At 42.0% G+C, this 72,089-nt stretch overlaps 1 protein-coding gene across 2 annotated transcripts; it reads left to right on the forward strand.

The window, feature by feature from the left end:
- Nucleotides 1-4,331: 4,331 nt before the first annotated feature.
- Nucleotides 4,332-22,847, forward strand: LOC123758698 (protein obstructor-E). Of its 2 annotated transcripts, none has more exons than XM_045743256.2 (5): nt 4,332-4,487; nt 14,367-14,633; nt 15,574-15,786; nt 18,247-18,463; nt 19,483-22,847. In XM_045743256.2, exons 1-5 carry the CDS (start codon nt 4,439-4,441, stop codon nt 19,577-19,579), a joined length of 843 nt encoding a protein of 280 aa, XP_045599212.1. In that variant the 5' UTR covers nt 4,332-4,438; the 3' UTR covers nt 19,580-22,847. The 2 variants fall into 2 exon arrangements, with proteins under 2 accessions (XP_045599212.1, XP_045599211.1); XM_045743255.2 differs by having other exon boundaries at nt 21,146-22,847.
- The last annotated feature ends 49,242 nt before the right edge of the window (nt 22,848-72,089 follow it).

The raw sequence follows: 72,089 nt of genomic DNA on the forward strand, positions 1-72,089 counted from the left end.
ACTCAAAGAAGAAAGTTCAAGAAATAGAAGAAGCAAAGTGTTAGATGAATGCAGCAAACAGCAGAATGTAAAATAAGAAAAAAGTCAGACAATTTTGCCCAAATAGGAGGGAAAACTGGAGAAAATGAGTGAAACTTAAGTCGGACCGTTAAGTGTTGAGCCATCATACTTAAGCATCCTACTTAAGCATCCTACTTAAAGCATCATACGTAAGCAAACCTGTCGCCCAAAAATAATATCACGCAGAGCTAGTATGGTTGGAATGATAGGACCTATAACTACCGTGGAAGGGAGGTACAAAATAGTACTTCTGAAAGCTATAATAGCCAACCGTTTTGTACTATTATTGTAGTACAAAATCCACATTTTGATTTTGTAATTCAAATCAAATAACAAACAAAATGAACCACAAAATACAAAAAAATAACCAATTCTATTCCTTCCTAGTCGCAATGAGGAACATATATAAACTGAGTTAAGCCTAAGATTGCATATATTAGGCCTAAGACGAGTTGGGCTAAATATGGCAATAAGATTTTTGGTATTCCCACTAGCATGTCAACAGTGCAAAAGTTGCTCAATCCTTCTGAGGGTTGGAGTTTATCATTTCAATAAACTCACCTTAACTTGAACTTCATTCTCTCAGACGTACGTTAGACTTCCGTCCAAGATACCTGGTGCCTGTATCTTGTATATACCCCATGAGACAAGCGTATAGAACCCCCATAAGACATGCGTATAGAACCCCAAGAGACATGCGTACATAACCTTATGAGACAAGCGTATAGAACTCCCATAAGACATGCGTATAGAACCCCAAGAGACATGCGTACATAACCTCATGAGACAAGCGTATAGAACCCCCCATAAGACATGCGTACAGTAGAGGTCAATCACTGAAAAAACTCGTAGTCTTGCGCGAGAAGTAATACGAGAGAGAGAGAGAGAGAGAGAGAGAGAGAGAGAGAGAGAGAGAGAGAGAGAGAGAGAGAGAGAGAGAGAGAGAGAGAGAGAGAGAGAGAGAGAGAGAGAGAGAGAGAGAGAGAGATTACTGAAAAACCACAGAAGAAATTAATAGAAACATCATGAAAAACATATAAAATATCTTCATTCTGCTCATCACCGCTACTTGCAGTGTAAATATTTCACTCTAGGTTGGCTACCGTTGCTTCACTGCCAGTGTTGTATATGGGAGGGACACGCACAGCCACGGTGACGCAATGCACCAGATGTATATACGCACGTTGACGCAATACACCAGATGCGTTGACGCACGTTGACCCAATACACCAGATGCGTACACGCATGCATACATACAAATGGCTGTCAAACACTAAGAAACACACATACACAAATGTACATACACGCAAAACTCCTACACAAAGATACCTACACAAACGAAAATCCCACACAGCGATGTGTATATATATATATATATATATATATATATATATATATATATATATATATATATATATATATATATATATATATATATATATATACACACACACACACACACACACACACAAAACGATACACACATACACATGCACGATTCTCGGCCGAGGCAGAAGCAAATGGGCAGAGTTTCTTTCACTTGATATTTCTGTACACCTACCTGTAAATATAGTTATCTGGGATTTAGACAGCTGCTCTGGGCTGCATTCTGTATGTGTGTGTGTGTGTGTGTGTGTGTCTGTGTGTGTGCAGTAAAACACACACACACACACACACACACACACACACACACACACACACACACACACACACACACACACACACACACACACACACACACACACACACATCTCTGGGAAAGTTTGGGTCAGTGACCAACTCACACCACAAACAGCAGTGACAGACAGCGAAGAAACACATTGCAAAATACACTTCGCAAACTTCACGCTCAGGACTCAAAAAGTCTCGAAAATCGTCATCTATATCCATGAGTGAATGTCTGTTTGTCTCTCTCCAAGGCTGGAGGCCAGGCGCTTGAGGCTGCTCTCACCCATCTTTGCAGGGTAGATGGTCAGGGGTAGGGGACGGACATAGGCCGGTTGGGATTGGCTCAGTGTTACACTTTAGGAAATATCAGTCTGTAACCCAAATCCCCAGTGCAATTTTCAAGAAGTTTGAAATGAAATCGCGGGTTTGTTTTCCGTAGAGTTTTGAAGTTACTCCTAGATTATGCATTGAGTTATGGGAGATATATTTTCCAAGCTTAGCCTGGATCCAGGTTCGAATGAGTGAATAATCGAGCCTTGAAGCTCGATTATTGGTTCAAGCTCTTAAGTGAGAGCTTGAACCAACAGGCTGTTGCTTGGAGCGGACCGCAGGCGCACATGTCCACTACATCCGGTTGGTCCGGCCCTTTTTCAGGAAACAGTCTTGAGGTTCACTTTTGTTCCAGAAATACGTCTTATACTTGCTGGGAGAATAACTGAACAGTCTGAACAGTAACTGAACTTCTACTCTTCAATGGCTGGGGGTCTGCATTTCCTGCCATGTCGCTTGTTCACGAACCTTGTTGTTTTACTGTGCCAATTTGTGTCCTGGCCATCTAGTATGTTCCATTTACCCGCGATTTTCCTGAATTTATCGAGAACAATTAAATGAATTCACTGGGGATACAGTGATGACGATAGTGAGTAGTGAGGATGGCTACGGTGATGAAGATAGTATATACAGTGAAGATACTGTATAGTGAAGATATAAGTTGAGAGGGAGGGAGGGGACATGGGGAATGATGAGGGGAGAGAGAGAGAAGGGGAAAGAAATGGAAGAAGACGAAAGGGGAGGTGAAGAGAGGGTAAAATGGGGAAAGAAAGGGGCAAGGGTTGAGAGTAGGGAAGTGTAGAGAGGTGAGAAAAGAAAGGAAAGGAGTGAGAGAGATAAAAGAGGAGGAGGAGGAAGAGAGGGGGAGACGGGGGAAAGAGAGAGTGAAATAGAGAAGAATAAAGGAGAGGGAGAGAGGACGACGACATTGAGAGAAGAGTGGGAAGAGGGTGAGGGGAGGGGGAGGGGAAGAAGAGTGATTCAGACCCAGGCCCCTCCTGGCGGCCCCTCTTATTAAAATTACAGAGGGAGACACGAAAGCATATATTCCAACAACTGCATAAACACACGAAAGAACACTGTTCCTACATTTAGGGGTCACGAAAGACTCACGGACGAGGGCACATCAACTCTTAATCGATTGGAGTATATTTTCAGAGCCTTTTTTTTAGGCTCTTGTCATATCTACGGTACATTAAAAGCTGTGTACGGGGGTTCCGCCTCCACCCATTCACTTAGCGCATTCCAATTCCTCGCTACTGACTCTAAACGATTCTTTTCTCATGTCTCTGTGGCTCATTTGGGCACTCAGTTTCCACCTTTTGTCCCCTTATTCGTGTACTTCCCTTGTTAATAGTGTTTCCTCTTCTGACCTGTCTATTCCCCTGAGTATTTTGTAGATGGTAATTAATATTACCATCAACACTTTAATATTGTGTAGATTTTAAATATTACTACACAATATTATTATTACTTTAATATTTATTATTACAATTAAATATTACTTTAATATTTAATTTCCTGTTCACCTCGTCAATTCCTTTATACACTTTTGTGTTGTAATTGTGACTGGTCCCTATTTTCCTCATTCATAAGTTCTGGTAAAATAAAATTTTTGTAAGACTAATTTGTCTCCCTATTTTAGCTCGGTGTTAGCTTCAAGTGGCGATTCCACACTTGGGCTGCATATTAGAGTAATGGTCTAACATAGATAGTGAACAATGTTCTGAAAATGTTTATAGTTCAAGATGTTGAATGGTGCATCATTCACCATTCTAATGATTATTATCTAAGCTCCCTATTATTATCACGTTAATGGGCTTCTGGTAATAAGATTGGAATAATTCTAGATTTTTTTTTAATTTCTGATTCGAGGATTTTTTCCAAGTTTTGTATTGTCCGTGAAGCCTTGTCACTTCAGAGAGAGATAGATAGATAGATAGATAGATAGAGAGAGAGAGAGAGAGAGAGAGAGAGAGAGAGAGAGAGAGAGAGAGAGAGAGAGAGAGAGAGAGAGAGAGAGAGAGAGAGAGAGAGAGAGAGAGAGAGAGATAGATAGAGATATAGAAAGAGATAGAGACAGAAAGAGATAGAAACAGAGACAGAGAGATGGAGACAGAGAGAGATAGAGACAGAGATAGAAAAAGAGACAGACACAGAGATACACAGACACAGACCCAGAGAGAGAGAGACAAGGAAAGCCAGCCATAGAGACACACTGAGATAGCCTCACAGACATAGAGACACAGGGAAACAAGAGAGATACAGAGAGAGAGAGACGCACAGTTGGTAGGTGTGTAGTGAGGTAGGGAGTGAGTCGATGGGGTGTGGATATGCGCGGTCCGCCGGTCAGTCGACACCGTGAACTCAGCAAGTGAAGATGTACACAGCAGCGCTCCTTCTCTCCAGCGCGGTGGCCCTTGTGGCGGGTGAGTTGTCAACAAAGACCGGTTTATTTTTTGCTGTGTGTGTGTGTGTCCGGCCGGCCTACCCTGATCTTCTACTCCCTCTGCTCGTCCCTGGCCTTGCTCGGAGAACCAACGTGGGTTGAAAAAAAAACCAGTGTTAAATCCACACATTTAATGGAGTTTTTCTTTTTTAACGTTTCTGAACGTGTGAGTTTAGTGTTTGTTCCAATCATGGCATTTACAATGTACATTGTATATTTACAGTGTACACTAGGATATGATGAGAGATAACTACAATGATTAATTTTATGAAAAATTTATTTAAACTTTTTTAGTTTTTTTTCATTCTGGGACACAAGCCTCAAGGTGGGGGTAGGGGGGGGGGTAAATGGGAATATAGCCAAGTTACCGTTGTCTTCTATTTTAAAATCCCGCTTTCAAACTAACACCGAATTGCCAGAGGCGTAGGAAAGCGACGCAGTATACACACTACCGCCTTGAAGGATTCGAATTCCAAGCCATCATCAAAACACAAGGGGTCATCGGGTCCGCAATATATAAAGTCATTTACTGGCTTATTAAAACGTACACAAGTCAATATTAAACTTATAAACCACTCGGTCATGTATGACTCGAAAACATTTTTTTTTAACCTAACCTAGCCTAGCATAACCTAATGTAACCTAACCTAATCTAACGTAGCCTAACCTATACCTAATTGTCTGATGTTGAAGTCAAATGCTGACTTACTCAAATATACATCAACTTATACATGATGTATTATTCAGGTGTTCGTCGACGCTCTGATTGGCTGTCATCACCGGGGATAACAATGGTCTTCACAATATCGTCATTCTAAAACAACGTCCAAAAAATATGAACGAACCTGTTTCGAAATTTCTGAAGTGAATTTTAACCGGCTGCTACAATTCGGCGATCGATTATCCGAACTACTATAACCGAGAATTGTTTCCGGATTTGTTCTTATATGTTAAACTACAATATTAGGTCAAATCGGTAGAACCCAGAACCTAGCGGCTAGGAGAGCTGAGCGAGACGTGAACAAGACGTGAGCGAGACATGTAAATGTGTGATCTGTGTGTCGTAACATGAAGTTTTGTTGCTCGTTTGGTCTAATACGCATTTTTTGGGGCGTTGTTGCGTTACCGATTAGCGTTATGCTATAAGGTAGCGTAACTGTCACGTGGGACAAGCAGCTTATTAGTCTTACTAGCTGCTCTTGTCTTGCAAAAAATAACATTAATACATGTTACTAATATTTAGTTAAATAGTAATTATTTTCAGGGGGGCAAAGAACAGCTTTATTATTACTTGTGAAAGTTTTCTACTCTTTCAACGTGAACAAAAATATAAAATAACAAAACAATTTGTCCACAAAGAAATGTCTCGATTACAACACAATCTTTTGTTAAAACAAAAACTAATATTTCATTGGGCGACTCCTCCCGCAGCAGCGTTCCATCAACACGAGGAAATGTTATCAGAAGAAAAGAGAAAGTCAAGAGAAAACATGACAAGTTTCTTCATGACCAGCCAGGATTGTGATGACTGTAGGCCTGCAAGCCAGTAACACAAATAGCCTGAGTGATCAACGCGGCCAGGCATAAACAGGAGTACCTAAGGCGGGAATAAACCTCTCTGGACTGACCGCAAATCATTTCCTGCGGCCGGAGTCATTATACAGGTTTCCAGGACGTTGTTCTACATAGCAAGCCACGTATTAGACCGCACGAGCCCCAGGAGGTGGACGTTCCCAGTCCCGCACCTACGGGTTCCAGGGATCGTCACAGACCTCTTTCACACCGAGGATCTATCTTGAGATCTTGAGATGATTTCGGGGCTTTTTAGTGTCCCCGCGGCCCGGTCCTCGACCAGGCCTCCACCCCCAGGAAGCAGCCCGTGACAGCTGACTAACTCCCAGGTACCTATTTACTGCTAGGTAACAGGGGCATTCAGGGTGAAAGAAACTTTGCCCATTTGTTTCTGCCTCGTGCGGGAATCGAACCCGCGCCACAGAATTACGAGTCCTGCGCGCTATCCACCAGGCTACGAGGCCCCGAGGATGCCTGCTGTTACACCTCAAAATTTCTATTTAATAGTTTAAGAGGGCGAAGCACATCAGCGGAGGCGTCAGGAAGACTGGCAGCTAATGGAACTGTCTCTAACTGGGTTGTTTGCGGTTGTCTCCTCCACCAGGCTGCCCACCTGTTGTGAGGTTACCTTGAGGTGTTTTTGGAGGGCTTAACTTCCCCGCGGCCCGGTCGTCGACCAGGCCTCCTTGTTTCTGGACTGGTCAACCTGGATGTTGGACGCGGCTGCTTGTTGCCTGACGTACGAATCACAGCCTGGTTGATCAGGTATCCTTTGGTGGTGCTTATTGAGTTCTCTCTTGAACACTGTGAGGGGTCGGCCAGTTATGCCCCTTATGTGTAGTGGAAGTGTGTTGAACAGTCTCGGGCCTCTGATGTTGATGGAGTTCTCTATCAGAGTAATTGTTGCACCTCTGCTTTTCAACGGGGGTATTCTGCACATCCTGCCATGCCTTCTGGTCACATGTGGTGTTATTTCTGTGTGCAGGTTTGGGACCAGCCCCTCTAATATTTTCCACGTGTAAATTATTATATATATCTCCCGCCTGCGCTAAGGTGGTTGGTCATCTAGCTGGTTGTGTAAACACTACCACCAGAGAGTGGTAGTTGTGCCTCCTCCATCTGGGACTCCAAACACTACCACTTGGAAAGTATTTACTCATCTATTTGTGCCTGCAGGATCGAGCGTTGACTCTTGGATCCCGCCTTTCTAGCCTTCGGTTGTTTAAAGCAATGACTCACGTCCTACTTCTTTATCATACTAGTTTTAAATCTAAGAATAGTGTTTGCTTCCACAGTGTGTACCTTTAGTTCATTCCATTCCCCCACTACTCTCACGCTAAAAGAAAACCTTCTAACATCTCTATGACTCATCTGAGTTTCCAGTTTCCACCCATGTCCCCTTGTTCTGTTGGTATTCAGTGTGTACGTTTCGTCTATTTCCACTCTGTCAATCCCCCCCCCCTAAGTATTTTATATACTGCTATAATATCTCCCCACCCCCCTCCTTTTTTCTAACGTCGTCAGGTTCAGTTCCATCAGTCGCTCTTCATATCCCATCCCATGCAACTCCGGAACTAGCCTCGTCGCAAATTGTTTAACCTTTTCCAGTTTTCTAATGTGTTTCTTTAGGTGGGGGCTCCATGATGGGGCTGCATAATCTAAGACTGGTCTCACGTAGGCAGTGTATAGCGCCCTAAATGCCTCCTAACTTAAGTTTCTGAATGACGTTCTAACTTTTGCTAGCGTAGAGTACGTTGTAGGCGTTATCCGATTTATATATGCCTCAGGAGTTAGATTTAGTGTTACGTCCACTCCCAGGTCTCTTTCTCGAATCGTAACAGGTAGATAGTTCCCCCTTCATTGTGTACTGACCCTTTGGTCTCCTGTCACCTAGTCGCATTTCCATAACTTTACACTTGTTCGTGTTGAACTCCAGTAGCCATTTCTCTGCAGCTTCTTCAAGTCCTCTTGGAGTATCCTGCAATCCTCATCTGACACAATTCGTCAGGGGGAGTCTTTATTGCAATTGCACTTGATTTCAAGAATGGGTTTCCTATAATGGTGCATTATGGTAATTGCATGGTATAGGGGAGTTGTATGGGGAAAGAGGGCACGGTAGATTGACAGGGGGGGGGGTAGTAGGTATGATGTGCACAAAAAAAAGGTGATATATTGCACGAATATGTATTGCACTGCAAGGGCGGACGATGAATTGCAAAGATAGAAGGTGAGTTGCCACAAGAAGTGTCGTATTGCAAGAGTTGCCACAAGAAGTGTCGTATTGCAAGAGTTGCCACAAGAAGTGCCGTATTGCCATGTTATATTGCAAAAGTTGATAGCAAGTTCACGTAAGGGCGTGAAAAGTATTAATAATTATAAAATGAGATATACTGGGTTAGAAAGATAGCTGATACATTGTTAAAGTGATAGACTTCCCAATTGGACCGAAGATTGAGATGGGTAGTATAATAAAACTGTTAAATGGATGATTGTTAAGAGGAGGGTAGACTGCCCAGGGTGGGTTATAGATTGCCAGGGTGGGTTATAGATTGCCAGGGTGGGTTATAGATTGCCAGGGTGGGTTATAGATTGACAGAGTGGGTTGTAGATTGCCAGGGTGGGTTGTAGATTGCCAGGGTGGGTTATAGAGTGCCAGGGTGGGTTATAGATTGCCAGGGTGGGTTATAGATTGACAGGGTGGGTTATAGATTGCCAGGGTGGGTTGTAGATTGACAGGGTGGGTTATAGATTGCCAGGGTGGGTTATAGATTGCCAGGGTGGGTTGTAGATTGACAGGGTGGGTTGTAGATTGACAGGGTGGGTTGTAGATTGACAGGGTGGGTTATAGATTGCCAGGGTGGGTTGTAGATTGCCAGGGTGGGTTGTAGATTGACAGGGTGGGTTATAGATTGCCAGGGTGGGTTATAGAATGCCAGGGTGGGTTATAGATTGCCAGGGTGGGTTATAGAGTGCCAGGGTGGGTTATAGAGTGCCAGGATGGGTTATAGAGTGCCAGGGTGGGTTATAGAGTGCCAGGGTGGGTTATAGAGTGCCAGGGTGGGTTATAGAGTGCCAGGGTGGGTTGGAATGCGATAAATTACCGTACAGAATAGTGGACTACAAGAATAACTAATAGAAAGCCACTCTGTGGAACGAATGGCAAGAATTGATAGGCTGTGGATGCAAAGTGCTGGCACATATAGGATAATAGTTTGGGTGTAGGTTCGGAAGGGGGGAGGGGGGTGGATGCGAGGGTGTGGGGTTGACTGTGTGATCATCGTCTGGTGCAGGAAAGAATTAGAGATGGTGGATGGATTGCAAGGATAGAGCAGTGGATAGCAAGGATAGGTCGGTGGGTAGCAAGGATAAGTTGTTTGGATTGCATAGGTTGTTGAGTTGGGTTGAATAGGTAGGTGAATGGATTGCAATAATAAGGGAATTCCAAGGGTAGATGGGTGAATTACAACAGTTAATGGATGGATTGCAAGGCAGGTGGGTGGATATCAAAGGTAGGTTAATGCAGTACTAGGGAAGCAGAGTGGATTGCCTTCACAAACCCCCGAGGAGCAGATGGATGGATTGCAAAGGTTCTTGAAGGTATCGCCACGGTAGGCAAGTAGATTACAAAGGTATGTTGATATACTCCAAAGGCTGGTAGGAGGATTGCAAGAGTAGGTGGTCGGATCGCTAGGGAGGATGGATGTTAAGTCGAGAGTGGCGAAGAATTTCCTAGGGAGACCAAGTCAGCAAATGGGTCGACCTTGAGAAACAAACCTCTAATAGAAGAGGAGAGATGCTGCAAGGGGGGATGCTCAATATTTTAAGACACTGACGGTCATCTTGAAGATCACGTGGGAGATGTTGCGCAGGCAACCCAGAGGAAATGATGCAACCCCCCCCTCTCCCCCTTCAAGTCATCATTACCATTATTATCGTCACCATTACCTACCACCTCATCACCATCATCACCACCCCCTCCCGGTCATCATCAGAATATCAGTACTGCCATCAACACCATTAACACTAAAGATACTGAAGTCTTTCAGAGATAAGAAAAAAGATAGTTCCCGGCGTAACACAAGAGCCGGGAACAAGAGAAAACAAACACAGCCTCACTACAGGCAGCTCGAGTGAGCCTCTCGCAAACACAACACATTTAAAACAGTGTATTAATAGCGTAAACAAACACACTGATACGTCTATACTTGCTCATTAGCACTATTACCATCTGGTGTATAAAACAACTATGTATGATTACAAAGTACCACCACGTTGATAAAGTTTATATCAACTATACAGTGAAAGGTGTTATGTAAAGCTTCTCATTGGAAGCTTTATTTAAGCTGGAATAAATAGAATGATTTCACCGGACTTTATATGTAAAGCATCCCATCAGTGACACTGATATGTCACTATGCTTACTATGATAGTTATCATAATGATATCGTAACTTTCCAAATGTGAAAGTGGCTCTAAGAAGCTTTAATAGTGCAAATAAGTATGAATAAATCTCTCGTCATCTGCGAAAGCGTGCAATGTGGCCACATTTAGAAATTCCACTGAAGGGTTATATTTCCTATAGAATCGTGAGGTTTAGTGGAAAAGTGTCGGCCATGGCAATGCTGGGAACGGTAATGGTATATGGGCTTATTAGGCAACACTGCCTAAAACCACACACACACACACCACACACACACACACACACACACACACACACACACACACACACACACACACACACACACACACACACACACACACACACACACCTGTGTGGAATACACACAGTACACATACACACATATTTATATACACATATTTTGTATGTGTTGTTCAACTGAAAGGTAAAGGTATACACCAAGGTGTATATTAATATTCTGAGCACTCTTGCCAGAGTGCGGGAGAAGGGGAGGGCGATGCAGTGTAAAGCTCTCTTCTAACTTTCCCTTCACTCTTAATACATGCAGTTATGTTATGGCTCCCCCTCCCTACCCCCGAGTATAAATATTAGCTTAGGAAACATTTACATTTAAAAGCATTCACACACACACACACACACACACACACACACACACACACACACACACACACACACACACACACACACACACACACACACACGACAAATGACAAATGGAATGCATTAGGCAGTGATGTGGTGGAGGCTGACTCCATACACAGTTTCAAATGTAGATATGATAGAGCCCAGTAGGTTCAGGAACCTGTACACCAGTTGATTAACAGTTGAGAGGCGGGACCAAAGAGCCAAAGCTCACCCCCGCAAGCATAAATAAGTGAGTACACATACACCATTGCAATTCTATGAAACAATTAAACGTAATAATTATACCCCCTAATATAATTTGGAATAGACAAGTTAATTGCATTTTCCGTTTATTGTAAAAAAGGCTGAATCTGGACATGTAGTTGAAATTAAACAATCTATTAAGTTCATAATGAAAACTTAATATAATACTCTACTACTTCTATATTTGTTCGGTTTATAGATAACGTAATGTGTAGTTTTCTCTTACGTATAAATCCTACAGTTGTTGGATAATACCCTTCGTTCATTTATATTTATCCCAGAAAACCTAACCTAATCTACCCTAACCTAACTTACCTTAACCTAACCTAACCAGACCTAACCTATCCTAACCTTACCTAACATGGCATAACCATTTTTTTTAAATTTTAGTGAAATTTAGAAACTTCTCAAAATAATAGATATATCAGTATGATATATTAATCTAGGTATGTAAATTATTTGAAAGAAATATCAAAGATACTGAATAGCAGATTGCCAATTACCTTAGAAATTCTGGAAAGGGTTTAAAGTATGTTTCTACAATTTCCTTTATGAACTGGGACAAGATTTTAAGGACACTTGGATTTTAAGGACACTTTTAAGGACACTTTAAGATTTTAAGGACCATCTTACACACATGTTAAGCAGGTTTGCTTCCTTACGGTCGGCAGCGCCTCCCTGTATCACCAACACTGAGGGTGATACAGGTATCATCCAAGTAAGATACACATGTGTACTCCCTAATTGAAGGCGATGCATGTATAATCCTAGTTAGAAATACATGTGTATACCCTCATTGAAAGGGATTCAGGTATCAGCCAAGCCCAATAGACTCAGGAATCTGTACACCAGTTGATTGAGAGTTGAGAGGTTGGACCAAAGAGCCAAAGCTCAACCCCCGCAAGCACAACTAGGTGCACGTGAAGTCTCTCAATCAAGGGGATGTAGTTGACCTCAAAGACATAGAAAGACATGCACAGCAACCCTGTCTTGCTTCGTTTCCATGAATGCACCTTTTGAGATACTTAACTCTGATGGTATGAGGCGCTGGTGTGATAACCACAACTCACTCTCACCTTCACTCTCACTCCTGCATTCCTTCACTCTCCCGCTCCTCCACTCTCCCTCTTTAACCCCCCGATTACACCTCTTCTAGTGCCTTCTTCCAAAGGAGAAGGAACATTCACCCCAACCACCTTAGTTCTTTTCTCTTTTAGTTTGACCTTCAGTCTCTCTCTCCTTCACTCTGCCCCCCCAAACGCGTGGGTCTCTAGTCCATCCTGGTTCCCTCGTCCCCTGGGGCTCATGGGCTGTCCGGTCGTTAACCCTCGGAGAACTGCCTGCTTCACCCGCCGCTACTGTCTTCTACGCTCTCTCACACACACACACCTGCTCTCTCACACATGCCTACACTCTCACACATGCCTACACTCCAACCCGTTCTCGCAAATTTAAAAAGTCAATATTGACTTATTAAATATGTGCATAGGTGACATACTTAACATAATAGATACCCTTAAAAAGATTCATAGAAAACACCGACCTTACCTAACCTTGTTAGTATCTTAAGATAAGCATCTTATTGCTTCGTAATTACAATTATTACCTAACCTATAATAGGTATAGGTTAAGTAATAATTGTAATTACGAAGCAATAAGATGCTTATCTTAAGATACTAACAAGGTTAGGTAAGGTCGGTGTTTTCTATGAATCTTTTTAAGGGTATCTATTATGTTTAGTATATCACCTATGCATGTAGTTAATAAGTCAATATTGACTTTACGAATTTGCGAGAACGGGTTGACACTCTCACACGCCTGTACACTCTCACACGCCTATACGCTTTCACGCGCCCACACATGTCAGAAATGATCCAAGAGATGGTCATTGGATGTAAACTCCAGCAAGTGTAAGGTAATGCAAGAGGGGAAGAGGTAACAGGAGACCGTAAGAGCGGTTCACAATGAAGGGAAACTAACTCTCTGCAACGACTAGAGAGAAAACAAGAGGTAGGTAACGACTCCCTCTCAAGTCGTTACCTCGTTACTACAGGTAAAAACTTTTAAAGAAACCTTTCAATGTATATATGGTGTGAAGTGGGGGTATGTCTTTATATGTGTATATATACCCTGGGTAGGCCTATATGTAGCTTCCACGCTATGAAATTAAGTTCACGTGTGGATATCCAATGTTAAATGAGCCAGGTCTGTAGGTCAAGGGTCAGGTCAAGGTCAGGCAAGATGTCTTCTTCGTGCGATCATAAAAGGTCATCTGTTTTTTCCTTACCCTATCTTGGGGTACTGATTTGGTTGGCTTATTGCGGTGCTTATCTTTCGGTCGCCTTGGGCGTTCTCCCGAAGGAAAATGATCGAGAAGAGAGATTGGCTGCTTATCATTGGCGTTCCCAATTTCCTTCCTCCTTATCTCTCTCTCCTTAACTACCTTTCTAGCTCCTCGCTTTCTACCTCTCCCCTCCTTTTCCCTCTGTCCTGTTCATCGTGATGAATGCACGTTTAATATATAAAGTTATATACTTCTTTATATACTTTATATACTTCTTTAAAGTATATAAAGAATTTTGAGAATCGTACAGAGAGTCGAGCATTTTGTGTCGAGTTCATAGTGTGCTCACTCCATGTAGTGTGTGTGTGTCTGGTGGCATGAAAGAGTTACAAGACTGTAGTTTCATCATTATCAGAAGTTGCTGTGCTTGAAGGCTGTCATTACACTGTCACTTTTGCCACAGCTCAAAGATATCAAAATCATCCTATTTTAGAGTGGACTACACATTCTTCAGTCACTACAGTAAATAGAAGCTCGTGTACTAACTCTGTCACATACAAACTGTATCCTCCCCTTGGTATAATACAGGGGGAAACACTACTGTATCAGGCAAGGTGAGCGTATCATTCAACCCTAATCACATGTATCCCTTCTCATGTGAACTAAATATTGTCCACTATTTCCCCCTCTCTCAGGCCTTCCGCAGTTCGAAGTGGACGCCGAAGAGCCGTTCCTGGACATCGAGTCTCCGTCCCCCAGACATGAAGAATTCAACTGCGTGGAGGACGGCGTTTACGAAGACCCGGTGCAGTGCGACAAGTACTGGGTGTGTGAGGGAGACTACGCCACCCCGAGACTCTGCGACGATGGGCTTGTCTTCGATGTCCTCAAGGCGAAGGCGGGCAGCGCCGACCCTTGCGAGTACCCTTATGTGGCCGACTGTGGCAACAGGCTCAAGCTTCGTGAGTATTGGGTGGGACGTGGTGGCCCATGTGGCGGGTTAGTGGTGGGTAGGAGGTGGGGGAGAATGTGAGAGGGAGATAGGTGAGAGAGAGGGAGACAGGTGAAAGAGAGGTAGATAGAGGGAGGGACGGTAATTATAATAGGGAGGGACAGTGTAAGAGGGAAGGAGAGTGTCATAGAGACAGATAGACAGTGGTAAAAAGTGAGAGGGTGAGAGATAAAAGGTAAGAGGTAGAGAGAGGGAGGGTGAAAGACAAATAGCAGGTAAGATAGGGAGAAAGGGAGAGAGAATATGTTTACATCTCTTAAATAGACTCTGATTTACACAACGCTACTAAAAACTTCATGTTTTTTGTCAAGGGAAACCACAATATCTGCCTTTCTAATTCTAAACAGCACATTTGACTGCATCAGTAATACAATATGACTCCGCAGGTGCTATACGATAAGCACTATAAACCCTTCAGAATAAGAACACAATTATGAAAGTAATTGCAGAAGCCCTATTGGCCTATACGAAACAAATACTAATTATTCCCACCCAAACACATTCATATGTATGTATCTAATTTACGCTTGACACAATCAAGTGATCCCATATCTATTATGTTAGCAGCATTGTGTTCCATAAATCAACAGCCTGGCTTCCAAAGCCATTCTAAAACTCGAATTATCTAATATAGGAGTCCACCAAAAAATCACATTTTAATACTTTCTCTCATCATACTGTATATTAGCTGTCTTCAAAGTATTCTAATTAAGGATAACTTCACGTTTTGCTGCCGACACTGGTTTGCATATCACAGGCAAAGACCGTAATATCCTCAGGAATTCAACACAGATTTGGGTAAGTTTCCCCCCTATAGGTTGCACAAACAACATACAATCCCATGGATATTGCAGTAATCTTCCTTTCCCCTTCCGCTTTCATCCTTGCAGAGAATGCAACGTACCCCAGTAAGTATTGCCCACGCAGTAATGGGATCTTCGCGGACCCTAACCCAGCTATCTGCACCCGCTTCTACACCTGTATCAAGGGCCTCCACACTGTCACAGACTGCACTTCGGGACTCCACTTCGATGATGTGGAGGGGATTTGCAACTGGCCAGACCGTGTAGGCAGGACCGGCTGTGAAGAGGACAAGATGGCTTGTAAGTGAGAGAGAGAGAGAGAGAGAGAGAGAGAGAGAGAGAGAGAGAGAGAGAGAGAGAGAGAGAGAGAGAGAGAGAGAGAGAGAGAGAGAGAGAGAGAGAGAGAGAGAGAGAGAGATGTTTAATATCCCAGCTCTTAATCTGTCTGATATCCCATCTTTTAGTCTGTGTGATATCCCATCTTTTAGTCTGTCTGATATCCCAGCTCTTAGTCCGTCTGATATCCTATCTGTTAGTTTATCATTAAACCCTTACAAGTGCTACAGTGCGGCCTGCAAACATTTAAACAGAGATGCAGGATTTGTTGTCTTGACTCTATAATCCGGCACATTGGATTTCAAATCAAATAATGTCTATGGGGTTAAAATACAAATTTGCAGCTCTAAATTAATTTGAAGAAATTTAAATTCATCCAAATTGGGTGAACCTTGTAGGGATTATAACCTATTTTTTTTCTACATACTTCCCCGTTGTAGAGGGGGGAAAAAAGGTGTGACAAGAGATCATGCATTTAGATCATGCACGAGGAAAGATAACGAATGGTCTACTGTAGAGTTGATTCAAAGTGTGGCATCTGCATTTCGAGTCTGTTACTGTTATCTCTTAGACCAAAACTTGAGGTTCGTCAAAATCGACATGTTTGAAATTGCTGAGAAGCAAAAAAACACAAAAAATCACTGGATGACCCAGGGATACGTTTTCCAATTGCCAAAGGAAATATATTCTCGTGTCGAACATCTAAATAATAAATAAATAAATAAATGTTTATTCAGGTAAGGTACATACATACAAGAGATTTTACAAAAATTGATCGATTTATAGATAGAGCTTGTACATACAATGCCTAAAGCCACTATTACGCAAAGCGTTTCGGGAATCTAAAAAACATTCCAGACTGTATATAGAGATGTGAAGACGATGATTGACAATAACGTGGCTGAAGATATGATGACCAAACAATACCAGAAGCTGAGGAGACGACGACGTTTCGGTCCGTCCTGGACCATTTATCAAGTCGATTGTGATAGTGGTCCAGGACGGACCGAAACGTCCCGGTCTCTTCATCTTCTGATGTGTGGTCTGATCATCATATAGAGATGTCTCAGACTACTGTGAGAGGGAGATTGTACCAGCATAACCTCAAAGGGTTATGTCAAACCAAGAGATGTAAACCATTGGTAATACTCAAGAACAGAATGACAAAGGTTACAGTGTGCTACAAAAATACAACAATCCAGTAAAGCTCTGAAATACAGTCTTGTCGGCTGATGAGACGAAGATTTACTTGTACCAGAGTGAAGGAAAGAGCCAACTCAAAAATGGTACTTCACATGGTCTAAAATCTACCGCTTAATATGTCAAACATGGTAGAAGAAGTAATTTTGGACATGTATGGATTTTTTTACTCATCTAATTAATGATGTGTATGTTGATACACATATTCAGTATGTGTATCAACACAGGATGGATTCAGATTTTTTCTCAGAATCTGAATCCATCGAATCTGTTCAGTCCCAACAAATGCTCCTTAAAATATATGTTGTCACAGAAATTACCTTACCTTGCCACAGGTGAAATTGGTAAAATTTACCAATTCCACCAAACATACTGCTAAAGCCACATAGGAGTTTATCAGAGAAGAAAAGTGGAATGAGCTTAACTGGCTTATCAATAACCCGACCTAAACCTAACTGAGCATCAGTTTTATTTGTTAAAGACGAAACTAGCAAAATAGTTCTCCAAACATTGGAAAGACGGCTGTAGTACGAACAAATCCACAAGGGGGGATTCACAAATCCAAATAAATTCAGTAGAATTTCTGGTTGCAATTCTTATCCATGTCGTAGCACAGCCGATTAAGGCAGCGTCTGGGATGCTCTCGGACGTAGGTTCGAATCCTCGTCACGGCCCTTGTGGCTTTGTTCGGCTCTAGTACAAGCCTGGCAGAGCATAACCATGGAAGATGACAATCGTCTAATGTTGTCCTTATCCCTGCAAGAACATCACACTCTTCACACACACGATACACTCAATGAATTTGTAACCAAGTACTAAATATGGCGAGTTTATTTACGAGTATGTTAATATCTCCATAAAGGACCACAGAACAACTAACCTAGGAAACCTAGCCATGAAAAAAGGGGACTGTAATTCCTATACTGATTGTATAGGCATATTAACGCTATGATTGTAAATATCCTGAAAATAATGTTTAAAACCTGCACCAGAACCTCATAGACATTATGTATCATTATAAATCACATATGCTAGAGTACAGAGCCCAAAACAACAATCATCACATCACTGTTCAAATAAACCCTTCGTCGCTGGATATGGCCAAACAGGCAACGCAAAGCAACACCAATTCAATTCGTTGTGGACACGTTGCTTGTTGGATTAGTGCTTTCTCCTCACGTTACTACCCGTCATTACCACACACACTCGCTATCCTCTCCACAGCCTGTGCCAACAACGGTGCTTTCTGCTGCACGGGGGAGAGGGTCATCAACTCCCAGGGGGTGGAACTACCCCACCCGACCTACATCAACCCTGACGACTGCCAGAAGTTCTACGTGTGTCTGAATGGCCAGACGCCGCAGGAGTCCTCTTGCAGCCTGGGTCAAGTCTACAATGAGAAGACGATGATGTGTGATTTTCCGGAGCATGTTCCCGAATGGTGAGTGCTTTCTCTTGTTCCTCTCCAACCCTCGCCCCTGGAGTGCTGAGTGTTCTCTCTTGTTCTCGGCGAGTGCTCTGTCTTGTTTCCTGCCTGGGCGTGTTCTCTTCTTTTCCCTGAGTGCTCTGTTCTGTTCTCCGTGAATGTTTTTGTCTCTCCACGTGCTCTATCTTGTCCCTACAGAGTCTAGAAAACAAACTTCCCCATATTTCTTCTTAATGTTCTCTTTTTGTAAACAATCAGATATGTAACTGTATAACCTTGTATAATAAAGTGTACAACATTAAAAAGGGGTTGTTAGCAGAAGTGAACACTGATACGTATTCAGAGTTAAATTGGCAAGTTTTTCTCTGAATGCTCTGTGTTCCCTTCTTTTAAGCTGTGGGTCCTTGCAATTGCACCAGAGGTGGTGTCCCCTTATATATATATATATATATATATATATATATATATATATATATATATATATATATATATATATATATATATATATATATATATATATATATATATATATATATATACTTCTTATATGTAATTTTAAAAGGAACTCCATATAAAGTAGGGAAGAGCAACAGGAGAAAGTGGCCTGTAGCTGCAGATTCAAATTATTCCACTCACAGCCAGAAGTCGTACGTAAAATATGGAATAATTCTTGTCAAACGAGGCTTCCTCGTAACATTAAAGGAGACAACAAAAGAAACATTTTTTTTTCTTGCAGGGATATTGCTTCGCTGGCCTCTGGTTGTCCTACTCTTTTCTGTATTACCTAGGTGGTGCATGAGTATTTTTAGACTCGTATGTTCGCTTCAGTAAGATTATATCCAATCTTACTGACGTAGAGTGCGACTTACATCGAAACATTACCGAATGTTTCGTGAAATTACAGACAGGTAAGATCTGGTAACTGGGAGACAGTAACCATCGTACCTAAACCAAACACTTGACGACCTCACCTCACTTCCAATCATTCATGAACGACAACACACCCCCGCTCACAATACCCGTTTTCTTTACAGCAAAGGATGGTACAGGGACCATCCAGAATTTGCTGAGTATTACTATGAAGAAGCTGCTGAGAAAAGCGACGTTGGCGCCGAAGAGACTCCTCAGTAGACAGAGGTCTCGACTGAAAAGTGACAGATATTGGTGCTGAGGAAGCGTAGATCTGTGTCACATGTTTGGCAATATCTTATGAGATGATCTTTGGCAGCGACTTATTATGTATATATATATATATATATATATATATATATATATATATATATATATATATATATATATATATATATATATATATATATATATATATATATACATACACTTTTTACGTACAGGATTTGGTGGCAGAGCGGTTCGAGTATCAGGGCTGGTAGGGGTTTAAAACTGAACTTGAAATAAGTTTATTGAGGTATAAATATACGCAAATGGATGAGGCAGCTCAAGCTATTCTCACCCTGTTCGGTGGTAAGGGTAGTAGACCCCAGTTTGAATTACTAGTTAGAGGTTGAATTAGTGTCTTAATTGACTTGAGGTATACTTTCTGGAGTGCTACACCTCATTTGACCCTCACACAAAAGGTGGGCATATTTACCCATGCTGGGGATACATATGTGAAAATAAATCAATATATGTGTGTGTATGTGTTCAGTGTTCACTTGTCAATTCTCTCTCTCAGAGTCCTTTCTCTGGCTTAGTGCTTACAGAAAAACACGGAGGATGCTACAGCTTAAGAAATACTCACTGTGTGTGTGTGTTCAGTGTTCACTTGTCAATTCTCTCTCTCAGAGTCCTTTCTCTGGCTTAGTGCTTACAGAAAAACACGGAGGATGCTGCAGCTTAAGAAATACTCACTGTTTCATAAAGAATGGTACTTCTTTTCGGGAGGCTTTGGAGTGTGACAGGGAGACTATTTTGTGCTGATTTTCGTGATCAATGAGGGATGAAAACATAGAGTGTTATTTACGCTTTTGTTCTGTGTTAATCGATTGTTTTATTTGGTATTTCTCTCTTTCCCGGGAGCTCTTTGATAGGGCCGTTAGTATCATTGGTGTTCAGCGTTCATTATGTGTTCAGTTAGACATTAGAGATTCCGATGAACGCTTTTATTTCAGGTGTCCAAGGGAATTGACATCACGTGAGCCATACAGAATTCTATTTTCTAATTCAGAACTTTAATAAATTGGGCAATTGGTGTTCAGCGTTCATTATGTGTTCAGTTAGACATTACAGATTCCTGTTTCATCTAAACTATGGGTGTCTGCCTTTACGGGCGAATGTATCTTGTTTCTCTGTGTCTCTTCTTTTGATTGCATTATGCTGTACACTAGATAATGAGCTAATTCTATGTTAATCTTTGTTGCATAGCAGCCTAACCTTATCCAGTTTTCTTTGTATCAGGACTGCTACGAGAACCAACTATTTTCCCGTTTTCTTCTGTTTACTTTACGCTACATGTTATTTGTTAACAAGCACATATACATATATCAATATTTTCTTGCATAGCACTCCAACCTGATCCCATTTTCTTTATCCTAATTAATAATTTTAGGGCAACTCACAACCTCTCAATGAACTACTTTCACAGTTTTTATCCCGAGCTAATTAAACGGTTGATCTCTACTCTGTATGTTGAACTCTTTCCTCACAAAGCATGCCAACCTCAACCCGTTTTCTTTGCAGTGAGGGTTGGTACAAGAGCAACCCTTTGTTCGACGTCCTCTATGACGACGACGACGGCGATGGCCTTAAAGACTTCGGGGATCGTAGGGACTTCACTCAAACTTCCATCAACTAACGTGCATGAATCTTCGTCGTCTGCTCCTTCCTTCCTTCCCTCCTGTCACCTGTCCGTCATGCCTCCGTCAATCACTTTGCCAGTGTCATAACTTCCCCCGTGGCAGGACGTCTTCTTAATCCTCCACTCCCAAGATCTTCACTAACTTGAACAAAACAATTATCTTCACTAACTTAATAACCGTGTGTGTGCTCAACGTGCTGTTGCAAGTATCTTTTGCTCTACCAAAACATGGACAACAGAGAGACGTCAATCGTTACTCCTCTCTCCTTCAACTACTATCCCTTCAAACTACCACTTTCAAGAGAAGCCTGTTTATAATATAATGCACTATACCCACTTAAACACTCCAATCCTCCATAAAATCAACTGTGTACCTTCGTGTCAGCTGTTTACCTTATTCAGTCCACTACACCTGTGTCCTCCATCGTGACAGCTGTTTACCTTATTCAGTCAACTACACCTGTGTCCTCCTCCTCGTGTATTGGGTCCCAGTGGCCAAGGTGACTTCTTCCCTCTGGGAATGTTTTCTTACCCTCGACAGCCTGTCCTCTGCGTGACGAAGCTCCAACAGCCGTGAAGGTTACGGTTTTCACAGCGCGGAATGTGTGAGTTTTTTGTCTGGCGTTCGTCCTTCGAGAAACAGGTGAATGTTGAGATATTGTGGAAGAGCTTGTTTATTCTTTGTGGCGAGATAGTGAGTTGCAACACCTGCTAGTAAGCCAGTGGATACAGTAACTACTGGTAAGCCAGTGGACACAATAGCCCCTAGCTCAATAGCCTCCAGCATTCTTCGGTAGCTTGTGTAGTATTTAGCTCTTAGCTGTAGCCTAGTGTTCACCTCTGGGTACAAATACGCAAGAGACAAGAAAGCCTGAATGAAACCTACTGTATTCTGTAATCTTTATATCTAATTTCCAGTCTCAGTAAGAATGGCTCCAAGGTCTAAGGATAAAGGTGTCTCTAATTTCCATCAGGTTAAGACAATGATTCTTACAGATTTTCTAAATTTTCCAAAGACGTTTTCGGTCTCTTTTGAAATAAGATGAAAATCTGCGTCTCTGATAGAAATTAATCTCGTACAACAGAATGTGTGTACTCACCTAGTTGTACTCACCTAGTTATGCTTGCGGAGGTTGAGCTCTGGCTCTTTGGTCCCGCCTCTCAACCGTCAATCGACTGGTGTACATATTCCTGAGCCTACTGGGCTCTATCATATCTACATTTGAAACTGTGTATGTGAATTTGTGTGTGTGTGTGTATTCACGTAGTTGTGCTTGCGGGGGTTTGAGCTTCGGCTCTTTGGTCCCGCCTCTCAACTGTCAATCAACTGGTGTGTGTGTGTGTGTGATCTGCTTGACTGTTCCGGTTCGCGCCGTGATCGACTTGGCTAGTCTCGCCTTGATTGGGAAGCTTCAGACACTTATATTCCCTCTCAACATGCAACTTAAAGTGTCATTTGCTCATTGATTCACTTTCTGTACTCAAGAAATACATGAAGCATTTTTAAGATGTATTTTGTAATGTTAAGTTTTTTTACATATATATATAAAATGTTTTATTTGTAAATAAAACGTAAACCTGTTATTCACTTGTTTTAATTCCAAATTCGCGTATACTGATCTATTGTAATGACTAGTTTTTACTCCATGTTTCAGCTTCTTGAAAAGGGACAATATTACATCATGAACCCGAATAAGTCTTTAGAATAGAGGTCATATTCAGGTCAAATAAAGACCACCTTGTGAAGTAATGACCACCTCATTCATTAACTACGTCTTTGGTATGAACTGGTGGAATCATATGATTCATAATTAACCCGTTCGGACAGTTGTGAGTTTACCCGTGGTGTGTACCGGCGTATTAAATGGTTGTAAACCAAACAAGTACGAAAGGAGAGGTATAATTATGAGGTGAAAACACTAGGCCAGGGTGACTATGTTCCTCTCCATGTAGGGAAAGGTAATTATGGTAATTATGAGGAATGAGCACTAGACCAGGTGTAAAAACCTGGCTTAGGTACAAAAGGTGCAAAACTACTCTTCTCATTTTAAAAAAAAGATGCATTACATATTGGTTTGGATGATGAAATAGATGAACAAAAGCTATATATAATCCTCCAAAGGTGTATATATAGTTCCCGGGCCATCTGGAGGATTATAAAAGACCACTGTAACGGTTTACTGCCCAATCATCGAGTACAATGTAGACCTAAAAATAGTCCAGAAATAAAGTAAACTTTTAGTCTAGAAACAGCAAACAGTGGGATGAACCTTTCGGTAACCTTGGCTTTGAGAGACCTGTGAACTGCATAAAATTTAAAATTATGTAATATTTGAATGCGAGACCGCAGGAGGTAGCAAGGGCGAATAATATTATACAAATAGTGCTGTAATTGTAAATATATTACGATGAACGATGTTGTACTTCGCAACAGAAAGATTTGTGATACTAGGCTGTATATTTGCAGGACCCTGCTAGGTACAATCCACTCATCTGGCCAGGGTCCACAGCCAGGGGCCCTCAGCATATGCTGCACCAAGGGCAGACAGAGGTCAGCAGCGCACTCAAACCAACCACTCCCTCCACCTGTTATTTTCTCTCTCTCAAGCTTGCATAGACGATGAGTCAGGAAACAAAGGTTTATGATAATTTTGTGTGATAAATATAAAATCAGCTCGGAGAATATGATTGAGAGAACGGAGAAACTGACATATATATATATATATATATATATATATATATAACGTTTCGAATACTTCTCGTATTCATCATCAGATCTAAAAGAAAAAACAGAAATCACAATCAAATAACTGGTAAACAAAGAACGCATACTGAATATAATTGCCTATCAAAGAAAGGAAAATGCTTAAAAAACAAAACACTTAAGCGCACTTAAAGTGATCAATACAAATAAAACTTATTAACTGTCACATATATTAAAGCTAATTTAAAAATCCATTAAACTACAAGATGAATTTTATAACTACTAAAACAAACCATTCTATTAAACTTACGTGAAGTGATCAGAAGTGAAACTTGATACCTAACACATAGATACTAAACACTATAACAAATATTTATATAATGACTACAAATCTACAAAAAATGTATATAAAATACAAACAGAATAAACGACAATTATAAAGTACTAACCAAAATCTTATAAAAAACTCAAATATTAAATAAAATTAAATACCATAATACAAAGATGTATTATGTATCCTAAATAAAAGATTATATTAATGTACAATGTCAAGACTTGAAATAAGTAAGAAAGGGCAAAGACATGGTAAACTAAACAAAATTATAATAAAATTAAACTACCAGAATGAACTATAAATCAAATTACAGGGCCTACTGTGCACTATACAGTGTACAATTGAACAGCTGAAAGGTTGCTGTTCTTTGTTTACCAGTTATTTGATTGTGATTTCTGTTTTTTCTTTTAGATCTGATGATGAATACGAGAAGTATTCGAAACGTTATGCATTTTAAAGTAAAGAATCTGAAACAAGATGTTCAGTATATCCCTGGTTTTCCTATTTATCTTAAAATTAAGATTCCCGAAGGGAACATCGACCATAAATATATATTATATATATATATATATATATATATATATATATATATATATATATATATATATATATATATATATATATATATATATATATATATATATATATACAACAACCCCCACCAGGGGACTCGAACCCTAGCCAGCACAGATGTTTCACAACACCTGGCATAGCTGGTACGCCTTTAACCCACTACACCACTCAGACCCTTAAAAGAAATGAAAATTTCGGGGTATTTAACTACCCCAAACCACCACCTCCCAAGGGCAACAAAGTAAGTGAGAGGTCACTCACGTTCTTTCATCAAGCTCCTGTTTATATGGGAGAACACTGTGTCTATGCTTTTATATGCACTAACTTGCTTAAACACACAAGTTTGAAGTTAAACCAACTTTAGACAACAACAGCTATGCCAGGTGTTATGAAGCATCTGTGATGGCTAGGGTTCGAGTTCCCTGGTAGGGGTTGCTGTCTAAAGTTGGTTTAACTTCAAACTTGTGTATTTAAGCAAGTTAGTGCATAAAAGCATAGACACAGTGTTCTCCCATTATGTAATTTTATAATAAGTGTAATACATTCTACAGTTATTTATTTATTTTTCTTCACCTCGAACAAAAATGACTTTTGGAGTACTCCTTTTCCAGTTAATCCAAGATGCAAGAGTCTTGAATTCTGACTTCTATCCAGTCAGAGAGATAGACGCCCTAAACAAGAAAATAATCAATACAGAATATGCAGTTATATTCAATGAAACATATTCTCCTAATAGTTCCCTTTACGCTTCGCCGACTGCAATAAAAATTAAGCCTCATTATAACTGTCTTCAAAGCGTAATAGACAACAGTATTCGTCATTGCATGTCAAGTGTCAAATTACTGATCTTGACAATGTACGAAAAGCTGTCAAAGTCTAGATGAGCAAGAATAGTGAGGCTGAGGTCGGTATTCCTGTTTTCATTTAATTTTAAACATCTTTTGTTCATTGGTACAGGAAATTCCAGTGTGTGTGTGTAACTCCTGTGGTGGTGAGGTAAACGGTGGCCATCGTGGGGCGTTTCGTGGAACTGCCAATTTCCCAATTACTGCTGCGTATGTGTACTCACTTAATTGTGCTTGCGGGGATTGAGCTTCGGCTCTATGGTAATGGAATCTGTGCATCAGCTGTAATGTGCATCACACACATATCTGTAATGTGTGTGCACTCACCTAGTTGTACTCACGTAGTTGTGCTTGCGGGGGTTGAGCTCTGGCTCTTTGGTCCCGCCTCTCAACAGGTGTACAGGTTCCTGAGGGTACAGGTTCAACAGGTGTGTGTGTGTGTGTGTGTGTGTGTGTGTGTGTGTGTGTGTGTGTGTGTGTGTGTGTGTGTGTGTGTGTGTGTGTGTGTGTGTGTGTGTGCGTTTTTCTAACTGTACTTATCTAGTTGAACCTCTAGGGATTGAGCTCCAGCTCCCAGGCCTCATGTGTTAGATATCTATCATATGGTGCAATGACTTCTGACTCTCTTAAGGTGTGTCTTAATTACATATCATTTTCTAACGTGCTTAACCCAGCACGATTACATATAAAAATACCAGCCACTCTACCAGCCACTCTATCAGTCACTCTACCAAACTCTAATGTATATCACTAATGAAATGACTGGTTACACTGCAATAACCATTTGAAATCCATTTTAAATTAAAGTATGTTAGACTAAAGTTATACAAAGAGAGATGAGCTGACTATATTTATCCACCAGCCAAGGACAATGCCAGCAAACCGGTGTCGCGTCCCGCCTTAATTCTTGGTAAGGGAATATTCTTATAAACGTACAGAATTATTTTGTTTATCTGCAAGTGGGTACATGAGCAGAATACTCCTGACTCTTGTTAGCAGGATGATAGGTTTTCCTTCCCACAGCAAAAGGTAAGCCTTGCCCACTAGTTTTCCCCCCTGGAACACGGCCTACTAATTGGTTAACAACCAGGTACCCAATTACTGCTGGGTGAACAGTTGGGATTGGTACCTAATCAATCCTCCCGAACCAGGACACGAACCCAGACCAAATTGCTTGAGAGGAGAGTGTGTTACCATTACGCCACCAGCGACTGTGATGTCGTCTCTTGATCCCATCTCAAGAGGCAGTTGGAGAAAAGGAGGGTAAAGACACAATGGAATAGAAGGAGGAATAGGAGGAGGAGGAGAAAGAGGTGGCAAAAAAAGACTAAAAATGTGTATTATCCATCACAGTGCATCCAAGCTTTTGATGCTTGCCTCAATGAACTTATGAGGTGCTTGTCTGTGTCAGGAACATCGTCACTGTTGCTTAACATCGACAAGTTCATCATTGTGAATGAACATATCTGAACACCGTACGGCGATGACATCGACTTGAGCCAACTACTGATGGGAGGGAATCCGCCCACACACACACACACAACCAAAGAGCCGGAATTCAACCCCCGCAGCACAACTAGGTGAGTAGACCTAGTAGACCTAGTAGACCTAGTAGACCTAGTTAAATGTGCTTTATTTAAACCCTACACCTACGAGAAGGCTACGAACTGCCACATTTCCAGTAATTAACACTATGCCGCTATTTAATATAATCTAAAATGAACGTAGTTTAGTGCTCATTTAAGTGAGTTGCGACGCCAACACGAGCGTCGACCGATCTGCTGCAGATACCCATCACGTTCATCGTTTTCTCTAACGCACACGTTGGCTCTCAGCGAAAATGTAAAGTGTGTGTAACTTGCATTTACTCGATGGGGAAGAAGAAAACGTCGACTTGTCAAAGGTCTATATCCAGAATGCAATGCTCTATGGAACTGTATCCAAATATCGTAGCTCCTAGGGAGGGATTTGGATATTTGGAGACAATTGGTAACGAACTTAGGTAACATACACAGAGAAATCACATTACCCATGGGGTGGTACAGATGACTAGAACGCGTCTGGGAACACCCGGTTCAAAGGTTCGAACCCACATCACGGCTCCTGTGGATTTGTTCCTTAGGTAACATTTTATCTTTCATTCGGATGATTTTCGAACGATTTGGGAAAAAGCGGTGCAAAGTGTTCCGATATGATACGATCTCGTGGGACGTACTCTTTTGAGCCCCCCTACCTGTATCTGCGGGGATTGAGCTTCAGCTCTTGGCTTCCCATTTCCTATACTTAGGTAGACCGGTGCATTAAGTGACAGATACCCTTTAGAACACGGGCCTTGTACTCACCAGCAAATCATTTGTGTTGAGAACGCTAATAAACAGATAGGTTCAGCTAGAACAGATCAGGAATTTGTATAAATTATTAAACTCCAGAATCAGGAGTACCTTCAGCTCCAGGATGAGGGGAAGGGTGTCTCTTCAACCCCAGAATCAGGGGGGGTCTCTCCAACCCCAGGATTAGGGGGGTCGTCTCTCCAACCTCATGATCAGGGGGGGTCGTCTCTCCAACCTCATGATCAGGGTCCTCCTAACCCCTGGGCGTCTCCAACCTCAGAATATCCTCTAGGTAAGGGCAACAGTTCACTCACACTAGTTTCTTAAGATTGAACATAAAAGCCCCATTTAAGGTCAGGTCACCGCGGTAACATTTGAACGTAGACGAGCGCAATCTGTCGCTAAGTGGGATATGAAAGTTCTCGAATATAAATGTCTCAACTGAGGGAGGAACGGCTATGAATCTTTTGATATCTTTTTTTTTAAACTTACGAGTTTTCAGAGCGAGGTTAGGTTACCTTTTGTTAATGGACACGTTTATAAAAGCGACACTTTTTTTTAATTATATTTTCCGGTTTGCGTTGTTCTTGTCTGGCCTACTGTGTCTGTAGGCCTCGTTGTGTTGGGTAACAACACTTGGTAAACATTCCTTGTTCTTAGCTTTGTAAGAACAAGTGATAAACCATTCACGATGAGTGTATTCTGCGTCAATCATTCTGCGTCATTGTTGATCAACCAATAATTTTTAACAATTACAATGGCTTTAACTGGTAGTAACACCAACATTACAAGATTACAAGACTGTAATCCTCTAAACTTTCCGGCTTGCTGGCTTATGATGTACCTGAAGCGCATTCCCAGGTATTCCTTCTGGCTTCTCACCAGCTTCTTTAGATACGAAGAGCCATTCTCTTCACAAAATTATGTCTTTAGGGATAATTTCAAGCTTGGGAATGCAATAGATAAATATCTATCACTGTGAATGCAAATGTCACGGTTCAGATGCCTGAGGGAAGGGGGGTAATTTCACCCAATTTTTCACAGTAAATGCTGTTGGGTATGTGCCCAACAGGTCAGGATTGGTATCAAAGGAAACAGTGCCAAGTGACACTGTGTCAACGTCACCCTAAAGAAAATCTAGCAGTAATATAGGATTTGACACTGAATTATTATTGTTATTATTATTATTTTGTCATATCGAATTTAGTAATATAACTGTGTTGATTATTCCTAAAATATTTAATAATAATAATTACCTTCCTTCCTTCCTCTCACCTTCTCCAAAAAGTTGATGACATGGTTTTCTTGACGCTAGTTCTTTTCTGTTCTTTTCTTTTCTTTCTTCTTTCTTTTCTTCACAATCCCCCTAGTGATTGTGATGATGAAGCCACTGTGTGAAGTGCTCTTATTGTGTTATAGATTAGTGATAAGGAACAGAAAGGGGGGGGGGGTAAAGAGAGGGGGAAGGGGAGGGTATATATATATATATATATATATATATATATATATATATATATATATATATATATATATATATATATATATATATATATATATATATATATATATATATATATATGCACTTCACTGACATTAGATTCCGTCCCAGATCAAACCCCGGCCAGAACTAGATCTCAACTACTTGCTTAATATTTCCAACAACCGGTTCCCTGTAGGTTAGCAAGGTGTCAGTCTGTCCCACATTGACTGGTACCGGTTTAAAGGTCTCTTTGGTTCACACATGTTGGTATGCCTGACGTTCTGCACTTGATCATGTTGGCACTCAGTGATTACGTCCATTCATCTGCAAACTGCAAACAGCTCACTGATAAACGACTCTTCTCAACACCGTACTCATCAATGGTACGATCATCGCTGGTGTACGTTAATAGCAAACTCATCAGTGGAAGGCCAGAATTCCACAATGGTGCATTCGATATCAACAACACACACACACACACACACACACACACACACACACACACACACACACACATTCAACATCATTAATATACAAACACCCATCAACACCACATACAATTCAAAACACAATTATCAACCCGAAATACTGAGAGAAGAACTGTATATTCTCTTTCTTTTTTCATTATAATTCTGTTATAACTCTTACTAATGATATTAAAATAATATTATCAAGGGAAAAAGCCATATAACTTATACTCGATCTTAGGTAGTAAGTGTGAGAGTTGTGTGGTGTGAGAAAGGTGGGTAATATGAGAAAGATGAAGTAATGTATTTATCGTGAGAACGCACCAAGCCAATACGACTGTATAGATGAGACACATGAGTAGTATGAGGAAGAGTGATAGAGACTTCTTGTGTGGAAAAGGACGCTGAGGAATTAGGTGGAGTAGCTGAAATAGATAGGCAAAAACCGATGGAAAAGGTGGGTGGAATGAGAGAGTGGAACAGAGAGCTAACAGACCATAAGCCAGCCAGAGATCCCTGAACTATCCTCATATGGAACAAGGAGTGGCCCCCAACGGGAAACATCACCACCAACGGGACACGAACAGTACGCGAGTCCTTGGGACGAGCCCTGCCCAGGTAAAGGGAGCGGTTGGGGGGGGGGGGGAGTTGGGGATTAAGGGAGGCTGGGGGGGGGGGGGGGTGAAGGAGCAGGATATCAAAGGAATATCATCCAGTAAGGAGCTCCGTGACAGGTACAAGCAGTGTTATTAAGCTTGTGTGAACCTGTAACGGTTAGACAAGTAAGCCTCTCCTCTCTCCTCCTTCCCTCTCTCTCTCCCGATTCTTGTTATTCCTTCCTCCTTTCTTTCTCTCTCCCCCTTCTTCCTCCAGACGGCGAGGGAGTAAGGATTACAGGCGTGTCGAGTTACGAGTGATGCTTGTTACATCTCCACCTCTTCGTAGACCTTCGTAGATCCAGTTTCGTGAGAAAACTCCGCCTCCGGAGTATTAACTGTTTGTTCATTGGACGAGGACCAGGGCCTAGTTCTCATTGGCCTAGGTGCCTGGTTTCAGCTGATTGAGTGTAGATCTAGAAAGGAAGGGAAGGGAACTATCAGGGGAAAGTGTCAAGCCATTACGACTATATAGCACTTGGAAGGGGTCAGGAAAAGGATTTGGAATGGGACGGAGGGGAAAGGCATGGTGTCCAACCAATCCCCGACCGTCCGACTTGGACGGTCGGGGAGTGAACGCCGACCTGCATGAAGCGAAACCGTCGCTCCATCGTCCAGTCCAAGTGGTTGGGCCTATGTTGATCTAGAAAGAAGTGCGGAGTTTCTAGGGCAAGATTTGCAGTCCCCTGTGGAGCAGTGGTAAAAGACTCGCCCGGCGTTTCGCGAAGGTTTTGGGTTCGTATCCTGGCCGGGGATGATTGACTGGGTACCAATCCTTAACTGTAGCCACTGTTCACACAACAGGGAAGAATATAAGTAATAAGTATGGTTGCTAAACGATTTGGCGGGTCGTATTCCGGGGAAAATTAGGCTTGAGGACCTGCCCGAAACGCAATGCGTGCTAGTGGCTGTACAAGACTGTAGGAACTCTTGTATATATAAACAAATTAAATAAAAAATGGGCCTTAGTAGGTGGAGCCGAACTTCACCTTGAAAGATGGAGAGTAAAAGATCTTTAGTGTGAATTGGGCTAGTGGTTGAGGGGGTATGGGGAAGGGGGGGGGGGGTTATCAGCCACCAGGGGGCAGAGACATCGTCTGTGCAAAAGCAGTGGTAAAGATATTTGTCAGTTTGACCTCCCTGTACAATTTGTAGTCCATTACCGTGCCTCTAAAGAATAGGATATCACTACCATTCCTTTCCTCCCCCCTCCCCCGTCCTATCCCAAATCCTTATCCTGACCCCTTCCCAGTGCTATATAGTCGCAAGTATATGTATAGTATAGAGTCCGGAAAAAAATAAACTAAAGTTAAAACTAAACTTAAATATTCTTAAGCCTAATACAGCACATATATGTGCTATATTAAAGTTCATATAGCGTGTTATTAGACCTAAGATGAGTAAGTTAACCTAGGGTTTTATTAGCAACATGAATTCAAAACCTTTTCCGGTTATTTATTTAACTTTATTAATCAAACATTATCATTTGTCCAAATTCAATAGTGCTTTTTTTTTTACTTTTTAGCTGTCCATTCCGTCATTATATGTACGATGATCCATCGTACATATAATGATGGTAGTACTTGCAGTAGCACATCGCTACTACAAGTACTTTATTTACACGGGAGGATGAGCTCCCAGAAGGATGCCGGCAAGGAGGCTTCCTTCTGGAGGAAAAGGATTGATGGATTGATAAAGATTAAGCCACCCAAGAGGTGGCACGGGCATGAATAGCCCGTAAGTGGAGATGGAAGTGGAATGCAAGACGGCAAAACGGAGACAAGGAACGTAGCAACGGAGAAAGTAACGCAGGAGTAGATTACATAAATTAAAAAAACAGGAAAAATTATATTTCGAAATTACTTTTTTTTTATTAGCATTGTGAAGACTGCCGAGTGCTAGCATATATGGCAATCATTTCAGAAGAAGTACAGTGTACGAGTACTTTTCGACCTGGTTAAAATAAATTCAGGTTGCGTGCAGCGCTATTCACTAGATGAGTTAAAATGTTAAAAACACACACACACACACACACACACTAAAAACACGTTTTACTGGCTTTGTTACTTTTGCCTCACTCTGTACAGCGACTCTTTCATTTGCCTCAATCTGTACTGCCACTTGTGAAATTTTCCGTTCAAGATGCTAATTTGACCCAAATATGACGACTTATGTTTGAAAAAAATAAATAAATAAATAAATTCACAGATGCATCATTCTCAAGGAAGCAGATGGTTACTGATCAAAGAAAACACATTCCATCTGAACGATTATCAAGGAGGAACTAAAAAAATAATAAAAAAAAACATTTGCGCAATAGATACGGCTAGTTTAACAGTATTGACACTAACGACCGGACAACCCATTCACCCTCGCCAAATCGACCTCCAGGAAATTTCACGTTGGCCAATTTCTCAACGTGAAATCCACCACGTTGACGGATTTCATACGACTCAACATGAAAGACGGTTGCGTTCTTTCACGAGAAGATAGTCACTGTTATAACCATTCTCCAACCTTCTTTCTCCTGTAGTGTGCAGGGCGTAGATAATTGCAACGGTGCTCTGGTACTCTGTCAGATTTATTCACTCGCGGAACACTCACGCTGTCGTGCGTATAACGACGAACTGGCTATTTCGGTGCATAAATACCGAGACTTGGGTTTGAGTTTGAGACTTTCACTCTCAAGCCGCGTGACATCTTCTCTCCTCTCGTCTGAGAATGTTAATAGCTGCTCTTTTGTCTTCGTGCCAACCACCAATTCCGTGAGCGCCAGTCGGCACTTTCGTGACCTTCTATCGCTTCGTTCGTGAGCAGTGGATGGATCTCTTAGGAGCCCAAGTCGCAGTTGATGGGTTCGAGAGCAGCCGAGTGACGTTATTCATGTCATATAACGAGGGATGAGAGAAAGCAGTATCACACGCACCGTATCGTTAGGTGTAACGAATCTACTAACTGCGGATTCGTTGGATATTTAGTAGAAGAGTTTGTCATGAGTTCGTTTAACTTTCACTTAAATGATAACGGGTTAGTGATGTTAACGTTCAGTAGCTCAGATGGGCATTTTGGGCATGGCTATACTAAAGGAAGCATCTAAAGGAAAGAGTTAGTATAGATGGGGGTTAAATCAGAGTGGAAAAATGTTGTTAGTGGAGTGCCTCAAGGCTCTGTCCTGGGACCTCTGTTATTCATAATATATATAAATGATTTCGATTCAGGTTTGTGCAACAATATTTGCAAATTTGCAAAGATACAAAAAATAGGGAGGGAAATAAACACGGATAAAGACTCACTGTCACTGCAAGACGATCTAAACAGGGTTTTGAAATGGTCAAAAGATTGGCAGATGGAGTTTAATGCTGACAAATGATTTTGAGGCTAGGTAATGCTGATAGAGTTACAAGATACGAGCTAGATGGTGTTGAGATTGCGAAGTCGGATTGCGAAAGGGATCTGGGAGTTATGATTAGTAAGAATTTAAAACCAAAAAATCCATACATAAATGTTCGTAATAAGGTAAATAGGACACTGGGATTTATTTATCGAAGCGTTAGTAACAAGACGCCTGGACTTGTTCTTCAGCTATATCTTGCTCTGGTTAGGCCCCATCTAGATTATGCAGTTCAGTTTTGGTCGCCGTACTATAGAATGGATATAAATTCACTAGAACGCGTCCAGCGTAGGATGACTAGACATCCCACGCGTCCAGCGTAGGATGACTAGACATCCCACGCGTCCAGCGTAGGATGACTAGGCATCCCACGCGTCCAGCGTAGGATGACTAGGCATCCCACGCGTCCAGCGTAGGATGACTAGGCATCCCACGCGTCCAGCGTAGGATGACTAGGCATCCCACGCGTCCAGCGTAGGATGACTGCGCATTAGAGGGCGATGTTTTAAGAAACATACAAAAAATGAGTGGAATCAAAGGATGATCACAAGAATGATGCAAATCTTAATCTCCTCGCATATCATCCACCATCCGAGTGAATAAAAAAGGCAAAAGAGAGAGAGATTGCGTGGAGAAGAGAGACAGAAAAGGAAACTAGAAAATAAAGTGGAAAAGGAAGATGAAAATGAAAACTGGAAAAGGATGGGGGGAATAGATAGCATTTGGGGATGGGGGGGGGGATGGAGAAGGAGGTTGAAGTAGAGGTGACATAAGAAGCACAACACCTCAACCAGTCGTCAAGTGCCCCACCCAGCTTACTCAACCTCTAAACAGGTTTGCCTCTGCTCCTTAATTAATACAATCCACCCCTGGATCCTCCCCTGCTCAGCCAATCTAACCTGGATACATACTCAATAGGTCAGAAATGGCAGAGAATCTGTTCCCTGGATCAACATGAAAATTGCAGCTGATATTTAATGCAGTAAATCGTTAAACAAGAAAGAAAACTATGTCAATTTATATATTTTTTTTAATGTAAAGGCTTATTGTCAGATTGTTCATATTTTGATTGTGAGGAAATATTATAATAATCTTTGTTAAGTCCCAAGGTGAATTGAACCTTGGCTGACCTAACCTAACGTTAGCTAACCTAACTTTAGCTAACTTAACTTTACCTAATCTATCCTTACCTAACCTTAACTGACGTAACCTAACCTAACATTACCTTACATAACATAGCTTCGCCTAACCTGTCCTAACCTTACCTAACCTAGACTTACTTTACCTTACCTTAGATTACCTAACTTTACCTAACCTAACCTTCTCTAACCTAACCTAACCTTCTCGATATAACCTAAGCAAACAAACTTTCCTTCCCTTACGTTACCAAACTTATTCTAACCTGGCCTGTCACTCACACACACACACACACACACACACACACACACACACACACACACACACACACACACACACACACACACACACACACACACACACACACACACACACATACACAAACACACACACACACACACACACACACACACACACACACACACACACACACACACACACACACACACACACACACACACACACACCTGAGCGATCAGCGTCCGTGACCCCCAATCCAAGAAACCTATTTCGATTTCCGGCCAAGAGACAATTGGGCAGAGATTTTCCCCTCCCAACTGACGCCTTTGTTTAACCAGCAGTAAACAGGTCCCTATGAACGAGACAGCTGTTGTGGGCGGCATCCTGGAGATGTGTGTGTGGGACTGAGAGAGAAATATAGAGTAGTTGAGAAAATAGGTCGGGAAAACTCCACTCCTCTACCTATTAAAAAAAAAATAGGTACATTCGATAACCGACGGTTAGAAAGTCGGGGTCCAAGAACTAACAGCTCGACTCTGCAGTAATAAATTAGCAAATAAATGCGCACTCGGCATAACAAGGTGGGTTATTGAACATACTGAGGGGATATGAGTTCATTTTTAAACCATTTAAGTATTCTTTCCAAAAGTCATCGACATGTCAACTGAAGATTAACAGATGAACTAGAGGTGAACATGTAAACTGAAGGTGAACATGTAAACTGAAGGTGAACATGTAAACTGGAGGAGAACATGTAAACTGAAGGTGAACATGTAAACTGAAAGGTGAACATGTAAACAAAAAGGTGAACATGTACACTAAAATGTGAACATGTAAACTAAAAGGTGAACATGTAAACTAAAAGGTGAACATGTAAATTAAAATGTGAACATGTAAACTGACGGTGAACATTTAAGATGAAGATGATAACTAGACATAATTTCACACACCGGAAGACAATCAAGAATCACTGAATAAATTCTAATTAAAATCCATAAATCATAAAACAACATTAAAAAAAACATTTACTAATTAAACCGTCAAATAGCTTGAAAATATAAAATAAGACACTTATCTTTTTCCTTGGCTATCTTTTTTTTAAAAAACAACAGACTAGCTGGCGTGATTCTCCCGATACCAAAGAACTTTACAATCTGCTAAGTTTGTCAGTCACGAGACGACTTTAAAAACAAAGTTGTTAGCGAGACTTCGTTAGGGCACTCGCTGGAAGGATATATGGAGAACGCACCAAATTTTAATCTTTCCCAAACATGACAGGAAAAATAATTTTTCATTGCGCACAATCTAATGTTCAAAATGATCTTAAGACATAAAGAATTGATCTGAAAACTAATGAAAAGGCACGTGCGTGGCCTGGTTAGCCATTAGAATTAAAATTAGAATTAGACGGGTATATTTAGAGATAAGAACAAAGTTAATCATCAAAACTAATGAGGTTCAACGTTGAGAAGAAAGTCGTTCTTTTGTTCTACGTTGCCTGTAAATTACAGGTTCTGAATTCACGAGTTCTTGGGGGAGACTAGTGAAAACTGGCGAGTATATTAAGCACAGTCGCTCCTCTTGCTTGTAGAGGGACAGATCCGATATCTGGCCATCCGTGACTACTCCTGAGCTCAGGATCTTCCGTCCTCTAAGAAGGATGGCAGGATACTAACCTCTGTCCTCCACCAGGACCTCGGGTTCTCAGGAGCCTCTCCGGCCCTCGGAGAGAAACTAGACCACGAAGATCGTATAATATTTCGCACTGAGGTACAAGACGAGTCATTAAGAACAGCTGCGCTGAGATAGCGCAGCGCAGCTGTGACGTCTGGTGGATAGGGATGATATGGAGTATATTTCCATTTTCCTCTCCAATATTGCTACATGAAATTCTCTCTCTCTCTCTCTCTCTCTCTCTCTCTCTCTCTCTCTCTCTCTCTCTCTCTCTCTCTCTCTCTCTCTCAAGAGAGAGAGAGAATTTCAGGTACGCTCGAGGGTTGTAGTCCTAAAGTCCCGGGTTCGATTCTCGGCCGAGGCAGAAACAAATGGATAGGCTTTCACCTTATGCGCCTGTTCATTTAGCACTAACTAGGTACCAGGGAGTTAATCTGCTACAGACTGCATCCTGGGGATGTGTGCTCACCTAGTTGTGGTTGCAGGGAATGAGCTGCGGCTCTTTGGACCCGCTTCTCGACCATCAATCAACTGGTGTACAGATTCCTGAGCCTACTGGGCTCTATCATATGTTCATTTGAAACTGTGTATGGACTCTGCCTTCACCACATCACTGCATTCCATTCATTCCACCACGTTCTAATGCATTCCATTTGTTACCAACTCTGACATTGAAAAAACGGATTTCTAATGTCTTTGTTGCTAATTTGGGTAGTCAGTTTCCACCTGTGGCCCCTTGTTCGTGTACCGCCTGTGCTAAATAATTTGTCTTTGTCCACCCTGACAATTCCCCTGTTCAGCGTTGATCACGTCCATGGGAAACGTTGAACACAACCTGTTCAACCAGGCTGTAATTCATACGTCAGGCTGCGAGACGCCGCTTCCAACAGCCTGGTCTGACCATCAACCAGGAGGCCAGGTCAGAGACCGAGCCACGAGTTGCATTGATCCCCGAAATCAACGCAAGGTAACGCCACGTATGGAATCCACGTCTCTTCTAACGCTTCTGGCATCTAGTAACGTCAGATTTAATTCCAGTAGTCTTTTCCTCTTAACTCATACCTCTCAGCTCCGATACTGGTCGGGTGGCGTACCTCTGGACTTTCTCTAGCATCGTCTTCTGCCTGATTAGATACGGACGTCACGCAGGAGCTGCAGACTTCAGTATTGGTCTGATATATGTGGTATACAAAGTTCTGAATGATTCCTTTCACAGGGTTCTAAAGGCAGTTCTTATGTTGGCCAACCGAGCATATGCCGCTGATGATATCCTCTTCATGTGTGCTTTTGGGGACATGTGTGTGTTAGAGAGAAAAAATATGTATGTATAAGTATGTAAGTATGTGCTTGCCTAGTCGCCGACTGTAAATGCCCAGGACTTTCATCTATGTATGTATGAATATTTATGTATGAATATTTATATATGAATATTTATGTATGTATATTTGCGTACGTATATATATGACCCCTCAGGATTCGAACCCAGGCAGCCGCGGGTCTCTCCATCAACAGCGTTGGTACTCTGACCATGGCACCAGCAATCGTCTAACCCTGAACGCGGCAACAGAACCCTAAACGCGGCAACAGAACCCTAAACGCGGCAACAGAACCCTAAACGCAGCAACAGAACCCCCTGAACATGGGTGTATCCTTGATGCCAGGTACGTGGCGGGACCGTTACGCTCGATCCTGGGTACATGAATTATGTCCACCACGGCCTGTTGTGACTTACGTGTACAACGGTCGACTACCCGCCGCTCTACACCCATGTGGTGTTAACTTTCGCGCCAGTTAAGCATCCTCTCGTCACCTAAACTATTTCTCGACGCCAACTTGAACAGAGGGAAGAAATCTACCCTTCAAGACCTAACTGGACTCCTCCCACAGCCGAAGTCATTATGCAACTCGCGTTGATGTTGCGAAGCCACCACCGCCACCTGAATGACCTTCACCACACAGGGTAAACGAGGCAATTGCATTGCTTTGATTGCTCACAGTAGCCTTGTTAGGCTACTCGATTCACCCTCCCGTTAAACTATATATAGGTTCAGGTATGATTAGAGGTACTTTTTTTTTTCGTCGCTGTATCCTGTTCTACGAGAACTGTAGTTTATCCTCTGTGCTGGTGACTACGGGAGCATAGGAATCTCCAAGGAGGGCAACCCACACTAGTATAACTCAAAACGCAAAAAAATGCACTAAGGGGCGTGGTATCAGAGAGAGAGAGAGAGAGAGAGGCATCCTTGTTGGGTGTTTAGTTTTATCTCTATTGCTCCAGCGTCAGTAGTTAGACGCTGCTGCTGCAGTCTCAATGATATAACTGTTTCGTCGTTCTTATTGCTAAGTGTTCGGTGGAAATATTTGTGTCCACGGATTAGCCTGACCTCACAACTGTTCGAACACATTTTCTCGCTAATATCTCCAGCACGCACACACTTTCTCGCTAATTCTTTCCCAACACACACTCACATTTCCTCGCTAATACCTCTCTCTTTCTCTCTCTCTCTCTCTCCCTCTCTCTCTCTCTCTCTCTCTCTCTCTCTCTCTCTCTCTCTCTCTCTCTCTCTCTCTCTCTCTCTCTCTCTCTCTCTCTCTCTCTCTCTCTCTCTCTTTCCAATCCACCTGCCGGGTGATGGTCTTAGATATGCACAATCGAGGCAGCGGAGAGGTAGAATGGCAATTAAGACGTTGGCATTAAGAGTGTTTGCTGCATGATTCCCCTCGTGAAACACGCCTTTCAGGCCACGTCGTTTGGGTCAACAACCAAGCTCAACTACTTCAAGTACTGAAGTAGTTCAGCATGGTTGAACTACTGTGTGTGTGTGTGTGTGTGTGTGTGTGTGTGTGTGTGTGTGTGTGTGTGTGTGTGTGTGTGTGTGTGTGTGTGTGTGTGTGTGTGTGTGTGTGTGAATGTGTGTGCGCGTGTCTTTATACCTCAATAAACTTATTTCAATTTTAATTAAAAAAAATTGTAAAAAAATGCTCAATTTATCTTGCGTCACCAAATTAACAATGCCATTATATTTTAGTGAATCTTTATGCAAAAAAAAAAAATTATAATATTCGCTGGAGATCAATATGAGAATTTTAAAAAATATTCAAAACATTATTTTTAAGTTAACCAAAGAGCAGAATATATTTGTTGACGATATGGAGACAATTGAGATCCCAGGGCACCAAAGGGCCTCAATACACTTGAAGCAGACAATACACTTGAAGCAGACAATACACTTGAGACACACTTGAGGCTATGCAACTTAAATTTAGCAACACCGACGAGGAAGGATAGCAGCTTCTTGTCCCAAAACGCCTCAGAACCGCGACCTTACTGCTCAAAAACTAGAAACTACTCAGCAAGTCGTCATCCTGATCGCATTGATCTAGTTCAGTAAAGAATCCGATCCCGAACACACAACCATATCATTCAACACCATATTTTACCAGCGAAGGCTGAAGCAGTGACCTGGATTAGCTATTTAGGTACGAATTATGCCGTAGGTATAGCCATCTGGCCGCGTCCAACAGCCTGGTTGATCAGTCCCGCAACCAGGAGGCCTGGTCGACGACCGGGCCGCGGGGACGCTAAGCCCCGGAAGCACCTCAAGGTAATCTCAAGGTATATGCGGCGTTGGTGCGAGTCTTCCTGCATTGTGAGGCTCGTACGCTAGTCAGGATCTAGTTTACACCTATTGTGAGGCTCGTACGCTAGTCAGGATCTAGTCTACACCTATTGTGAGGCTCGCTTACTAGTTAACATTGAGTCTACCTGTATGCTGTGTTTCATGCACTAGTCATGAATACGTCTTCTCACACACCTCTACTACACACTCGGGTATTCCTTGGGACGTGAGTATCCCAAGAGACGAGAATATCCCAAGGGACTTGAATATCTCATGAGAAGTGAGTATCCTCTGGGACCTGAAGTTACCCTGGGCCGTGAGGAGCTTCAGGGATGTGAGGACCCCCAGGGACGTGGTTCTTTCGAACGCTGGGTATCTTCTGGAACACTGAGGTTCTCTGGAACGCTGGGGGATCTCCTAGGAACAATGGGGATTGAGGCTCTCTGGAACACTGGGGGATCTACTGGAACACTAAAGTTCTCTGGAACGCCGGGGATCTGGAACACTGAAGTTCTCTGGAACGCTGGGGATTTCCTGGAACACTAAAGTTTATTGGAATACCTGAAATCCTCTGGAAGCTCAAGGGTGTGTCTAATTAATCAACACGAGCCCACTGGAACCCTGTGCAGGTCCTCTAACACCGATGATCATCAAGAATAACAATTTAGAAGCCTCCAGGCAGCTAGCAACTTCCTGGAAGCCCCAGGACCTTGCAGACCTCAGAACAGCCTCGCCCAGTTCTTCTGCAATACCCTACAGTAAGCCTGCCACCTTCAAGGCCACGAGACCTGCCTCATGCTCGTCTTCCCCCCTGCCTCGTCATTCTCCCTCCTCCTCTTACTAACTCTTCTCTTCGTCCTCTTCGTTCTTTCCCCTCACGTATTTCTCTCCTCCTCCTCTCTCCTCTCCACAATCTCCTCTAAAGTGTCCCTGACCCTTACCTTATAACTGTGCTGTCGACTCAAGGAGAACAGGGTAATTAATAAGAAAAGTAAAAATATTTAAAAGTCACACACTAAAAATTACAATATAGTTAAAATAGTCAACAAAATCATGAATGTTTACATGTAAGACAAGATTAAATAACAATTAAACAGTAAAGGAAATAATATTATATAATTACAATTAAAAAATTAATTAATTAAAATCATATCAATTTAAGATAATGTAATTGATCTACGGAGATGTTCGAGACACTGATGATCCTAGTGTATATATATATATATATATATATATATATATATATATATATATATATATATATATATATATATATATATATATATATATATATATAGTATATATATATTAGTATATTTTGGTAGCAGTCTTTCCTGTAGACATATATTATTAAATATGACCGAAAAAGTAAGATTAATAATTCTAACACGAATTTTCTCAATGTTTCTTATATTCTTTTTCACTGTTTTATTGCACAGTAAGTTCAAACTGCTGTATACGTCTGGGAAACACTGTAACTTGAACTACTGTATCCTGGGGAATAGGTCCATAGGTTACCCTAATGATGGACACCTGACCCATTCCCTTCATTGTCATTACAAGCGATTAAAAATGTATTAAAAAAAACGGATTTAGGGTTATTTTAATGCGATAAAATATCCATCTACTGGGGCCTTGAACGCCTTAAATCAATGAGCATAATCGTGGAACAGAATAAAAGCTTAAAAAACAATGTTTTAAACGTTAAACAATGTTTTTTTCCGTAACAAAATGGCTAAACATGAATATATAAAACATTTGGATAACCACTAACTGTGGTAAACATGTAAAGGACCTTGAAGTGATTATTAGTAACGATTTTAAATATACACAAACAACGTCTAGCTGCAATTAACTCGTGTAAGAGTGTGTGCAACAATTCATACCGTGATATTTAATACAAAAAAACATACACTGTGTTGAAACTCTACATTGCGTATGTCTGAGAATACTATGAATAACCTATATACTTATGGCCCCCCCGGTTTTCAAAGACGTGGTGAATATGTGGAATTAAGTGACAGGTGTGTGTACACTCAAAGGTATACACATTACTCCATGTGTGTGTATATATATATATATATATATATATATATATATATATATATATATATATATATATATATATATATATATATGAGATATTACTTCAGAAATTAAATAAGTTTGCGAATGAAGGATATACATGCTTCTCCCACTGAACGTTATTGAGGTGGTGATGGTGAGAGGTGTGGTGGTGGTGGAGAGAGGTGTGGTAGTGGTGCAAACCTGTCGAATTCCACCCAAACCGGCTCCACCCAACCGAAGCCCCGCCCCCTTGGCACCACTCCCTCTTATTTCCACCCCTTCTCCTCTGCCCTCTCTCCCACACCCTCTTTCTTCACCCCTCTCTCCCCTAACCCCCACCACCCAGAACCCCCCTCCTCATACTAAGAATCCTTCAACTTCAGACCCTATACCCAGAGTCCTATCACTAGGATTCCCTCAATCCAAGGAAATTCCCCACCCAAGGACCTTCTTTACCCCCTTTTCCCCACCAGCCCTTAAACCCCCATAATTAATATCCCCAACCAATAATATTCCCTTAAGATTTTAATTCCAAGATTCTCCCTATTCTGAAGCTCAGACCTAGGATTAACATTCTAGGATCCTCCCTACTCTACAACCCCACAACTGTAGGGGTCGCATTAAGTGCCCCCCAACCCTTCCCTCGTCACACCATTGCCCCTCTGACCCAGACAGTAAAGGTCGACGGTTTTTGGTCTGAAGGAGAGAGTGAGAGGGACAGAGTGGCAGGTTTCACTTCCCTGGAGCCTCTAGGGTGTTGCAGGTTTTATTACCCTGCACCAGGGCTCAAGGGTGCCTCAGGTACCACCTTCGAGTATCAGGAATCTAAATATTCTCGAGTTCCTCCTATGGTAAAGTACATAGCTATGAGCTGCGGTCTGGCCAAAGAGCTAAAGCTCAACCCCCAGCAAGCACAACTAGTGAATACTTAAATCACATTATTTCTCTGCAAGAGACCTGTCACTAACATCGTCACTGTCATATTGAAAAGGACGTCTGACTTCTCCAGTTGGGCAGTGTATAAGAACATCTGGCAGTCTACCGTTTGTAATTTAATCACAGAAGAACCACCTATTGTCAACTTCAAATGCAAAAGAATTATATATTATGGAATGGCAACGTGGTAAAATCTATCCTACTCAAACTGGAATAACAGAGTGGGATAATTTTATATCTATCTATCTATCTATCTATCTATCTATCTATCTATCTATCTATCTATCTATATATATATATATATATATATATATATATATATATATATATATATATAAAAGTGGCTTGGGATTTCTCAAGGAATTGGGTTCTAGGCTCATTGACGTCACCAGAGACCCAAGGGCTGCCAGTTTTTTGTTTCAGCGCCTCAGTGTGGCGATCCAGAGGGGAAATGCCTACTGCGTCCTCGGTTCGTGTCCGGAAGCGGAGGAGCTCCAAGAGATCTATAACCTTTAAGCACTCATTGTATCAACCTATGTACATCATGTAACCTTTAAATATCTAATAAAGCACAATAAAAGACATAAGGAAGGGGGCGATAGGAGAAAAGCACACAGAAACTGCATTGGAGAGGACCTAAACATTCCCTTTAATGCGTTATGTGTGGTTTCTTCCGAGGCTAAGGGTCCCCCTTCTTCCAGCCACAGGTGTTACTCTCTTCCAATATATATATATATATATATATGTGTGTGTGTGTGTGTGTGTGTGTGTGTGTGTGTGTGTGTGTGTGTGTGTGTGTGTGTGTGTGTGTGTGTGTGTGTGTAAATCACGAAGAAATTAAAACATGATGAACAATGTGACAGCGTCAGGCCACGAAGGAAGGATTGACCCTTCTGAAGATGCATTATTAAATACGAAAGTACTTCAGGGAAATTCCTGTCTTAATCCTTCCTTCGTGGTCTGACACTGTGGTCACGGGCCAGTGTAACTAACACATAAGTCTCCTTCCATGTAGTCAACCAAGTCACATGATCGGTAAAGTGTAGTCGACATATAGGACTTCAAAGCTCCACCAGGTACCTTCTTATTTGACAAAATAATAAATCAACATATAAATCCACCCTAATATTAAATTCATTACAAAAACTGTATACATCATAACAAAGCACATATTAAATCAATAAAATAAATAAATAAATGTTTATTTAGGTAAGGTACATACATACAAGAGATTTTACAAAGATTGATGGATTTATAGATAGAGCTAGTACATACAATGCCTAAGGAACAACAACAACATAAGAACCCCAATACAAAAGGAACAACACACAGAGGAGCAACTGAACAAGGAACAATAGGGGAACGAACCAGTAACAACAGAGGAATGATCATGTCGAGTAATGAACCACAGTACTGTTCATCACAACTTCCACCCACTGAATAACATTACAGAAACTAACACCAGCCTGGCCTTCTCTGTAGGGAACCAGTTCTTCAGGGGTTCGCCTTGGACGGTACTGTTCTTTCAGCTCCTGCGGAACAATGTGGCTCATTGTTCAATGTTTATTAACCAATTATATTCTTCAAGTCGAATAACATTTGTTCTACTATAACAGTTTAACTTGATTATTTGTTTTTCAATCCCCGAATGTTATTATCTTCAAATATATATATAACACGATTTGGGATTTAATGTTTAGTAGTAGCCATCCATCAGCCTCAGGAGACTATGGAGTTGCGCTCTGGTTGTCGGTCTGGAGTGGCCTCTCCATGGCGCAAAGCCAGGGTAGGTTGATACGGGGGGAGAAGCTGTTACCCATGCAGTAGGTCCCCCCCCCCCTCCACGGCGCCGACAGTCTCCAATGGAAAGCCAAACGCCAATACGATTGGTTCCAGCGCCGTCGCAGGAACTGTCAGAACTAAGTTCAAGACAACATCGAACTGCCCAAGGGCCTCCAGCTTAGAAGGTCGTTTGAATGTTTAACGTTTGAATGTTTAAGTTAGAACTGAGAGTAAGGCATTTAGAATAGTCTATTATATTATTTGTACATTCAACAATATTTTATTTAATCTCTACTGGAGCCACGCACCATAAACTACCATACATCCACCATACACTACCATACACGCACCATACACTACCATACACCATGAAGACATTACCCCTTGTGTTTACTTAAAGCCTACGGTCACCTGAGCTCAACTGAGTGCCATACTAGACGGTTCTTAGACCACATAAACCATGAACCACGAGAAGGAGGGTGTGCTGATAAAGAAGGAAGAAGAAGAAGAAGAAGGAGGAGGAAGAGGAGGCGGACCAACAGAGTGCCACGGGTAAAAATATCAAGATTTAGAGTTTCAAGAAAGAGAACTTTTGAGTGGAAGAGAGTGTCACGAGTGAAAGGTGAGAGGAGCCCCACGGTTCCTTACCTACTGACCCTTTGGTAGCTAGGTTGTGTGGATGAGGGGGGGAGGGGGGAGCGTCACCTCCCTTGCCATTGCACGCCTACCAACCTCTCCAACAACCACAACCCTGCCAACCAGACGCACCAACCTTCCCTCCTCGAATGTGTTGAGGTATGTAAGTGAGCACTTACATACACACACCTCTGGCAACCATCAACACCTTCTGGCAAGCAGGTGCGTGCGCGTGCGTGTGCGTGTGCGTGTGTTCAATAACCTAAATTCTGGCTTCAGGGGGTATGTGCGTGTGGGTGTTCATGAACTATAATTTTGCAGTTTCTCTGTGAACTTACGCTTTATAAAGTGTGTGTGTGTGTGTGTGTGTGTGTGTGTGTGTGTGTGTGTGTGTGTGTGTGTGTGTGTGTGTGTGTGTGTGTGTGTGTGTGTGTGTGTGTGTTACGTAGGCCAGGAAGGGAAAGTTGCATGAGCGACCTTGACATTAAAATTCTACCATTCAGATGCCACAATAGATGGAATGATTCTGAAACAAGGAAGGAGATTAGGCAGAGGGAGAGATAAGGGAAAGAGGTGGGAAGGGAGGTGAGATGAGATCTGGGAGGTTGTAGAAAGCGAGATGGGAGAATTGTGGAAGGTAAGAGGGATGGGAGAGGTGAGAGAGGAATAGGAGAGGGGAGAGGCGAGTGGGAAAGATGAAATAGGGGGAGGTAGAGAGTTGGAGGAAGTTCTAAGGAAAAGGGGAGGTGAGAGACGATGGTAAAGTGGGGGTCAGGGAGGGGGTGGAGTGCATGAAAGTGCTTTGAACTCTGAGCCTTGAGTGGCAGAGTACATGCCACTGCTTAGAAAGTGCATTACCGCAACCCTTGAAATCGAGCTGCTCGAGTAATGTTTCGAAATTTCGACTTAACTAAAACTCTCAAGCCTGAAATGAGTGAATTACTATGAACCTCTAAAATCTCTTTATTTAAACTGAATTCCTGGGCCTAATGTCAGAAATGCCCTGAAACTTTTGTTTGAGTTATCCGAATTATTGATGAGTGTTGAATTTATTTGAATATTTCTGTGAAATTATTCTGAATGTTTTGGATAAAATGTGTGAAGTGCTTTTTTGTCTTCGGTATAAAGTTGCTGAATTTCTCTGCAGTCACGGTCTGAGACACTTTAGAAACTGCGAAGCTTTTGTCTTAGATGACTAAACTACACTTGAAATTTCACTGAAAGGAATCTAATTGCTATGCCATTTTATAGTTGGGTGGATTAATTACTCCTAAAGTCTGATGAATCCGTCGTTTAATCAGGCTGGACTATATTATATTGAAAGTAAAACACTAATAAAAACGTTTGCTTGGACGAATGAAACAATATATTAACACGTATTTATTCTCACTGTTTATATAAGTAAATAAATAAATAAAATATATTAAAGTGTTCAGTGAGAATCCACAAGTTCTTCTCTGAATGCTCTTTATTTTCTTCTTCGAGGCTATATATATATATATATATATATATATATATATATATATATATATATATATATATATATATATATATATATATATATATATATATATATACATATATATATATATATATATATATATATATATATATATATATATATATATATATATATATATATATATTATGTTGGAGTGGAATAAGAAAACAATATTCAAGTGCATTTGTAGGTACTTTGCAAGGCTCCCCCCGGGTGCCATATATTATCTTCTCCAAGGAGAAACGACGCAACTGCTTTTTACTTTTGTCTTATACTTTTACATTTTCTTTACTGTTATATAAACTAACATCTATTATTGTTTGTTAATAAACAACGATTTATTAAAACTTACACAAAAATTATTAAATGATAATTCTTCCAATGAGAGCTTAAATAATACACAAGGAAGAACGAGTGAAACTGAAGGCACTGGAGCCGCTCTACTTCCAAAATCAGGCTGGATCTAATATGCAAATTAGACCGTAAACAAAGAGTGATAAATGCCTTCCCCGGCAGCGCCATTCTCCTCGGCCCATCAACTGGCAGAGATGTGCGCATCGATATGTTTAGGTGACTGTTGAAAAGATGTTCCTTTAGGTATTGCTGTCCACAGTGTAAAGGCAACAAATTACATCTTTTTCAAAGATACACATTTATGCACTCGACCACACACACACACACGCACGCACGCACACACACACACACACACACACACACACACACACACACACACACACACACACACACACACACACACACACACAATCGACCGGGTAAACAAGGATAAACTATTCAACACTGGTGGGACGCGAACAAGGGGACACAGGTGGAAACTGAGTACCCACATGAGCCACAGAGACGTTAGAAGGAACTTTTTCAGTGTCAGAGTAGTTAACGGATGGAATGCATTAGGCAGTGATGTGGTGGAGGCTGACTCCATACACAGTTTTAAATGTAGATATGATAGAGCCCAGTAGGCTCAGGAATCTGTACACCAGTTGATTCACAGTCGGGTGACGGGACCAAAGAGACAGAGCTCAACCCCCGCACGCACAACAAGGTGAGTATACACACACACACACACACACACACACACACACACACACACACACACACACACACACACACACACACACACACACACACACACACACAATGGAGAAGATTGTGCGAAAAAAGCTAGTGGAACATCTGGAGCGAAGGAACTTTGTGACACAACACCAACATGGTTTCAGGGATGGCAAGTCATGCCTTACAGGATTAATTGAATTCTACGACCAGGCAACAAGAGTCAGGCAAGAGAAGGGTGCACAGACTGCATATTTTTGGATTGCCAGAAAGCCTTTGACACAGTACCACACCAGAGACTTGTGCAAAAGCTGGAGATACAGGCTGGAGTGAGAGGCAAGGTACTCCATTGGATAAGGGAGTACTTAAGTAACAAAAGACAGCGAGTCACTGTGAGGGGTGAGGCCTCAGATTGTCAAGGCGTCACCAGTGGAGTTCCGCAGGAGTCAGTCTTTGGACCTATACTGTTTCTGATATATGTAAATGATCTATCAGAGGGTATATAATCATTCCTCTCATTGTTTGCTGATGATGCAAAAATTATGAGGAGAATTAAGACGGAAGAAGATAGTATGAGGCTACAAGATGACCTAAACAGACTGAATGAATGGTCCAACAAATGGCTACTAAGGTTCAACCCTAGTAAATATAAGATAATGAAACTAGGCAGTGGAAACAGGAGGCCAGACACAGGATATAGAATGGGAGATGAAGTCCTTCATGAAACGGACAGAGAGAATGATCTAGAAGTTGATATCACACCAAACCTGTCTTCTGAAGGCCACACCAAAAGAATAACATCAGCGGCGTATGAAAGGCTGGCTAACATTAGAACTGCCTTCAGGAACCTGTGCAAGGAGTCATTCAAACCCTTGTATACCACATATGTAAGACTAATCCGGTCTTATGCGGCCCCAGCATGGAGCTCGTACCTTGTCAAGCACAATTCGAAGCTGTTCAGAAGTATGCCACCTCTGAACAGGATACCTCTGAACAAAAAAGTTCAGAGGTATACCACTAGGCTAGTCCCAGAACTAAAAGGCATGAGTTACAAGGACAGGCTACGTGAAATGCACCTCACGACACTGGAAAACAGAAGAGTAAGGGGAGACATTATCATTACCTACAAAATTCTCAGAGGAATTGACAGTGTAGATAAAGATAAACAGTTTAACACGGGTGTTACGCGAGCAAGGGGACACAGGTGGAAATTGAGTACCCAAATGAGCCACAGGGACGTTAGAAAGAACTTTTTGCAGTGTCAGAGTAGTTAACAGGTGGAATGCATTAGGCAGTGATGTGGTGGACGCTGACTCCACACACAGTTTCAAATGTAGATATAATAGAGCCCAGTAGGCTCAGGAATCTGTACATCAGTTGATTGACAGTTGAGAGGCGGGACCAAAGAGCCAGAGCTCGACCCCCGCAAGCACAACTGGGTGAGAACACACACACACACAGCACCACGTGCACGATCAGTGACCAAATCTGGCTACCACAGGTGACCCTGAACTCTTCAATTGGGGTAATTACTGTTGTCGGTCAGTTTGCTTCCAGTAGAGCAGAGAGAGAGAGGGGGGGGGGATGGAAGGGGAGAAGCGGGGGGGGGGGATGGAAGGGGAGAAGCGGGGGGGGGGATGGAAGGGGAGAAGCGGGGGGGGGGGGATGGAAGGGGAGAAGCGGGGGGGGGGATGGAAGGGGAGAAGCGGGAGGGGGGGTGAAGTGAGAGGGGGGGGGGGGGAGGAGAGTATACACTCACCTAAATATACTCACCTAAATGTGCTTACAGGATCGAGCGGACTCTCCCGCGCCACGTCTTTTCAGCTCTCAGTCGCCAATGCCTTGACTCTCACTCTTTAGAGAGTGAGTTAAGAGCGATTCACTTTTTTTTCTCTTAAACTCTAACTTTTAATACATGCTATAAACACCAGTGTATGGAACTGGCTTCGATCTCGTCTACTAATCTATAGTTCTCTTGTTCGAATGCTAAAATAGATCCTAGTTCAATAAAAGTTCGTACACCTAGAGGGGTTCAAGTTCACTTGTTTAATATTCGAACGCTAGAGGCGTTTTACTTGTTTAATATTCGAACACAAGATGCGTTCTAGTTCAATTATTTAATATTCGAAAACTAGAGACGTTCTTTTTAAAAATCCCCGAGACCAATCAGTGTGTCTATATTCCATGCCCTCCGATTGGGAAATCTTTCCTGTCTCTACCACAGACCTGGCCACACATGGACAAGCTTCCCCCCCCCCCCAGTATGTGGACATTTTCCTTTGATAAGAGAAACACTTGTGCACCGAATTAGTGCTTCTTTACATTACTGTGGCTCATTGGTGGTTAAAGTTCCCACATGTGTTTTTTAGTAATTTTTTTTAACTCTTTAGGAATAGTCCATTAACTGAATTATTGCTTTAATTACAGAAATTGCCAAAATGTAAATGTTAATTCTCATAGTGTAAATAATAATGGCCAAAATATATTTCATTAATAAATCCTGTTAGGCTACGACAACTGTGAAAGTTCTTGTACTTGTACGGTAAAGTTTCAAACACATGAATTGAAAAGACCAGTACCTGTTCTATCTCTCAGGTGTGTGTGTGTGTGTGTGTGTGTGTGTGTGTGTGTGTGTGTGTGTGTGACATAAAGTGAGAGAGAGAGAGAGAGAGAGAGAGAGAGAGAGAGAGAGAGAGAGAGAGAGAGAGAGAGAGAGAGAGAGAGAGAGAGAGAGAGAGAGAGAGAGAGAGAGAGAGACAGAGAGACAGAGACAGACAGAGAGAGAGAGAGACGAAAATTCTGAATCTAAGAAATATAAAAATCTGGGAATCCACTGTCAAACAAATTCATTAAAATAATCACATGAACCCCCCCCCCCAAAAAAAAAAATAACATAAAGCAACCCCCAGAAAATAAAAAATTAAGTTCATCAACGTATGTATCAGAAAACGGACTTCGTAACAAGGGAGAAAGTTCAGGGATAGCTGGTTTACACACGAACAAATAGGAGAGAAAGCGGGAAAGGAACTTGAAAGCGAGAGAAAACGGGATATAGAGGGTGAGAGTCAAATACAAAATAAAAAAGTGCAAGTAATAAAGAGGACTCGTGTGACAGCTGAACAATAATAATCAGAGAGTAATCACACTAACATGAGTGCATCAATGAGAAAATCATTGATGCAGTTACCTTAGTGTGTTGACCACACACTAGAAGGTGAAGGGACGACGACGTTTCGGACCGTCCTGGACCATTCTCAAGTCGATTGCTTACCTTAGTGTGATTACTCGCGGTGTATTGAAAGATAAGTATCAGAGGTACGTAAACAAATCCTAGATGACAAAGCCAGAGTGCATGAGGAAGACTGTGTAAAAATCCTGTTCTGGCTTCAGTAGAAGCCTCAGGAAACCCTGGTGAGTTCAGACGAACTCCAGGTTACAATCCTTATTACCATGTCGTGGCCTGGTTGTCTAAGGCGTGTGCGTGGATTCGAACCCTCATCACGGCTCCTGCTGATTTTCTCAATAATAATAATAATAATATTACCTCAGAATTATTTAGGAAGGAAAAGGACTGGTGCCCAACCACTTGGTAGTCAGTCGGGGATTGAACACCGACCTGCATGAAGTGAGACCCTCGCTCTACCGTCTAGCCAAGGGGATTGGACACTGTGTATTATAGGGAACTATTTAGGAAATAATTATTGCAGTGATAACTGTAAGATAACATAGATAATAACAAGCCAGTTGATACGCAATACCGATTGGCTAAGACGCGGAACAAAAGGTCAACCACGCAATAGAAAGACCAGGAGAAGCAGGAAGAAGGAAGAGGAAGAAACAAGAGGAGGAAGGAAAAAGGCGAAGACAGGAAAAAAAGAAAAAATGAAAAAGATAAAAAAGGAAAAAAGGGAACAAATATACAACAACAGGAAGAACATACAGCATAAAGAACATTCAAGAGAAAGAACATTTAACAAAGGGAAGAACATACAAGAGGAACCACATGCAGCAACAGGAGGAGTAGACAAAGAATATTCCCTAAAAAAAAACAGATGTACAGAAGACAGGAGAGACAGAGAAAGAGAGAGAGAGAGAGACAGACAGACAAAGATACCCTGAATTACAGCGTCAAGAAACAATGACAGAGTCAATAACCTCATCAAGACACACACAGGAGGAAGTCAATGGACCATCACAGCGTCTCCACATCATCACCTGATCGTGACTTTGGCTTCTTCAAGACGATAATTCACTTGTCTTTCATCATAATTAATCCCTCGTGAAGTCGTATTGATTGGCGTCGAACAAGCGGAACTATATGCTTATAAACGCTGTTCCTAACGTCGAAATATTTAGAGCAACGAAAAAGCGAGAGTAATTATTATGTTCGAAAACGTTCGAAACCTTGTTCCAAAACGTCGATGGCATTAATTTTTATTAATGTATTTGATCTTATATCGGGGATTTTGATGTCTTAATTTATCATAAATTTGTATTAACTGCAAAACCCACAATTTTGATCACACGTGGATTATACAAATAATTGTCAATTGTACAAATTATAATGCTCGTTTTATTTGGTTTAAACGAGCGTTATAATTTGTACATTAACGTTGACTACATTAACACTACGTGATCTCCTAGCTAGCTTATTACAGCTTTTTATGGGATATTTAACATCTCGTAGAAATTACCTGCTTTATATATCTATCCCACAACCATCTTCACTCGTGAATGGTCAGTAGCTCACACTGCAGGTTTGTAGCCCACATCCCTGATATGTGGCCCACATCCCTGATATGTGGCCCACATCCCTGATATGTGGCCCACATCCCTGATATGTGGCCCACATCCCTGATATGTGGTCCACATCCCTGATATGCAGCTCATACCTGTTAGCCATCTCTCTTAGCACTAATTAAGATCTCAGAGATAATTACACAGTACTGACGTCTTAATTCTTTTTTTTATTTTTTGTCTGGTTGTTATGTAAACAGTATCTCCGAGAGACCAAACAATGTTGTTTGTAATGGATTTTCTCCTGTCACATTTATTAAACGGTAATCGTATATTGTTGAGTTATAAAGAAAACGAGATATAGTCAGATTTGTTTAATCTTTTTCATGTAATTTTTTCGGTGAAATTTTATTTTCTTGTTTCTCGTCGATATCTGTGGGAGAGAATGTTGGTCTGTTCGAAGTTGTAAGACAGATGTTTCGGGCTAGCCCCCACCAAACTTTGGACAGTGATTGCTGAAGGGTAGGCCACCATCATGGGCAGGTTGGGGTCGGCCCAATTGTTTCTATTAAAAAGAGGTCGGCTCCTATGGCAACCTCCGTGAAATCGATGGAAATTGGTTAAGCGAATCCCTAGAATTTAAGACTTTTTTCCACATGCCTTGGAAATATCTTTACTGAAAGGGGAATCCGAAGATGCCCAGGTTTGTCAAACCTCTCTCTCCCATGAAGTCCCTTCACTTCTTTCCCTTCAATAGTCACTTTTACCTTACCTTTCCAACCTATTCGTTCTTTTATTCACTTCTCATTCCATGAAAACCTCTACCCTCGCTCCCCAGGCTCTCCTTTCCCTCTCTCACCTATTCTATCCCCGTCCCCTTCCCTCGCTATCCTCCCCTCCCCTACCAGCCCCTAACAACTCTCCCCCCTTGTGAGACGTCTAAGGTCATTTACCGTTACAGAGAGTTCAGGGGCGTCTGGGAGGCAAGTGTCGTGAGAGACGCCTCAACTGTTGGCAAAGGAGCTTTTACTTGTCTCAGTGCGTGTGTGCTGGTTCTCGAGTCACAGTTCCGAACACTCTTGGAGTGTTCGGAACTCTGAATCTCGCTCTCACTCTCGCTTCATGCAGGTCGTCGCTCAATCCCCGACCGTCCACCAAGTGGTTGGGCACCTCTTCCCCCACGTCCCATTCCAAAACCTTATCCTGACCCCTTCCCAGTCGAATATACAGCATCATCGCGCATTTCAGCCCCTAGCTGGCCTTGAGAACCGTCTACCCTGAGAGGTCTGTAGTTAGATTGAGAGAGAGAGAGAGAGAGAGAGAGAGAGAGAGAGAGAGAGAGAGAGAGAGAGAGAGAGAGAGAGAGAGAGAGAGAGAGAGAGAGAGAGAGAGAGAGAGAGAGAGAGAGAGAGAGAGAGAGAGAGAGAGAGAGAGAGAGGAGTTAGGACAGGGGGTTTTCAATCTTTTTGACGGGAAAGAATAACGCTGAAAGCAGACACGTATGGATTTACACATTTGATACAGAATACAAGGATGTATTACTGCATGTATACTGTGTATTATATCGCACCCTTAATATGCAAATAATGATTCAGGACAATGACTTAAAATCCTCCACCTACGGAACTCTACATGATATTATTTTCTTCATATATGCATAAGAGACATAAGTCACTGATATTCTCAAAATTATTATTATTATTATACTTAAGACAATAAGAACAAAAAATTACACATTATTATTATTGTCTTTGATGTTTACATTCTTTTACTTTCACTGCATAAACCTGTTGGGTATCGTTCAGGAGGAATGTTGCAGAGTCTTTCGTTCCTCCTCTAGAGGCTCCTCGAGTCATTCTTACTTTCACTTTTTGTGATAAGTTGTGACTGATTATTTTGATCTTTGCCTCGAGTGCCACTTGGCGCTGTGTCCTCGCGTACTAGACCTTCAAGTTAGACCTTCAAGTTAGACCTTCAAGTTAGACCTTCAAGTTAGACAAGTTAGATAGCTGTTACCAGCTGCTTTCTGGGTGTATGTGTGAAACAAAAATTATTGATTGACAGTTAAGAGGCGGGCCGAAAGAGCCAGAGCTCAACCCCCCCGCAAGCACAACTAGGTGAATACATACTGAGAGTTACTATCTTGAGGTTATCTTGAGATGATTTCGGGGCTTTTTAGTGTTCCCCCGCGGCCCGGTCCTCGACCAGGCCTCCACCCGCAGGAAGCAGCCCGTGACAGCTGACTAACACCCAGGTACCTATTTTACTGCTAGGTAACAGGGGCATACTAGATTAGACTCTGATGATACCACACACACAAGGCACTAGACCTTTAATGAGTGATACTTAACTTTTAAGTTTGGTACCTAACATGGCTTGATAATCAGACCCTGAAAATGCTATTTTCTTCTGAGTCTTCTGTTTACCTCTGAGTCTACGTATTTATCAGTTTTTTTCTTACAAGACAGTAAAGTATTTAAGGTGGTAAGATGCTGCAAGATACGAGGGAATAGTTGACTGATGATTATATGATCAAACAGTCTGTTTCTGCTGGTGTTTGAGTATGTGGACACAGTGTTATATGTCCAGCTCCGCTCTTTACCTATCATTCTCATTCGTCTCCGATTGTTTAGTGTGTGTGTGTGTGTGTGTGTGTGTGTGTGTGTGTGTGTGTGTGTGTGTGTGTGTGTGTGTGTGTGTGTGTGTGTGTGTGTGTGTGTTTCCTGTGTTCCGTCGGGATATGATAATCAATCACAAACACATGGCACTTAATATGACGATATTTACAACAGTATTAACAAGCGAATTCACACACACACACACACACACACACACATACACACACACACACACACACACACACACACACACACACACACACACACACACACACACACAGATATGATAGAGCCCAGTAGGCTCAGGAATCTGTACACCAGTTGATTGACGGTTGAGAGGCGGGACCAAAGAGCCAGAGCTCAACCCCCGCAAGCACAATTAGGTGAGTACACACACACGCGCGCGCGCAAAACACGTCAGGGAGGTAAGGAAAGACAAGACAATTAACAGGAAAAAGCAGTAAGCCATTACGATTATACAACAGTTCGAAGAGATATGAGGATAAGGATTTAAGACGGGACGGGGGAACAGGAATGATGCTCAACCCCTGGGCGGACGGCTGGGGATTGAACGCCGACCTGCAAGAACCGAAACCGTCTCTCTACCGTCCTATCCCAAGATACACGCGCCAGGAAGTGTATATGTGGATAGAAACGAATAAATTCCACCTTTCTCTCAGTGAGAGACGAGTTTCATACCTAATATTACTCCCTTATATCCCTCACTTTTTCCTCAATGACTCTCCTCATCTCTCCTACCATTACATAACCCCCCTAAATACCCCTCACTCTCTCTTCCCTAACCTGTTACTTAACCATCTCCCCCCCCCTCCCTCACCCAGCACCTTCGCCTCCGTCAGGCAGTACATAAAACTTCCTCTTTCACTGCACGACTGTTGTGGTGAATCATTAAGCACGCTTGGCCATTGTCACACTAGTGATGGTCCGGCCCGAGACTGGCGACGGCCCAACCGCACCCGTAGCAGCATCAGTAGCAGTGGTGGTGGTACTCGTAGCATCATTAATAATCTCAGTCAATCGTTGTGGTAGAGGTAGGATCTGGCTCGTCGTATCTGCTCTCGTGTTCAGCATCTCTACACACACACACTTTCCAGTCCTCGATGGTGGAATAATTCATTTTTCCTGCCGGCTGTGTGAGTCGGAGTATGGAGTAGGGAGAGAGCCTTTAAATTTCCTTTCTAGGCCTTATCTGTCCAGATAACATCTGTAGAAGTATTAGTTACGTTACTAAGTATTCCATGCAGATATTCTCGGAACATACTGTAAGGTCTTTTAATGTGCGTGTTCCCCATACACTCTTCAACTCTATGAACTACGTGAATTGCTTAGTGTATTACTCTATGAACTAAGTGTATTACATCTACTTCCTGTACTCATTATACTCCTTGAATTCCATGTGTTCTGAAAAATATTTTTGACACAGAACTACTCTATCTCCTCAAGCTGGATTAGAAAGAAAAACATGTATATATATATATCCTGGAATTCCGTACGCTTTCCAGATTGTCTGGTGCCTTACACGGCATGACATCCCCGAGGTGAACTGGACAGGTACGTATGAGGGAACTGGAACGGAGACGTTGTAGAGAAAAGAGGAAATATAGATAAGTGTACTGATGTAGTACTAGGTAAACGACTTTTTTTTTTTGGTATATTATTCGTTCCTCTGTTCCCCCCCACTTTCGTAGAGGCGATTGTAGCGTCTGAGAGATTCAATCAGCGTAATAACTACTTCGTTGGCTTCCGCTTCGTGTTGGGTCTGGCAGGGTCAAAGCTGATGGTCTTCGTCGTCTCGTGGTGATCGTTAGGTCAAGGAGGACTTCGCAGTCCTTCAGACTTCGCAGCTCAAACTAGTTTCCCCTGTGGTTGCTGGCGTTTCGACTTCCCGGGTTACTGCCGGGCTAACCTTTGACCTGAGCACGGCTTCCCAAGGGGGCAGAACTCTCATTTTCTAATTTTAATACCCCCTCCCCCTTTCCCTTTTCTCATCTCCAACCCCTCTGTCCCATCAATTCAACATCCCCTTCCCTTTTCCGACTCTCTCCTCCCACTTACCTTCCCTCTTCCAAGCACCTCCCCTTTTTCCCCTACTCTTGATATAGGGAAGGTTTGTTATTTTACCCCTACTGAGATATATATAGTTGATATATATAACACTCGATGTAATCGCTAGGATCTAGAGGTAATTTTCACCGCTATTCATATGTTCTTCCCTTGCCACATATATGGCCTACCTTGCCACACACATGGCCTACCTTGCCACACACATGACCTACCTTGCCACACACATGGCCTACCTTGCCACACACATGGCCTACCTTGCCACACACATGGCCTACCTTGCCATACACATGGCCTACCTTGCCACACACATGGCCTAGAAAAAGCTCTCCACTTGGGCAACAGGTACGAGAACAGAGGTACTGCCATACATCTCAAGCCCCTCTCCTCACGTATATCTTATTGAAAGATTCATGTTCAATACCTAGCAATATAAAAACTCAGTTCTTTTCACGTCTTCTCTGCACAACAGGTGACTCTTGCACAATGGTGCTAGTATTCACTTATTCTTTCCCAACCTTTGTGTCTCTTACTCATCATTGCATTCCATTCACCTGGGTTCTAGGAGATTCGAACCGTTGACCCCACGTGTGAGACCGAAGCTCTATTGCCACAGGGGATCTATCGTGTGTCGATTGCTATGGAAGCTCTATTGATGAGGAAGGAGGAATCCCTTCCATCCCCGTCTTCAAAACAATTCTCTTTACGAATGTGTAAGATAGCTGGGCTTAGCTTTCTCCTTCTCTATGTCTACTAGACCCTTTCCTCTGTCCTCCTGAGTCCTGGATACGGTGTTCCAAACAAGTGACAGCCAAGGCAACATAATCCACTCCACACAGAAATCACAATTGCGTGATGCATCAAATGAACAAATCCACAAGGGCCGTGACGAGGATTCGAACCTGCGTCCGAGAGCATCCCAGACGCTGCCTTAATCGACTGAGCTACGACATGGTCAAAAGGAGTTGAAACCGAAGTTCTACTGAACTTACTGGATCCTGCAGCCTCACCCTGCAGCTAGAACTTCGGTTTCAACTCTTTTTGACCATGTCGTAGCTCAGTCGATTAAGGCAGCGTCTGGGATGCTCTCGGACGCAGGTTCGAATCTTCGTCACGGCCCTTGTGGATTTGTTCAGAAGCCACTCCATTTCGCTCCATATTTCCAATGTCTATGTCCATTTAGTTACATTATTCATGGCTTCTCTCTCTACCTTCAATGACACGTACATTATCTTCAATTTATATTTTCTTCATTCAGGTGGGCAAAGGAGAAGACGATTCCTGACACTTGCTAGCAGGCCTATTGCCTTCCCTTCCCACAGCTCATAAGCCTTATCGTATTAGCTATTCTCGGAACACGATTCGCCAGTTGGTTTACAACCAGGTCTTAAATTACCCCTTGGTGAACAGGGGCGAACACTATAAAGTTGATGCCCAGTCGACCCTCCCTGCCCAGGGATTCGAACCCGGGTGATTATCACCCAACTTCTGTCCCCATATAAATGTTTATTTCACATACTAAAAAAAAACTTATTCAGGCCTTCAAAACTACTGAAATCAACTGTAAAATTAACTTCCACAAAGAAAAATTAAACAACTTCAAAGAAGAAAATGAGACAAGGAGGAAAATAGGGTGTAATTCAAAAGACAAAAGCAGGAAAACACAACAAAACGAAGACACAAAATGAAACATAATAAAAAAAACATATAAAGAATATGTGAGTGATACCCTTAACCCCATTAATATTGATACAGTTATGTTGATATAAATAAACAATGATACACACGTGTTTATATAAAAAAATTACAAAAAATCAGTCGGAAAATGCACTAGCCACAAGATCAACTTAGACGTGATGGAGACTCGAAACTTTTCAGCAAAAGACGTACCATTAAGAGGTTTAGAATCGAATTTAACGAAGCATAAATGATCTCGTTCCGCGGACACACACACACACACACACACATACGCAAGCAAATACACGCGAATGCACACACACACACGCACGCACAGGAGCCAAGAGGCACAGTCACCCCCAACAGACAAGTTGCCTTTACCGTCTGGAGAAGTGAAACTATGTCAAGTCCGGAGAACAGCCGGAGAAAAAACGGCTGACCCAGGACTGTGGCGGCTGTGCTCCTACCGCCTCCATCCGGCCTGTGGCTCAGGCAAATCTGGTACGTGATCTAGAAGTGCCACCTGTGTTGTACAGACATTCGAATGACACCAGTGTTAATAGAAATACTAAGAAGTGGCACAGATTTTGAAATCTACCACTTTTGTCGGGGGACACAGACAATTTAGTCTGTGTCCCCCACAATGCAGGACACAGATTCTAAAAAGTACCACCAATATCACACACTTGCTAAAGAGTACCAACGATGTAGCACAGACACTAAAATTCCTGCTGAAGTAAACAAAGTGGTTAAGTCTTATTTATTTAATCTGACGCCTTTTTTACCGACTCATAAGTAACATTTGAGGTCTTGAAATCGCGCTGAATAAAATCCTGGAGCTATACAGGAAGCAACAGACCCCAAAACTTCCTAAGACATTACCAAAAAATTCACGTGTACTATCTAAAAAATAATAATAATAATACGATTGAGACTAAAGCCAGCTTAAGAAATACTATTGAGTTCAATCACTCTGGAAACCCAGACTGAACAAATGTTGCAGCCGGAAATGACGATTGATAACGTGACAGGATTTATGATTTTTTTTTCCATTGGTTTAGTTTTTCCAAAAATAAAACATAAAAACTACGATGTGTGTAAATACTCTAGCAAAGAAAGACTTACTAGTTATTATGATCACTTCAGTATTTGGCAATGATATTGCAAATTGCGACAGTGACAAATATCTGCTGAAACTTGCAGGAATTGTTGGCTTGTTTTACAGACACGCATTAAACAACTCATCTTCTTAAAATGATGGTACTCAGAGCAACAACTTGGTGAAACGAACAAAAGTGAAATGTTGCTCCCCTCCCCCCAAAAAAAGGAATGTTCTGGTGGACCATGGTTGTGTCTGGGGGGGTTACTGGTGGACCATAGTGATGTTTGGGGGTTACTGGTGGACCATAGTGGTGTTTGGGGGTTACTGGTGGACCATAGTGATGTTTGGGGTTGCGCGAAATGCAGAACATCAACCACAATGACTTAGCTAAAAAAACATAAACAAACCCACACATGTGCAACATATCTGGCTACTGTAAGTCTCACTACTCGAATACTGTTAGCTATACAGCTGTACACCTGGTCATTCCAACTACACATCTGTAATGACATGTGTAAATCACTTATGAATAAAATCCATCGCCGAGCGAGACATTATTTGAGTATCGGCATACGAAGGTCACACGAATATGTGGTTTTCTCCGCCATTGCTAAAAGCCAATAATTCTGAAACCGGAAATACTCAAACTACGAACGAATATTTTTATATTATGTTCACGTAGCCAGGAACCGGGTCAGGTGTTTTCTGCGGCCCTGATCATGACTTTTACTGAATGTCGGGCCCAAAACACACTGATTTCTTGCCATGAAAAATTCCACAATGAGATAGAGAGGCGGTAGCTAAATGTTGATAGACATATAAACCTTCTTTTGGTGTAGTGGTTAGCCGTCGTCGGTTCTCCTCTGAAGCGAGAAAACCTGGGTTCGAATCCTGGCCAGGTGGGACTATAGGTTCCTTCACTGTTTGTCTCATTATATTCAACAATAGCTGGGACTAGAACGAACAGTGAGGCGCGGATCACGTTCAGAAGGCGAGACTTCAAATAGAATTAAAAGAAAGGGAAATCTCTTAGTACGCAAATGTGAGCAAAGAACCTTCTGCTAATGTGGAGAAAATAAAAAAAAATCTGTAGAACAAAACTGAAAATGAAAAATTTATGCAAATTGAAAATAGGAGCAAGTCACTTTTGGTGAATTTTCACAAAGACTATAACAACCAAATTGTTTTGTTTAATGAACATTCAGTTTGTTCACGTGGCACTTTGAACATCCCTTCACAAAATACTTAACATAAAAATCAAAGTAGCAAGTCGCCAGCCACGAGTTGGTAGGCCTAGCCACGAGTAGAGTTGATAGACTGAGCCACAAGTAGAGTTGATAGGCCTATAAAACACATGGAGGTGGCTCCACTACCTCGACTTGGAGAAAAACCAACAGATTGGACAAATTTTCCTTCTTTTATATAAATATTTTCTAACAAAATAATTGTCTAAATTATCCTCCTGCTGTCACGTCTTTCTTCAAGAACATAAATTTGTTGCAAACGGCAACAGCCGCCGGCAGACACTGCAACGAATGGGTATTATTCTTATGTCTCTGCAACTTTCCCTTCCATTGAATAAGAAGTGGAATGTTGGCGTTCACATAATGGTGAAAATTAAAAAAAAAATAAAACATTGATTGGTGTTTTAATTTATTTTTGTCGGACTTGTGGTAATTTGAGTGAAAATGTTTCACCTGGGTGGATTTTCACCCAAATAATATAAAATGCTAACGTAGTACTTGGGTTAAAAGCGGGGTTTATATATATTTTGGTATTAATCACATGAACTCAAACGCTTTATTTATAATTGGATGCACATTCCATTTACATTGTACAATACAATAGCCTGGCCTGTGTCCCAATAAACGTCTAGGGTTAAGTAAAAAAAAAGGCTAGCATTAAATGCACCAGTTTACTGTGGCATATAAAACAGGTTACAGTAAAGCAATAAGAACTAAAGTTCTCTACAACTAACACTCTATGATAATAATCCGACTTATCAAAGCTCTTTGAAATCATTAACAGGCATTGAACTGCATATGAATGAAAAAACACTTTACTCACGACTCTCAACCTCTCAACTGTTGACTCTCGACTCTCGACTCTCAACTGTCCATTCACGCACTAAAGGCTTCATTCACGTACTTCAAATACCAATAATAATTGCCAACAGAAGCTAGCCATCAAGCCTAATTATATGCCACATTCTAGTATTTACCATGTGTGGTGCAGTGGCCTAAGGCGTGTGCTTGGGAGCACCTAGAGTACAGGTTCGAATCTTACTCACGACTTCTACTGATTTTCCCATTAATTTACATTTGAGAAAACATTTCATGTTAAATAAGCAGTATGTTAACATTGATGAATAAGTCTTTTGGGGGGTTGGATGCTGCTCCGACGAGTCTAGCATGAGAACAGGTTGCTCTCTTGAGATTATATATATATATATATATATATATATATATATATATATATATATATATATATATATATATATATATATATATATATATATATATATATATATATATATCAAGAACTCACCACACCTCAAGTTAGCTGTGATTTAGAGCCATCAACAGCTGTGTTTACCTAGAGAACAGCTGGTGCTTTCCATTCCCCCTCCCCCCCCAAGCCTTCAGTACGACTCCTCTTCTTCTCCTGATCCCCCCCCCCCCTTTCCCCTTCCCTCCCTCTTCCTCCTCCTCCTCTCACTCTTCCATTTCTCCACTGTTGCCTCGTTTCTTAAACATTATGCATTTTGGTTGATTTTCTCTTTCGTCTTTATTGCTGTCATTTATTTTTCTTCCGTGTCTTTTTTTCTTTTGCATTTTTTGTCTTATGTCTTATTTTCTTACTTTCTTATTTTTCTTATTGTCTTACTTTTGTCTTATTCCTTGCAATAGTGCCAAATGCAATTTTTTTTACACGTTTTCGTTTAAATCAATTTTAACGACATGACTTTTCTTTAATGCTCTCCTTATTATTATTATCTTATCTACTTATAGTCATCTACTTGGTTCACGTACATCTGTTATTTAATTCAGCTGTTCGTAGATAGCTCAATTGTTCAGAGTAGAATAGCAGATATTGCTGTTTCTACCTCATAAACATTTCAAAGTTAGACAGATGTCAACTGATGAAGGTTCACTAATCTCCAATATGTTATTAGTGCTTGTCAATTACCGAAATATAATTTAAATGCTGAGCTGTCTATAACTGCAACAGAAGAAAAACAGCGACAGCAATGTGTGTGTGAAGTGTCTTAGAGTGAAAGTATAAAGATTCGCTCACAGCCGTCTTGAGTTTCTGTAAGACAGGTGTGTGTGTGTGTGTGTGTGTGTGTGTGTGTGTGTGTGTGTGTGTGTGTGTGTGTGTGTGTGTGTGTGTGTGTGTGTGTGTGTGTAATTACCTAAGTGTAGTTACAGGATGAGAGCTACGCTCGTGGTGTCCCGTCTTCCCAGTGTGTGTGTGTGTGTGTGTGTGTGTGTGTGTGTGTGTGTGTGTGTGTGTGTGTGTGTGTGTGTGTGTGTGTGTAATTACCTAAGTGTAGTTACAGGATGAGAGCTACGCTCGTGGTGTCCCGTCTTCCCAGTGTGTGTGTGTGTGTGTGTGTGTGTGTGTGTGTGTGTGTGTGTGTGTGTGTGTGTGTGTGTGTGTGTGTGTGTGTGTGTGTGTGTGTGTGTGTGCATAATTACATATACTTTAATGTCCGCAGTGTCACCCCATTTTCTTGAGTTGACAAGCGTTGAATTGAAAGTGGTTTTGGACAATCAGAAGCTCCCGAACTTGGGCCACCCACCTAACTAATCGAGATCAATCCTCATTATTCCGAGAAAGCGCAAATATGATGGTGCTGTAATTACCTTTCATTTTAACGTGGTTGTCGACAGCGTCAAAAGATCGAGGAATTAAGTGTGAGGACAGGTTGAACTTTTTATGTTTAGGGGGTCTCATAGTGCAGTTGGCTTCGTTCTTGACTCACAATCGGAGATCCAGGTTCGACTCTCCAGTGGTACAGGAAGGAATGATCACGTATCCTTTCAGTTAATGCCTCTGTTCACCTAGCAGTAAATAATCACCCTAAAGTTAGGCATCTGTTGTGGGGTTTTATCCTGGTGAAATATGTTCACAGGCTTCCTGTCCCTGACAAAATGAATTATGCTTGTAAAAGTCAGAGCCGAGGAGCTACAGCCTGTGCTTTCTTCGACTCGCGCAAGGTATTTTAGTCTCAAGGGCATTTATAAGGAGACATTTTCACTTGGGGTGGACGGTAGAGCGACAATCTCGCTTCATGCAGGTCGGCATTCAATCCCCGACCGTCCAAGTAAATGGCCACCATTCCTCCCCTCCCCTCGTCCCATCCCAAATCCTTATCCTGATCCCTTCCAAATGCTATATAGTCGTAATGGTTTGGCCCTCTCTGCAGATAGTTCCCTTTCCCTTTCTTGGAGCATCTTCGGTTCCACCGACGAAGACGCTCTTCCATCTTAAAAGTCGTGTTTTGCGGAACGTTTCTCGTTGCTCGTGGAGCGCCACTTCCCAGGTGTAGCTGACCTGTAAGACTAGTCACCTGGTGCTCTGGTTAACTCTCACTTGGATTCCTGTTTAATTCCAGGTTAAACATCTGATGTTTAACAGATCTCTAACCCTGTCCATGGAGGACAGAATAAAATGTATAAATTCTGGTTAGCATTGTAAATGTGTGGCCACGTCTGTGGTAGAAAATAATAATAATAATAAATAAAAACAAAATTGGATTCCTGTGGCCAGTTTGTAGAGGTGGTGACGGCGATTAACCACTCGCAGGCGAAAGAAAAAAAAAATGCAAATTTCGATAATCTGAGTAAGTGGAAATTAGTGCTATTGGAATCCCAGTAAAAAAATGTAGTAGGGGAAAATTGGCATCTCTTTGTTTCTTAAATAACTGATCAGTCGATGGGAGGAAAGTGTTGTTTTGTTTCGTTATGTGTTTCACAGTGTTACGTCAGATGCAGGACGCTAGCAACGAAGATATTAACAGTCTCCGTGGTGTAGAGGTAAGACACTAGCAACGAAGATATTAACAGTCTCCGTGGTGTAGTGGTAAGACACTCGCCTGGCGTTCCGCGAGCGTTATGTCATGGGTTCGTATCCTGGCCGGGGAGGATTTACTGGGCGCAATTCCTTAACTGTAGCCTCTGTTTAACGCAACAGTAAAATGTGTACTTGGATGAAAAAACGATTCTTCGCGGCAGGGGATCGTATTCCAGGGACCTGCCCGAAACGCTACGCGTACTAGTGGCTCTACAAGAATGTAACAACTCTTGTATATATCTCAAAAAAAAAAAAAAAAAAAAAAAAAAAATAAAAATATAAACCTTAGTTGTAAGAGTTATTTAGCATGTGATTTGCTTACGAATATGCACGGAAAGATAACCCCCTGAGAAGCGGAAGCATGAAGATCTAAGAGTTCAAGTTGACGCATCTCGTCATCAAGAGATCATTCGTATATCATGCTAGCAGCATCCAAATGGAAAATTATCCTTTATCCCTATCAAGCCACGCTATACTGGCACACGTTCAGCATCACCTCCTCCCTGCAACCCCCAAGACACGTTCTTCCATCTAAATTAACATGGAGAACAGAACCTCAACATCTCCCCAAAAGCATCTACGCCCCTCCATCCCCCCGCGGTCAATTACTCTAGTTACAGTCATCTGAACCACAACGTTCAATTAGTATGCAACCCACACAAGAACTATTTATTCTACTTGACGCCATACTCTATCCTTTCAATCACTACCTGCAACTACTCCAGAAGCGTATACTTCTCTCCCCCCATCCCTAATCAACTCCGACTACTGTCCTCTGAACTATTACCTACGTCGAATTCAGAAGCCTAGAAGTGCCACTAGGCCCTCCACGTCAGTAACTGCTACCGCAAGAGCCGTTACTACTAACTAGTAGCACAAGTATCTTGTTAGTTCTGCCCAACTTGCTTGAAACCCAGTATTGCCCAGGTACTTGATTCGCCAACCAGATAACCAAGAAGAGTGTCAGGGCAATCAGCACACACAAAAACACACACACACACACACACACACACACACACACACACACACACACACACACACACACACACACACACACACACACACACACAAGTCATGTACAGTACACCTGAAAGATCAAACAATGTACCCAAGTACCACCGGCTCCACGACCACTGTACAAGAAGACGAACGTAAACCATTCTGTACTAAATCAAAGTTTACCTCAAAGGAAACCTCCCTGAACGCAACGAAACCCATATATCTCGCCACAGTGCTGGCGACGGTGATTCGTGTCAGCGCGCGGTGAAAGCAACGGGTCGGAAAGACAAGTTTTTTAGTATCGAAGTGCATGGTTGGTCAGTAAGGTGCTTAGCTTACAGCAACACCGGCTCTTGCAAGGTCGTAGTGGAAAGGACTCGAGGGGTTCAAATGTGTCTAAAACATAAACCTCCACATAGTAACCCCGAAATCAAGGTTGATGTAACCCCCCCAAAAAAAACAATTATGGGAATATGGTTTGTTATTTTGTCATGGAAAAGCAAATTGAAGCAAAATATTACCCAGGATGATCCATTTGGTTGAAATGTTATTACCCAAGATTTTGGTGATCCAAAAAACACTTTATTTTGACATTTTAATTAGTATACCCTCTCATAAAAAAAATCACGCGCAAAAAAACTGAATTTCAGCAAAATAAAATCATTCTTAACGCTACTGCAAGGCGATTGGAATTTAGATCAATAGGTTATAAGTGCAGTATTTTCACACCACCTAAGATGTAAACAATTCGGTGAACGTAGCAGAATGATGTTAATATCTGACGAAAATCTGAACACTTGCTATTATATAACTTGATAAGGTTAAACATTAAATTTTGTACTCCAATTTCAACCACCTGTCGGTGGCACTAAATATGGTTTAATTTTCTTGAAATTTAGTGTGTGTTAACTCAATCTTTCAACTGCCTTGTTTACACGTTACTTAACCTAATCTAACCCTTGCTTTCATTACACTACGACTAATCCCCCAAAGCTCCATGTATATTAAAACATTTAAAGATAACTATTCAGTCTTAACTACCACGATGTCTGTAAGGGAAGGTGAAGGAGGAGGAGGAAAAGGAGGAGTAGAAGGAGAAGAAGAAGGAGGAGGAGAAGAAGAAGAAGAAGGAAGAGGAGAAGAAGGAAGAGATATGAGTGATAAAGAATGGCAGGAAGAGACATGGTATGCTCGAGTATTGACACCACAGGTCTTGAAGACCTGAAAGAGAGTGTAATCTTACACACTAAGTCTGTCGCGTCTGAAAGAAAGATCCGCTGTATTTCCCGTCCTCTCCACCTGCCTACACACACACACACACACCTGCCTATACACACACACACACACACACAAACACACACACACACACCTGCCTACACACACACACACACACACACACACACACACACACACACACACACACACACACACACACACACACACAATAGAATAGGAGATGAACACAGAATACACAGAACACACAGAATACACAGAACACACAGAATAGGAGATGAAGTACTTAATGAAACAGACAGAGAGAAAGATCTAGGAGTTGATATCACACCAAACCTGTCTCCTGAAGCCCACATAAAGAGAATAACGTCTGCGGCATATGCGAGGCTGGCTAACATCAGAACGGCGTTCAGGAACCTGTGTAAGGAATCATTCAGAATCTTGTACACCACATATGTAAGACCAATCCTGGAGTATGCGGCCCCAGCATGGAGCCCGTACCTTGTCAAGCACAAGACGAAGCTGGAAAAAGTCCAAAGGTATGCTACTAGACTAGTCCCAGAACTAAGAGGCATGAGTTATGAGGAAAGGCTGCGGGAAATGCACCTCACGACACTGGAAGACAGAAGAGTAAGGGGGGACATGATCACAACCTACAAAATCCTCAGGGGAATCGACCGGGTAAACAAGGACGAACTTTTCAACACTGGTGGGACGCGAACAAGGGGACACAGGTGGAAGCTGAGTACCCAAATGAGCCACAGAGACGTTAGAAAGAACTTTTTCAGTGTCAGAGTAGTTAGCAAATGGAATGCATTAGGAAGTGATGTGGTGGAGGCCGACTCCATTCACAGTTTCAAATGTAGATATGATAGAGCCCAATAGGCTCAGGAATCTGTACACCAGTTGATTGACGGTTGAGAGGCGGGACCAAAGAGCCAGAGCTCAACCCCCGCAAGCACAATTAGGTGAGTACAATTAGGTGAGTACACACCTGTTCGTGCGTATCATTGCTACACTGAGTGTTGTACAGTCTGTGTTGTATTGGATGAAGCGAACTTCAGTCACCGCTCGTTCAGTATCAAGGCTCCCTGTTTGTATGGCCCTCTGCATACCGATTTGCCAAGAGCAGGTCACACCCTCTAATTTTGCATTCCACAAGATGTCCACTCGCCCGTAGCTACTTACCATTTTGACTTTCTAACGACGGCACTAAAAGAAGTCCTATCACACTCTCGCCTTTTATAATCACAAACGAAGCCAAACTTTAGGATTTAAGTGCTGGCCTTGGAAAAAATATAGAGAACTACACGAAAAAAATATTCCAGAACACCTTTGTTTCTTCACCCGAATAGGGAGATGCTGTATAACCAGGAAGTACAATTCCCTAAACCCCCCAACCCCCCCTAGTCCCCCTAATCGAGTCTGTAATCCCCCAAGAGGATTACAGACTCGACTCCTTCCTGACGGGGAGTAGGGATTCCATGGCTGAGCGTGGGGCTGGCTGGGAACGCAAAGACGGGAAGAGAAAGTGTGCGGTCCAGGCGTCCTTACCCACGCTCGTGATGGCGGAGACGCCAATGTGGCTTTGTGTGTGTGTGTGTGTGTGTGGGGGGGGGGAGAGGGGTTGCATAGGACACTTTGGAACGGGTTGCCGACGCGTTCATCGCTTTGCTAATTGTAAGACCTTGATTGTGGCTTGATCGAAGTGTGGTCTTGCAACTGGCTTGATAGAGGTCGGGTCTTGATACTGTCTTGACAGACGCGGGGTCTTACGACTACCTTGACAGGCGGAGTCTTAAGATTGCCTTGACAGGGGCGGGGTCTTACGACAGGCTTGACAGAGGCGGAGCCTTAAGATTGCCTTGACATAGGCGGAGTCTTAAGATCGCCTTGACAGAGGCGGAGGCTTGAGATTGCCTTGACAGGGGCGTGGTGTTGAGCTTCTTAATGAATTTGCATTTTTGAATATCGAAATTAAGCAAAATTCTTCATTACCAAGTAGTAACAACAGGTGTAGAGGATACGTACAGCCGACATTAAACCCAAGACGAAGCTCCGCCCCGCCACTCCTCAGCTCAACTTTTGTTGACGGTCAAAATTATTCTACCAATGTTCTACACTGACCTTATCGAAGGCCAAGAACAATCCACTAACTCTGGTTTACAACCATCGTCTGGAAAGAAAACGGGATGCTCTCCAGCGTCTTTAAAAGGTGCTTCAAGTATACCATTACTCACTGAAGGAAGCTGAAAGATCCTGACCGTCTCTGGTCAACCGGACTGACCCTGTAAACCGCCGAGGTCTCTACATTACATAAGTAAGGTTCTTTTGCATATAAATTGCCATCTACATTTCCGTGAAAATAAACATTCCATTCACCTGGGCTCTAGGAGACTCGAACCGTGGCCCCCCCCCCAGGCATGTGAGGCCGAAGCTCCATCGACAGGCCTATGAGTAGCCTTAAAAAGGAAGTAATTTCCAAAATAATTTTGGAAGTGTGGATGACAATTTATATAACGTAGCCGTGGATCACTAATCCTTCTGCATCTTAATATTCGAAGATATGCAAAAAAACGCCGGCAATTTTATAGAACAGCTGATAGGAAATCTAGAAAACTCAAACTGATCCACGAGTAAAGAGTGGCCATTCCTTCAGTCACATATGTGTCAAAATCTTGTGAGCACCGACACATGTCAGGGTAAAGCACATGTGTAATTTTCTGCCAAATCAATTCAGGCGCTAGACCTGCCACGTACATAGGCACACTTGCAAATAAGACTGATTCACCTTTCCACATGGTCAACGATTATATTTCCATTGCCGTGTATATTAACCAATCTCCAGGACGATTCGAAGGTTTTTCACACGCGACGTAAAACTGAGTAGTAATATAGGGAGATTCACGCCAGATCAAAAGCCCCGCTACCTTGAGCCTTGACTTAAAAAACGGAGGACAATACCTGGCTTATAAAAGAAGTGGGGAATGATATCACTGGAACATTTGCAAGACCCGCCCCCACCAACACCAGGACCACCGCCAACTACAACAACACCACCACCACCATCACCAGCACCACCATCACCAGCACCACCATCACCAGCACCACCAACAAGAGTTACACCAATAACACCATCACCAACAGCAGCATCAAAATAAGCACAAAATCAAAAGCAATTTTCTTCGCGACGAATTAAAAACGATATTATATGAGAGAGAGAGAGAGAGAGAGAGAGAGAGAGAGAGAGAGAGAGAGAGAGAGAGAGAGAGAGAGAGAGAGAGAGAGAGAAACAGACAGACAGACAGACAGACAGACAGACAGACAGACAGACAGACAGACAGACAGACAGACAGACAGACAGACAGACAGACAGACAGACAGGACTGAGTATAGGACAAACTGGAGAAAGAGAGAAGAGAATAAGAGACAATGCCACCTCCTTAACCATTAACATCTCTCTCATGTCCCAATTAAATATTCATATTTGATTGTGCGAGTTATAATAAATAATTTACATATACCACTTTCCATAAATTATGGTATTAATATTATTATTTTGATATACAAACCTGCATGAATATTCATATGAAAATAACTTTACACAAATAAAGTGTAACGCACCAAAGAGTAACATTCCTAAAAGTAACATTAATAGAAGTAACATTGCTAGAGGTAACAGGTAACAGGTAACAGGTAACAGGTATCTTACAGGTAACATTCCTAGACGTAACATTTCTAGAAGTAACTTCCTGGGTTGAATAACGTCTATGGCGTCTTTGATCATAACTGAATATTTTCATTTTGTTCTTAATTTTCGCGATTATATAAAAAACACTTCGTCTTCTGCCGTACGTC

This window comes from Procambarus clarkii, chromosome 31, assembly GCF_040958095.1.
Source record: "Procambarus clarkii isolate CNS0578487 chromosome 31, FALCON_Pclarkii_2.0, whole genome shotgun sequence".
NCBI lineage: Eukaryota > Metazoa > Arthropoda > Malacostraca > Decapoda > Cambaridae > Procambarus > Procambarus clarkii.

Excerpts from the sequence above, each read along its gene's own strand:
- LOC123758698 (XM_045743255.2), top strand. The coding sequence starts at position 4,439 with ATGTACACAGCAGCGCTCCTTCTCTCCAGCGCGGTGGCCCTTGTGGCG. Across the intron at positions 4,488-14,366 it reads CGCGGTGGCCCTTGTGGCGG|GCCTTCCGCAGTTCGAAGTG; the intron begins GTGAGTTGTCAA and ends CCCCTCTCTCAG. Across the intron at positions 14,634-15,573 it reads TGGCAACAGGCTCAAGCTTC|AGAATGCAACGTACCCCAGT; the intron begins GTGAGTATTGGG and ends TCATCCTTGCAG.